This window comes from Cupressus sempervirens, chromosome 6, assembly GCF_028749045.1.
Source record: "Cupressus sempervirens isolate cs-2001-9-10 chromosome 6, ASM2874904v1, whole genome shotgun sequence".
NCBI lineage: Eukaryota > Viridiplantae > Streptophyta > Pinopsida > Cupressales > Cupressaceae > Cupressus > Cupressus sempervirens.
Window position 1 is genome coordinate 106,637,125 of NC_143123.1, and position 72,089 is coordinate 106,709,213.

Here is a 72,089-nt window from a genome sequence, read left to right on the forward strand (position 1 = left end):
CATTGATTGAAAGCGATCTCAACCATTGATGAATTCCAGGAAAGTATATTTAAGAGACACTCATCTCTTCATTTTCAAAGGTTGAATGAGAATTTTCATTGAATTGTTGCTAGAATTCATACTCACATGTGCTAATATTCACATATGCAAAGATCAAGTTTGACCAAAAGTTGACCAAATTTAACCACGGTTGATTTTAGTTGACTAGTTTCGAAAAGAATTTTGAAATAATTATACGAAATTATTTAAATAAATGGAGTGCTTACTTCTAATTAATTAAACAAAGTTATTTAATTAAATGAGAAGCCATTCCTAATTAATTAAATGAAGTTATTTAATTAAATAAGAAAACTGTCTCTAATTAATTAAAGATTATTTAATTAAATAGAAAAAGTAACTATGAGAGCATATCTCATTTTATTAAATTAAATATCTCAACAAAATCTTTCTTTAGTTTAAAAAGGGAAATTTCCAGTTCACTATTGATCAAAAATGAGTTAAATCAGTTAACTCATTTTTATACTCAAATTGAATTAGTTAATTCTTTATTTTACTCAAATTAAATCTGTTAACTTCCTTTAATTTGAAAATCTCCCTTTCTGATTGAACTTCACCTTTAATCCTGACCTTTGATTGAAATCGATCTAAACCCTTGATGAATTACAAGAAAGTCTATTTAAGAGACACTCATCTTTTCATTTTGAAAGGTTGAATGAGAATTTGTATCGAATTGTTGCTGGAATTCATACTCAAATTTGCTCATATTTACATACGCAAACATCAAGTTTGACCAAAAGTTGACTAGATTTAACCATGGTTCACTTGAGTTGACTAGTTTTGAAAAGAATTTTGAAATAACTAAACGAAATTATTTAATTAAATAGAGTACTTACTTCTAATTAATTAAACAAAGTTATTTAAATAAATGAGAAGCCAATTCTACTTAATTAAATGAAGTTATTTAATTAAATAAGAAAAGTGTCTCTAATTAATTAAAGATTATTTAATTAAATAGAAAATGTAATTATGAGAGCATATCTCATTTTATTAAATTAAATATCTCAACAAAATCTTTCTTCAGTTCAAAAAGAAAAATTTTCAGTTCACTATTGATAAAAAATGAGTTAAATCAGTTAGCTCCTGTTTCTACTCAAATTGAATCAGTTAACTCCTTATTTTACTCAAATTAAATCTGTTAACTCCCTTTAATTTGAAAATCTCCCTTTATGACTGAACTTCTCCCCATTGATTGAAATCGATCTCAACCGTTGATGAATTTCAGAAAAGTCTATTTAAGAGACCCTCATCTCTTCATTTTGAAAGGTTGAATGAAAATTTGCATCGAATTGTTGTTGGAATTCATACTCACATTTGCTCATATTCACATATGCAAATATCATGTTTGACCAAAAGTTGACCAAATTTAACAACGGTTGACTTGAGTTGACTAGTTTCAAAAAAAAAATTGAAATAATTAAACAAAATTATTTAATTAAATGGAGTACTTACTTCTAATTAATTAAACAAAGTTATTTAATTAAATGAGAAGCCATTCTTAATTAATTAAATGAAGTTATTTAATTAAATAAGAAAACTGTCTCTAATTAATTAAAGATTATTAAATTAAATAAAAAAAGTAATTATGAGAGCATATCTCATTTTACTAAATTAAATATCTCAACAAAATCTCACTTCAGTTCAAAAAGGGAAATTTTCCAGTTCACTATTGATCAAAAATGAGTTAAATCAGTTAACTCTTTTTTTTACTCAAATTGAATCAGTTAACTCCTTATTTTACTCAAATTAAATCTGTTAACTCCCTTTAATTTCAAAATCTCCCTTTATGACCGAACTTCACCTTTAATCATTACCGTTGATTGAAATCGATCTCAACCATTGACGAATTCCAGTAAAGTCTATTTAGGAGACCCTCATCTATTCATTTTGAAAGGTTGAATGAGAATTTGCATCGAATTATTGCTGGAATTCATACTAACATTTGCTCATATTCACATACGCAAAGATCAAGTTTGACCAAAAGTTGGCCAGACTTAACCACAGTTGACTTGAGCTGACTAGTTTCAAAAAGAATTTTGTAATAATTAAACGAAATTATTTAATTAAATGGAGTACTTACTTCTAATTAATTAAACAAAGTTATTTAATTAAATGAAAAGCCATTCCTAATTAATGAAATGAGGTTATTTAATTAAATAAGAAAAGTGTCTCTAATTAATTAAAAATTATTTAATTAAATAGAAAAAGTGATTATGAGAGAATATCTCATTTTATTAAATTAAATATCTCAACAAAATCTCTCTTCACTTCAAAAAGAGAAATTTCCAGTTCACTATTGATAAAAAATGAGTTAAATCAGTTAACTCATTTTTCTACTCAAATTGAATCAGTTAAATCCTTATTTTACTCAAATTAAATCTGTTAACTCTCTTTAATTTGGAAATCTCCTTGTATGACTAAACTTCATCTTTAATCCTGACCATTGATTGAAATCGATCTCAACCGTTGATGAATTCCAAGAAAGTCTATTTAAGAGACCCTCATCTCTTCATTTTGAAAGGTTGAATGAGAATTTGCATCGAATTGTTGTTGGAATTCATACTCACATTTGCTCATATTCACATGCGCAAAGATCAAGTTTGACCAAAAGTTGACCAGATTTAACCATGGTTGACTTGAGTTGACTAGTTTCAAAAAAAAATTGAAATAATTAAATGAAATTATTTAATTAAATAGATTACTTACTTCTAATTAATTAAAAAAAGTTATTTAATTAAATGAGAAGCCATTCCTAATTAATTAAATGAAGTAATTTAATTAAATAAGACAAGGGTCTCTAATTAATTAAAGATTATTTAATTAAATAGAAAAAGTAATTATCAGAGCATATCTCATTTTATTAAATTAAATATCTCAAAAAAATCTCTCTTCAGTTCAGAAAAGGAAATTTTAAGTTCACTATTGATAAAAAATGAGTCAAATCTGTTAACTCCTTTTTCTACTCAAATTGAATCAGTTAACTCCTTATTTTACTCAAATTAAATTAGTTAACTCCTTTTAATTTGGAAATCTCCCTTTATGACTGAACTTCACCTTTAATCCTGACCGTTGATTGAAATCGATCTCAACTGTTGATGAATTGCAGGAAAGTCTATTTAAGAGACCCTCATCTCTTCATTTTGAAAGGTTGAATAAGAATTTGCGTCGAATTGTTGCTGGAATTCATACTCACATTTGTTCATATTCACATACGCAAAGATCAATTTTGACCAAAAGTTGACCAGATTTAACCACGGTTGAATTGAGTTGTTTAGTTTCGAAAAGAATTTTGAAATAATTAACCGAAATTATTTAATTAAATGGAGTACTTACTTCTAATTAATTAAACAAACTTATTTAAATAAATGGGAAGCCATTCCTAATTAATTAAATGAAGTTATTTAATTAAATAAGAAAAGTGTCTCTAATTAATTAAAGTTTATTTAAATAAATAGAAAAAGTAATTATGAGAGCATATCTCATTTTATTAAATTAAATATCTCAACAAAATCTCTCTTCAATTCAAAAAGGGAAATTTCCAGTTCACTATTGATCAAAAATGAGTTAAATGAGTTAACTCCTTTTTCTACTAAAATTGAATCAGTTAACTGCTTATTTTACTCAAGTTAAATCCGTTAACTCCCTTTAATTTTGAAATTTCCCTTTATGACTGAACTTCACCTTTAATCTTGACCGTTGATTGAAATCGATCTCCACCATTGATGAATTCCAAGAAAGTCTATTTAAGAGACCCTCATCTCTTCATTTTGAAAGGTTGAATGAGAATTTGAATCAAATTGTTGCTAGAATTCATACTCACATTTGCTCATATTTACGTACGTAAAGATCAAGTTTGACCAAAAGTTGACCGAATTTAACCACGGTTGACTTGAGTTGACTAGTTTCGAAAAGAATTTTGAAATAGTTAAACAAAATTATTTAATTAAATGTAGTACTTACTTTTAATTAAATAAACAAATTTATTTAATTAAATGAGATGCCATTCCTAATTAATTAAATGAAGTTATTTAATTAAATAAGAAAAGTGTCTCTAATTAATTAAAGATTATTTAATTAAATAGAAAAAGTAATTATGAGAGCATATCTCATCTTATTAAATTAAATATCACAACAAAATCTCTCTTCAGATCAAAAAGGGAAATTTCGAGTTCATTATTGATCAAAAATGAGTTAAATCAATTAACTCCTTTTTCTACTCAAATTGAATTGGTTAACTCCTTATTTTACTCAAATTAAATCCGTTAACTTCCTTTAATTTGAAAATCTCTTTTTATGACTGAACTTCACCTTTAATCCTGACCGTTGATTAAAATTGATCTCAACCGTTGATGAATTCTAGGAAAGTCTATTTAAGAGACCCTCATCTCTTCATTTTGAAAGGTTGAATGAGAATTTGCATTGAATTGTTGCTGGAATTCATACTCACATTTGCTCATATTCACATATGCAAAGATCAAGTTTGACCAAAAGTTGACAGATTTAACCATAGTTGACTTGAGTTGACTAGTTTCGGAAAGAATTTTGAAATAATTAAATAAAATTATTTAATTAAATGGAGTACTTACTTCTAATTAATTAAACAAAGTTATTTAATTAAATGAGAAGCCATTCCTAATTAATTAAATGTAGTTATTTAATTAAATAATAAAAGTGTCTCTGATTAATTAAAGATTATTTAATTAAATAGAAAAAGTAATTATGAGAGCATATCTCATTTTATTAAATTAAATATCTCATCAAAATCTCTCTTCAGTTCAAAAAGGGAAATTTTCAGTTCACTATTTATCAAAAATGAGTTAAATCAGTTAACTCCTCTTTCTACTCAAATTGAATCAGTTAACTCCTTATTTTACTCAAATTAAATCTGTTGACCCCTTCAATTTGGAAATCTCCCTTTATGATTGAACTTCACCTTTAATCCTGACTGTTGATAAAAATCGATCTCAACTGTTGATTAATTACAGGAAAGTCTATTTAAGAGACCCTCATCTCTTCATTTTGAAAGGTTGAATGAGAATTTGCATTGAATTGTTGTTGGAATTCATACTGACATTTGGTCATATTCACATACACAAAGATCAAGTTTGACCAAAGGTTGAGCAGATTTAACCACTGTTGACTTGAGTTGACTAATTTCGAAAAGAATGTTGAAATAATTAAACAAAATTATTTAATTAAATGTTGTACTTACTTCTAATTAATTAAACAAATTTATTTAATTAAATTAGAAGCCATTCCTAATTAATTAAATGAAGTTATTTAATTAAATAAGAAAAGTGTCTCTAATTAATTAAAGATTATTTAATTAAATAGAAAAAGTAATTATGAGAGCATATCTCATTTTATTAAATTAAATATCTCAACAAAATCTCTCTTCAGTTCAAAAAGGGAAATTTTCAGTTCACTATTGATCAAAAATGAGTTAAATCAGGTAACTCTTTTTTCTACTCAAATTGAATCAGTTAACTCCTTATTTTACTCAAATTAAATCTGTTAACTCCCATTAATTTGGAAATCTCCCTTTATGACTAAACTTCACCTTTAATCCTGATCGTTGATTGAAATTGATCTCAACCGTTGATGAATTCTAGGAAAGGTTATTTAAGAGACCCTCATCTCTTCATTTTGAAAGGTTGAATGAGAATTTGCATCGAATTGTTGCTGTAATTCATACTCACATTTTCTGATATTCACATACGCAAAGATCAAGTTTGATGGTTAGTTAGATGGTTTATTATCACATGTGCTTTCTTATGGATACTTACACCATACTTCATGTGTATGGTGTGCGTGTTTTTTTTCCTTATGTATGGTGTTTCTGATGTGGTTAAAAAAGGGAGTTGTAGTCACCTGCTAGTCGGGAGCTACACGATGCACCACTTCCTGCCATTGTCTGTTTAGCTTAGAATATTTTGTTTGTACATGCGTGGATTTTATGCAGGTTGCAAGTATTGGGTATCGCCTTCCCTTAATTGCCAGGATGAGCGTACCCTATCGCATTATCTCAATGTTAAGAGAGGGGAGATAAACTCTTAAGTCCAAATCCTAAATCTTTTAGCCAATTGTCCTAATTGATAGTTAGGACAAGTATCTGAGTTAAGTACCCTCCAAATGCATCAAATGATGTTATTTCGTGATTATAACCCTTTTGTTTGATTTAGTATGTATTTTTCTATGATGGATTTTCGTATGTTACTTAATGAGTCCTTGATGTATTTTCTATTAATTAAGTCTAATTAAAAAGATTAATTAATGATTTAATTTAATAGAAAATTATTATGATATTTTAATATTTAATTATAATTAATTAATTAATTACGAAATTAATTAAATAAAAAGAATTGAATTTGGAATATATTAAATTATTAAAGTTTCTAGATCGCATGATGTGAGCTTGAGTTAAAAATAAAAGAAATTAATTAAAAGATAAAATAATAGAAAATAATAATGTTATTTTAATTTCATAAAGTGCACATGAGATTAAAGTAATAAATTAATTTAAAATAGAAGTCAAGTAGAATATTAAATAAAATTATTTAATAATTCAACTTAATGTGCATTAAAAAGATAAAGCAAAGATAAAGAAAGTTAATTTTGGAGTTAACTCAGTTGAGCAAAGAATCCTCTTGGCTAAATGCTCAATTAGTTCTCTGATTTGAGGATAAAACTCCTTATCACAACTTTGGGGGTTCATTTTTTAGAGACACAAATTTGGACCAGGAATTTGGAGATAGGATTTTTGGGGAAGAACTTTTGTAAGCAAATTTGAGAAGGAAGGACTTTCAGAAGAAAATTATTGAAGAGAAGCGAGTCCTCTTACAGTTTTGGGGATTGCGTATTAGCATCAGGTTCAGATAGGGTTTGGTATTTTGACCCCTAAATGACTTAAGAAATTTAATATGTTCTGTCTACTTCGTGATTGTAAGAACTTGTCTTCTCGAATGTGTGAATTATTCATTCTAGATCTGTTGCTATTTGATTTTGTCTGTAAATCTAGATTGGAAAACTATTTAGAAAACCTCACTCATAAGTAAAAAGGAAACTTGGATTAAATCAGGTTTTGAGTTGAATTAAAATTGAATTGAGAAATTTAATTTGGAAAAATTGATTGTAATAGATTTTATTAAAAAAATAAAATTTAAAATTAAATCATATATATAATGTCATGCATGAGAGTTTCATTTTATGAAAATAAATAAAATTATAATGTTAAATAAATAAAAATAAGAATATAATAATGTTTATTATATATTTTTTTAAAAAAATTATATATAATATAAGTGAGGAGGGATCTGACCCCCCCCCCCCCCCCACGTACTCATTTGTATGGCGGCGGACTGATTCGTAGGTCTATACTGTGAATTCGTAGTAGTCCTACCGCATATAATTAAGTGCCGGCAGGGTTTTAAACAGCTGCACGACCATATTAAACCAGCTTTTTTATAAATTGTAATGTGTATTGTAGCATTTTTAAAATATTAATAATTAATAATTTTAATATAAGTTGCATTTAATTATTAATTTAATTAATTAACCATTTTAATATTATTGTAAATTATTATTAATATTATAATAAGATTTTAATATTGCTCAATAATAATTATTCATACATTTTATTATTGTTTATTTAAATAATGCATTTAAATATAATTTATTTTCAATTAATAAAATTATGAGTAATTTTATTAAATATTAATAATTGATAAATATTGAGTTGGAAATATAAGTATTTAGGTTTTTGATAATTATTGATTTTAAAAAAAAAAAATTATATATATATATATAGAATTTTAATTGAATTTAATTAATGATGAATTTAGTTAAAATGAAAATTGTAGATCTATAGTAATATTATCATTTTTTTTTATATAATATTTCTTAGATTGAAACTACTTATTTATTTCAATAAGTTAAATAAACAACTTACCTTTAGATCTTTAAAACAAGCTGCATAATCAGACTTTTTGAAGAAAAAGGACCAATCTATATGGATTAAAATGTACCTTCTTATACTCAAAAACTCACACTAAAATGAAGATTGGAACTTTACTGAGAACTGTAACACTATGATGTTTTCTGTGTACTGTCTATGCTTTGGGAGTTTGGGGGTTGTTTAGTTTTGACCAGTCGTAGGTTGTTACCAGAGGCTCAGGGGTTATGTGATTGTGATGCTATGTTGTTTTATTCTCAATCTTTCTTAACCCGACCATAGTAATGTGATGGAGTGCTCTATGATATGGATGTTTTTACTAGTTGTTTTTGCTTTCCAGTTTCCTTGTGTGAGACTGAGGTGTATGTATTTGAGTTACCTGACTTAACCATTTTTGAGTCATTGATCAGTTATACTTGGGTTGCTTTCCAGTTGCATTGATGGGAGTGAAGTGTTTTGCTATGCTCTTGATGATGTCATGTTGTGACATGTTTGACTTGACCATTTTGGAGTCTTCGATCAGTTTTGTGTTCTATTATTCGAATTCTTTTTGGTTGCTTGTTGGAGAACCATGGGATATTGTGATTTATCATTGATGCCTTCAGATACTGATAGAGATTTGTTGTGATCATTATGATTATTATTTGAGGCTATTCAGTTGCTCATGGAGAACTGATATGATGATTATGGATAATATTTATGATGCTTTCAGTCACTTTGTATAGGGCTGAGGTGATTTTATTATGATACTTGATTTTGTGATTTCATGAACCTAGGGTAGGTTATCTATGTGTAGTGTCGGGAAGTGGCTTGCAATGAGGGATGGGAGACCCAAAGTGGCTCTGGGCATGACTCATTGTAAGTTGTTTGTTTTAATAGGTGAAAACATCTCACCTAAATACTGACTTAAATAAACCTAATAAGATAATTGTATGTTCTCTCTCATGCCTTGAGTGCTAGTAAAAATTAGGATGGGGTAGAAAGAACGCTTGGTTACGACCTTGCATTCCGTAATATGCCTCATCAGTACAAGAGGATACTAGTGGCCGCAGGATCACAGGGGATCCAAGATTCTTAAGGGATTTCTAGGGTACCTTCCAACGTGACTTTTGCGATGACACTTTCCCACTTGCATAGCAAGTTTCCTACGTGTCTTGTGTGCCTCTGGGTCTAGATGTATATGTATGTTGGAACCTTTGAGTTAGTATACTTTTAAGATTTTCCAAACTTAGAGAGTACTTGTGTTTTGTATTTTGATACCTTGTTTGGGACTTGAGACTATCTCCTTAGCGCGGTGGGAGTGGACCATTTAGGTTCCATGCGGTCAGGTGGTAGTGCTTTTACTCTTACCTTTGAGATCTATTCATAGTCATTGTGGCCGGAGCTTCTTGGGATGCTTGTTTATCATGATTAGCTAATGTTATTTACTTATGTATTTCTTTATGTTGATGATTAGCATGTTAGATTTCTTTATGATTATGTTGTAGTATGTTTAGTAGTGACATCCCTAATACTATAGCACCAACGATCTTATCAGTGACTTGGGATGTTATGCGTGGGGGATGGCTAGGACCCACGATGGTCTGATGATGCTATTGATGGTTGGGAGGAACCACGCACTTAGATTAGTTGTGTTTTATGATAGATGGATAGTTGTATTTCATGTTGGATGCTTATATCTTTTATGAAGGATGGATAGATGTATCATGTATGGTATATGGTTTCATTTATTTTACTATACTTTGTATCATGGATTCTCCGAGGATGACGTACCTTTATTTCTACTTATGTATATTCTTTTAGCCTTTCATACCCTATGACATGTAGACTGGATGATTGAGCATTCCGAATTAATTTGCCAATAGGCATTCAGAACAAATGTATATTAAATGGATATTGGACTTTCTTATTATTCTTTCATGTGAATGTGGTAGTTGTTAGACTTAGAATTAATTAAATTTAAATGTGACTCAATGTCTTGGGATCCTTAAGGAATGTAACTTGTTAGGTATGTTTGTTCATGATTACATGTTACTGCTTCCACTACTATGTGTTGGATGTGTACATTATACTTTCTTGTTTAAAAAAAATAAAAAGTTTGGCAAACTTAGTAAAACTTTAGGTTAATTCTTTTGGATCCCTTTGCGGGGCGTTACACCATGGTTGACTTGAGTTGACTAGTTTCAAAAAGAATTTTGAAATAATTAAAAGAAATTAGTTTAATTAAATAGAGTAATTAATTCTAATTAATTAAACAAAGTTATTTAATTAAATGAGAAGCCATTCCTAATTAATTAAATAAGAAAATTGACTCTAATTAATTAAATATTATTTAATTAAATAGAAAAAGTAATTATGAGAGCATATCTCATTTTATCAAATTAAATATCTCAACAAAATCCCTCTTCGGTTCAAAAAGGGAAATTTTTAGTTCACTATTGATTAAAAATGAGTTAAATGAGTTAACTCCTTTTTCTACTCAAATTGAATCAGTTAACTCCTTATTTTACTCAAATTAAATCCGTTAAATCCCTTTAATTTGGAAATCTTCCTTTATCACTGAACTTCACCTTTAATCTTGACTGTTGATTGAAATCGATCTCAACCATTGATGAATTCCAGAAAAGTCTATTTAAGAGACCCTCATCACTTCACTTTGAAAGGTTGAATGAGAATTTGCATCAAATTGTTGTTGAAATTCATACTCACATTTGCCCATATTCACATATGCAAAGATCAAGTTTGACCAAAAGTTGACCAAATTTAACCACGGTTGACTTCAGTTGACTAGTTTCGAAAAGAATTTTAAAATAATTAAATGAAATTACTTAATTAAATGGAGTACTTACTTCTAATTAATTAAACAAAGTTATTTAATTAAATGAGAAACCATTCATAATTAATTAAATGAAGTTATTTAATTAAATAAGAAAAGTGTCTCTAATTAATTAAAGATTATTTAATTAAATAGAAAAAGTAATTATGAGAGCATATCTCATTTTATTAAATTAAATATCTCAACAAAATCTCTCTTCAGTTCAAAAAGGGAAACTTCCAGTTCACTATTGATAAAAAATGAGATAAATCAGTTAACTCCATTTTCTACTCAAATTTAATCAGTTAACTCCTTATTTTACTCAAATTAAATCTGTTAACTCCCTTTAATTTGGAAATCTCCCTTTATGACTGAACTTCACCTTTAATCGTGACAGTTGATTGAAATCGATCTCAACCGTTGATGAATTCCAAGAAAGTCTATTTAAGAGACCCTCATCTCTTCATTTTGAAAGATTGAATGAGAATTTGCATCGAATTGTTGCTGGAATTCATACTCACATTTGCTCACATTCACATACACAAAGATCAAGTTTGATGGAAATTTGACCAGATTTAACCACAGTTGACTTGAGTTGACTAGTTTCGAAATTTTTTTTGAAATAATTAAACAAAATTATTTAATTAAATGGAGTACTTACTTCTAATTAATTATACAAAATTATTTAATTAAATGAGAAGCCATTCCTAATTAATTAAATGAAGCTATTTAATTAAATAAGAAAAGTGTCTCTAATTAATTAAAGATTATTTATTTAAATTGAAAAAGTAATTATGAGAGCATATCTCATTTCATTAAATTAAATATCTCAACAAAATCTCTCTTCACTTCAAAAAGGGAAATTTCTAGTTCACTATCGATAAAAAATGAGTTAAATCATTTAACTCCTTTTTCTACTCAAATTGAATCAGTTAACTCCTTATTTTAATCAAATTAAATCTATTAACTCCCTTTAATTTTGAAATCTCCCTTTATGACTGAACTTCAACTTTAATCCTGACCGTTGATTCAAATCAATCTCAACCATAGATTAATTCTAGGAAAGTCTATTTAAGAGACGCTCATCTCTTCATTTTGAAAGGTTGAATGAGAATTTGCATCGAATTGTTGCTGGAATTCATACTCACATTTGCTCATATTCACATATGCAAAGATCAAGTTTGACCAAAATTTGACCAGATTTAACCACGGTTGAATTGAGTTGACTAGTTTCAAAAAAAATTTTGAACTAATTAAACGAAATTATTTAATTAAATGGAGTACTTACTTCTAATTAATTAAGCAAAGTTATTCAATTAAATGAGAAGCCATTCCTAATTATTTAAATGAAGTTATTTAATTAAATAAGAAAAGTTTCTCTAATTAATTAAAGATTATTTAATTAAATAGAAAAAGTAATTATGAGAGCATATCTCATTTTATTAAACTAAATATCTCAACAAAATCTCTCTTCAGTTCAAAAAGGGAAATTTCTAGTTCACTATTGATCAAGAATGAGTTAAATCAATTAACTCCTTTTTCTACTCAAATTGAATCAGGTATCACCTTATTTTACTCAAATTAAATCTGTTAACTCCCTTTAATTTAGAAATCTCCCTTATGACTAAAATTCACATTTAATCCAGACCATTGATTGAAATCAATCTCAACTTTTGATGAATTCAAGGAAAGTCTATTTAAGAGACCCTCATCTCTTCATTTTGAAAGGTTGAATGAGAATTTGCTTCCAACTGTTGATAGAATTCATACTCACATTTGCTCATATTCACATACGCAAACATCAAGTTTGAACAAAAGTTGATCAGATTTAACCATAGTTGACTTGACTTGACTAGTTTCGAAAAGAATTTTGAAATAATTAAACAAAATTATTTAATTAAATGGAGTACTTACTTCTAATTAATTAAACAAAGTTACTTAATTAAATGAGAAGTCGTTCCTAATTAATTAAGTAAAGTTATTTAATTAAATAAGAAAAGTTTCTCTAATTAATTAAAGATTATTTAATTAAATAGAAAAAGTAATTATGAGAGCATATCTCATCTTGTTAAATTAAATATCTCAACAAAATCTCTCTTCAGTTCAAAAAGGGAAATTTCCAGTTCACTATTGATAAAAAATGAGTTAAATCAGTTAACTCCTTTTTCTTCTCAAATTGAATCAGTTAACTCCTTATTTTACTCAAATTAAATCTGTTAACTCCCTTTAATTTGGAAATCTCCCTTTACGACCAAACTTCACCTTTAATCCTGACCGTTGATTGAAATCGATCTCAACCGTTGATGAATTCCAGGAAAGTCTATTTAAGAGACCCTCATCTCTTCATTTTGAAAGGTTGAATGAGAATTTGCATCGAATTGTTACTGGAGTTCATACTCACATTTGCTCATATTCACATACGCAAAGATCAAGTTTGACCAAAAGTTGACTAGATTTAACCACGATTGACTTGAGTTGTCTAGTTTCGAAAAGAATTTTGAAATAATTAAACGAAATTATTTAATTAAATGGAGTACTTACTTCTAATTAATTAAACAAAGCTATTTAATTAAATGAAAAGCCATTCCTAATTAATTAAATGAAGTTATTTAATTAAATAAGAAAAGTGCCTTTAATTAATTAAAGATTATTTAATTAAATAGAAAAAGTAATAATGAGAGCATATCTCATTTTGTTAAATTAAATATCTCAACAAATTCTCTCTTCAGTTCAAAAAGGGAAATTTCCAGTTCACTATTGATAAAAAATGAGTTAAATCAGTTAACTCCTTTTTCTACTCAAATTGAATCAGTTAACTCCTTATTTTACTCAAATTAAATACGTTAAATCCCTTTAATTTTGAAATGTCCCTTTATGACTGAACTTCACCTTTAATCCTGACCGTTGATTGAAATCGATCTCAACCTTGACAAATTCTAGGAAAGTCTATTTAAGAGACCCTCATCTCTTCATTTTGAAAGGTTGAATGAGAATTTGCATCGAATTGTTGCTGGAATTCATACTCACAATTGCTCATATTCACATACGCAAATATCAAGTTTTACGAAAAGTTGACCAGATTTAACCACAGTTGACTTGAGTTGACTAGTTTCGAAATTTTTTTTAAAAATAATTAAACAAAATTATTTAATTAAATGGAGTACTTACTTCTAATTTATTTAGTTAAATGAGAAGCCATTCCTAAGTAATTAAATGAAGTTATTTAATTAAATTAGAAAAGTGTCTCTAATTAATTAACAATTATTTGATAAAATAAAACAAGTAATTATGAGAGCATGTCTCATTTTATTAAATTAAATATCTCAACAAAATCTCTCTTTAGTTCAAAAAGAGAAATTTCTAGTTCACTATTGATCAAAAATGAGTTAAATCAGTTAACTCTTTTTTCTACTCAAATTGAATCAGTTAACTCCTTATTTCACTCAAATTAAATCCCTTAACTCCGTTTAATTTGAAAATCTCCATTTATGACTGAACTTCACCTTTAATCCTGACCGTTGATTGAAATCGATCTCAACCGTTGATGAATTCTAAGAAAGTCTATTTAAGAGACCCTCATCTCTTCATTTTGAAAGGTTGAATGAGAATTTTCATCGAATTATTGTTGGAATTCATACTCACATTTGCTCATATTCACATACGCAAAAATCAAGTTTGACCAAAAGTTGACCAGATTTAACCACGGTTGACTTGAGTTGACTAGTTTCGAAAAGAATTTTGAAATAATTAAACAAAATTATTTAATTAAATGAAGTACTTACTTCTAATTAATTAAACAAAGTTATTTAATTAAATGAGAAGCCATTCCTAATTAATTAAATGAACTTATTTAATTAAATAATAAAAGTGTCTCTAATTAACTAAAGATTATTTAATTAAATAGAAAAAGTAACTATGAGAGCATATCTCATTTTATTAAATTAAATATCTCAACAAAATCTCTCTTCAGCTCAAAAAGAGAAATTTCCAGTTCACTATTGATAAAAAATGAGTTAAATGAGTAAACCCCATTTTCTACTCAAATTGAATCAATTAACTCCTTATTTTACTCAAATTAAATCCGTTAACTCCCTTTAATTTGGAAATCTCCCTTTATGACTGAACTTCACCTTTAATCCTGACCATTGATTGAAATCGATCTCAACCGTTGATGAATTTCAGTAAGGTCTATTTAAGAGACCCTCATCTCTTCATTTTTAAAGGTTGAATGAGAATTCATATAAAATTGTTGCTGGAATTCATACTCACATTTGCTCATATTCACATATGCAAAGATCAAGTTTGACCAAAAGTTGACTAGATTTAACCACGATTGACTTGAGTTGACTAGTTTCGAAAAGAATTTTGAAATAATTAAACGAAATTATTTAATTAAATGGAGTACTAACTTCTAATTAATTAAACAAAGTTATTTAATTAAATGAGAAGCCATTCCTAATTAATTAAATGAAGTTATTTAATTAAATAAGAAAAGTGTTTCTAATTAATTAAAGGTCATTTAATTAAATAGAAAAAGTTATTATGAGAGCATATCTCATTTTATTAAATTAAATATCTCAACAAAATCTCTCTTCACTTCAAAAAGAGAAATTTCCAGTTCCCTATTGATAAAAAATGAGTTAAATGAGTTAACTCCTTTTTCTACTCAAATTGAATCAGTTAACTCCTTATTTTACTCATATTAAATCCGTTAACTCCCTTTAATTTGGAAATCTTCCTTTATGATTGAACTTCACCTTTAATCCTGACCGTTGATTGTAATCGATCTCAACCGTTGATGAATTCAAGAAAAGTCTATTTAAGAGACCCTCATCTCTTCATTTTGAAATGTTGAATGAGAATTTGCATCGAATTGTTAATGGAATTCATAGTCACATTTGCTTATATTCACATACGCAAAAATCAAGTTTGACCAAAAGTTGACCAGATTTAACCATGGTTGACTTGAGTTGAGTAGTTTCGAAAAGAATTTGGAAATAATTAAACAAAATTATTTAATTAAATGGAGTACTTACTTCTAATTAATTATACAAAGTCATTTAATTAAATGAGAAGCCATTCATAATTAATTAAATGAAGTTATTTAATTAAATAAAAAAAGTTACTCTAATTAATTAAAGATTATTTAATTAAATAGAAAAAGTGATTATGAGAGCATATCTCATTTTATTAAATTAAATATCTCAACAAAATCTCTCTTCACTTCAAAAAGAGAAATTTCCAGTTCACTATTGATAAAAAATGAGTTAAATCAATTAACTCATTTTTGTACTCAAATTGAATTAGTTAACTCCTTATTTTACTCAAATTAAATCTGTTAACTCCCTTTAATTTGGTAATCTCCCTTTATGACTTAACTTCACTTTTAATCCTGACCGTTGATTGAAATCGATCTCAACTATTGATGAATTCTAGGAAAGTCTATTTAAGAGACTCTCATCTCTTCATTTTGAAAGGTTGAATGAAAATTTGCATCGAATTGTTGCTAGAATTCATACTCACATTTGCTCATATTCACACACGCAAAGATCAAGTTTGACCAAAAGTTGTCCAGATTTAACCACGGTTGACTTGAGTTAACTAGTTTCGAAAAGAATTTTGAAATAATTAAACAAAATTATTTAATTAAATGGAGTACTTACTTCTAATTAATTAAACAAAGTTATTTAATTAAATGACAAGCCATTCCTAATTAATTAAATGAAGTTATTTAATTAAACAAGAAAAGTTTCTCTAATTAATTAAATATTATTTAATTGAATAGAAAAAGTAATTATGAGAGCATATCTCATTTTGTTAAATTAAATATCTCGACAAAATCTCTCTTCAGTTCAAAAACAGAAATTTCCAGTTCAATATTGATAAAAAATGAGTTAAATTTGTTAACTCCTTTTTCTACTCAAATTGAATCAGTTAACTCTTTATTTTACTCAAATTAAATCTGTTAACTCCCTTTAATTTTGAAATCTCCTTTTATGACTGAACTTCACCTTTAATCCTGACCGTTGATTGAAATCGATCTCAACCGTGGATGAATTCTAAGAAATTCTATTTAAGAGACCCTCATCTCTTCATTTTGAAAGGTTGAATGAGAATCTGCATTGAATTGTTGCTCGAATTCATACTCACATTTTCTCATTTTCACAAACGCAAAGATTAGGTTTGACAAAAAGTTGACTAGATTTAACCACGGTTGACTTGAGTTAACTAGTTTCGAAAAGAATTTTGAAATAATTAAACGAAATTATTTAATTAAATGGAGTACTTACTTCTAATTAATTAAACAAAGTTATTTAATTAAATGAGAAGCCATTCCTAATTAATTAAATAAATTTATTTAATTAAATAAGAAAAGTGTCTCTAATTAATTAAAGATTATTGAAAGTAATTATGAGAGCATATCTCATTTTATTAAATTAAATATCTCAACAAAATTTCTCTTCAGTTCAAAAAGGGAAATTTCCAATTCACTATTGATCAAAAATGAGTTAAATCAGTTAACTCCTTTTTTTACTCAAATTGAATCAGTTAACTCCTTATTTTACTCAAATTAAATCCGTCAACTCTTTTTAATTTTGAAATCTCCCTTTATGACTGAACTTCACCTTTAATCCTGACCATTGATTGAAATTGATCTCAACCGTTGATGAATTCTAGGAAAGTCTATTTAAGAGACCCTCATCTCTTCATTTTGAAAGGTTGAATGAGAATTTGCATCGAATTGTTGCTGGAATTCATACTCACATTTGCTCATATTCACATACGCAAAGATCAAGTCTGATGAAAAGTTGACCAGATTTAACCATGGTTGACTTGAGTTGACTAGTTTCGAAATTTTTTTTGAAATACGTAAGCGAAATTATTTAATTAAATGGAGTACTTACTTCTAATTAATTAAACAAAGTTATTTAATTAAATGAGAAGCCATTCCTAATTAATTAAATGAAGTTATTTAATAAAATTAGAAAAGTGTCTCTAATTAATTAAAGATTATTTAGTTAAATAAAAAAAGTAATTATGAGAGCATGTCTCATTTTATTAAAATAAATATCTCAACAAAATCTCTCCTAAGTTCAAAAAGGGAAATTTTCAGTTCACTATTGATAAAAAATGAGTTAAATCATGTAACGCCCTGCCAAGGGATCCAAAAGAACTAACGTAAAGTTTTACTAAGTTTACTAAACATTTTTTTTTTTGAAGTAAGAAAGTATAACATACCCATCAAACACGTAGTAGCGGAAGCAATAACATGTAATCACCAACAAACATACATAACAGGTTACATTCCCTAAGGATCCCAAGACGTTGAGTCACATTTAAATTTAATTAATTCTAAATCTAACAACTACCACATCCACATTAAAGAATAATAAGAAAGTCCAATGTCCATTTAATATACATTTGTTCTGAATGCCTCTTGGCAAATTAATTCAGAATGCTGAATCATCCACTATACATGTCACAGGGTATGACAGGCTAAAATAATATACATAAGTAGAAATAAAGATACATCATCCTCCAAAAATCCATGATACAAAGTACAGTAAAATAAATGAAACCATATACCATACTTGATACATGCATCCATCATAAAAGATATAAACATCCAACATGAAATACAACTATCCATCCATCATAAAACACAGCTAATCTAAGTGCGTGGTTCCTCCCAACCATCAATAACATCATTAGACCATGATGGGCCCTAGCCATCCCCCACGCGTAACATCCCAAGGCACCGAAGAGATCATCGGTAGTATAGTAATAGGGACATCACTCTTAAAACATACTACATTATATGCATAAAGAAATCTAACATGCTACCAGATATGCATAAAAAATTCTAACATGCAAGAATAAAGCATAAGATGATCCTCCAAAGTACAACACATCACCTAAACATTATGAACAAGCATCCCAAGAAGCTCCAGCCATGGTAGCACCAGACGGATCTCAAATGGTAAGAGTAAAAGCACTACCACCCGACCGCGTGGAACCTAAATGGTCCACTCCCACCACGCTAAGGAGATAGTCTCAAGTTCCAAATAGGATATCTAATCACATAATCACAAGTACTCTCTAAGTCCAAGAAATCCTAGAAGTATACTAACTCAAAGGTTCCAACACATAGATCGACATCTAGACCCAGAGGCACCACAAAGACACACGTAGAAAACCTACTATGCAAGCGGGAAAGTGTCATCACAAAAGTCATGTTGGAAGTTACCCGAGCAATCCCTTAGGAATCCCGGGTCCCCTGTGATCCTGCGGCCACTAGTATCCTCTCGTACTGACGAGGCATACTACGAAATGTAACATCGTAACCAAGCATTCTCTCTACCCCATCCTAGCCTATACTAGCACTCAAGGCATGGGAGAGAACATACAATTATCTTATTAGGTTCATTTAAGTCAGTATTTAGGTGAGATATTTTCACTTATTAAAACAACTTACAATGGGTTACTCCAGGCAACCTCTTAGGGCCCCGATCCCCATTGCAAGCCACTTTCCGACACTACACATAGATAACCTACCCTAGGCTCATGAAATCACAAATCGAAAAATCATAATAAAATCACCTCAGTCCTATATAAGCGACTGAAAGCATCATAAATATAATCCACAATAATCACATCAGTTCTCCATGAGCAACTAATAAGCATCAAATAATAATCATGATGACCACAACAATTTTCTATCAGCAACTAAAGGCATCTATGATAAATCACAATATCCAAAGGTTCTCCAATGAGCAACCAGAAAGTATCCCAATAATAAATCACAATACTGATCGAAGACTCCAAAATGGTCAAGTCACGCATGTCACAACATGACATCATCAAGAGCAAAACAAACACTTCAGTCCTCTCAAAGCGACTAGAAGGTAATCCAAGTATAACTGATCGAGACTCAAAAATGGTTATCAAATATAACTGATTGATGACTCAAAAATGATTAAGTCAGGTATCTCAATACATACACCTCAGCTTCACACAAGGAACTAGAAAGCAACAACCACTAGTAAAAACATCCATCATAGAGCATACTAAGCACATCACTAGGGTTAGGTTTAAAAGATCGAGATAAAAAACAACATAACATCACATTCACATAATCCCTGAGCCTCTAGTAACAACCTAGGATTGGTCAACGCTAGGACAAAACCTAAACACCCCATAATACAGATAACACATAGAAATATAGAATAGTCTCACAATTTGATTTAATCTTAATAATATAATGTTAATTCAATTGTATGGGTTTCTATTCTCATTTCCAGTGTATAATCTAGGTACTTATGATTTACAATGTATCTCTTAACCTATTCTTATATTTAATTAGGATCAAGCTAAAACCCTAATTTGGTTTTAAAACAATTTTTTAAAATGATCTCAAGACAAGATACTTATCAAAATAAATAAGTAATTTATAAATTTACAATTTTCATTTAACTATATTCATCAATGGTTAATTTTAATTAAACTAATGTTTAATTAACTAATGATAATCAACTAAGTTCTTATATTACCAACTCTAGAATTATCAATTATTAATAATTAATATAATTACTAATAATTTTATTAAATAAAATAAACTTATTTAAATACATTACTATTTAAATTAATTAAACAATAATAAAACTTTGCTAATAATTATAATTTAAATAATAATTAAGAATTATTAAAATATCATTAAAACTTCTTATATATATATATATATATAATAATTAAAATCAAATTTAAAAAATAAAATAAAACTTTTTATAATACTATAGGCCATCGGCCTTTCAAATAGGCCAGCGCGGCAAGCCTACTAATGCAGGGCCTGCAGCAGCCTAGCTGACACAGTCCATGCGCCAGCAGATTGCCGGCGGCAGTACCAAAGCTAGGTGGGGTGCGTGGAATAGCCCCCACCCAAAAAAAAAAATAATAATAATATTATTTTCTTCTAAATATAAATTTTCTTTGTAATGAATATTTTTACAAAACATTTCATTAAATGAGTTTTTTTATAAATTCAAGAAAATTTTTAATAAAACAAATTCTTGTTTTAAATAATATTTTTATTTTTATTTTTATTTATTTATTTTATATATACATATTTTCTTTTGTGAAAACCTAGCAAATCTCTGATAGGAAGAAAACAATCAACCAATCGAATTTACTATCTAAATTCGATTTACCATCCGAATTTCATCTAAAATTTTCATTTCCAAAGATTCAAACTCCTTCCAAATTTAAATTTATCAATTCTATTTAATTCAACCCAAAACCCGATTTAGTCCAAATTCCCTTTTTACCTACGAATGAGGTTTTCTAAATAGTTTTCCAATCTAGGTTTACAGATGAAATCGAATAGCAATAGATCTAGAATGAATAATTCACACATTCGAGAAGACAAGATCTTACAATCACGAAGTAGACAAATCATATTAAATTTCTTAAATCATTTAGGGGTCAAAATACTAGACCCTACCTGAACCTGATGCTAATATGCAATCCCCAAAACTATAAGAGGACTCGCTTCTCTTCAATAACTTTCTTCTGAAAATCCTTCCTAGAATTCTCCTTCTCAAATTTTTTTACAAAAGTTCTTCCTCCAAAAATCCTGTCTCCAAATTCCTGGTCCAAATTCGTGTCTCCCCAAAAATGAACCCCCAAAGTTGTGATAAGGAGTTTTCTCCTCAAATCGGGGCACTAATTGTGCGTTCACCTGAGAGAACTCTTTTCTCAACTGAGTTAACTCAAAATTAACTTTTATTATCTTTTTCTTTTATTTTGCATTCGTCTTTTCATGCACATTAAGTTGAATTATTAAATAACATTATTTAATATTCGACTTGACTTTTATTTTAAATTAATTTATTACTTTAATCTCATGTGCACTTTATGAAATTAAAATAACATTATTATTTTCAGTTATCTTATCTTTTTAATTAATTTCTTTTATTTTCAACTCATGCTCGCATCATGCGATCTAGAAACTTTAATAATTTAATATCTTTCAACTTTTAATTTATTTTAGAAACTTAATTGATAAAATATTTAATTAATTTAAATAACAAAACTATTTAGCATTTATTTAAAAATGAACTCTAAATATATTATTATTTAATTAAATAAAAATTATCATGTTCTAAATTTATCCTTAATTTTAATTTCCAAATTTAATTTTTTTTATTTAATGAATTTCTCAATTAATTAAATATTAAAATATCATAATAATCTTCTATTAAATTAAATCATTAATTAATCTTTTTAATTAAACTTAATTAATAGAAAAATACGCAAAAGACTCATAAAGACAACATATGAAAACCCATCATAGAAGAACACATACTAAATCAAACAAAAAGGGTTATAATCACTGAATTAACATCATTTGACGCATTCAAAGGGTACTTAACTCAGATACTTTTCTTAATTATCAATTAGGACAATTGGCTAAAGGGTTTAGGATTTGGACTTAAGAGTTTATCTCCCTTCTCTTACCATTGAGATAATGCGATAGGGTATGCTCATCCTGGCAATTCAGGAAAGTCGATACTCGGTACCTACAACCTACATAAAATCCATGCATGTACAAACACAATATTCTAAGCTAAACAGACAATGAAAGGAAGTGGTGCATCGTGTATATCCCGACTAGCAGGTGACTACGACTCCCTTCCTAAACCATATCAGAAACACCATACATAAAGAAAACAAACACGCACACCATACACATGCAGCATGGGGTAAGTATCTATAAAAAGACATGTGATAATAAACCATCTAACTAATCATCATCGATAATTGAAAACACTAAATATACATACTTGAAATATAGAGTACCAAGTAATCTCAATATATAATAAATTGAATGTAAAACAATATCTGATAACCTGAAAGTAATGCTACTAAACATCAAGTATAAAACTGGCCTAAAAGAGTCTGGCAAGATAACCGAAAATACAACTTAGGGGCAGGCACTACAAATTAGTTAACTCCTTTTTCTACTAAAATTCAATCAGTTAACTCCTTATTTTACTCAAATTAAATCCGTTAACTCCCTTTCATTTTGAAATCTCCCTTTATGACTGAACTTCAACTTTAATCCTGACCGTTGATTGAAATCGATCTCAACCATTGGTGAATTCTAGCAAAGTCTATTTAAGAGACCCTCATCTCTTCATTTTGAAAGGTTGAATGAGAATTTGCATTGAATTATTGCTGGTATTCATACTCACATTTGCTCATATTCACATACGCAAAGATCAAGTTTGACCAAAAGTTGACCAGATTTAACCACGGTTGACTTGAGTTGACTAGTTTCAAATTTTTTTTTGAAATAATTAAACGAAATTATTTAATTAAATGGAGTACTTACTTCTAATTAATTAAACAAAGTTATTTAATTAAATGAGAAGCCATTCCTAATTAATTAAATGAAGTTATTTAATTAAATAAGAAAAGTGTCTCTAATTAATTAAAGATTATTTAATTAAATAGAAAAAGTAATTATAAGAGCATATCTTATTTTATTAAATTAAATATCTCAACATAATCTCTCTTCAGCTCAAAAAGAGAAATTGATAAAAAATGAGTTAAATCAGTTAACTCTGTTTTGTACTCAAATTGAATGAGTTAACTCTTTATTTTACTCTAATTAAATCCATTAACTCCCTTTAATTTAGAAATCTCTCTTTATGACTAAACTTCACCTTTAATCCTGACCGTTGATTGAAATCGATCTCAACCGTTGATGAATTCCAGGAAAGTCTATTTAAGAGACCCTCATCTCTTCATTTTGAAAGGTTGAATGAGAATTTTCATCGAACTGTTGCTGGAATTCATACTCACATTTGCTCATATTCACATACGCAAAGATCAAGTTTGACCAAAAGTTGACCAAATTTAACCACGGTTGACTTGAGTTGACTAGTTTTGAAAAGAATTTTGAAATAATTAAACGAAATTATTTAATTAAATGGAGTACTTACTTTTAATTAATTAAACAAAGTTATTTATTAAATGAGAAGCCATTCCTAATTAATTAAATGAAGTTATTTAATTAAATAAGAAAATTGTCTCAAATTAATTAAAGATTATTTAATTAAATAGAAAAAGTAATTATGAGACCATATCTCATTTTATTAAATTAAATATCTCAACAAAAACTCTCTTCAGTTCAAAAAGGGAAATTTCCAGTTCACTATTGATAAAAAATGAGTTAAATAAGTTTACTCATTTTTCTACTCAAATTGAATCAGTTAACTCCTTATTTTACTCAAATTAAATCCGTTAACTCCTTTTAATTTGGAAATCTTCCTTAATGACTGAACTTCACCTTTAATCTTGACCGTTGATTGAAATCGATCTCAACCGTTCATGAATTCCAAAAGAGTCTATTTAAGAGACCCTCATCTCTTCCTTTTGAAAGGTTGAATTAGAATTTGCATCGAATTGTTGCTGGAATTCATACTCACATTTACTCATATTCACATACGCAAAGATCAAGTTTGACCAAAAGTTGACCAGATTTAACCACAGTTGACTTGAGTTGACTAGTTTCGAAAAGAATTTTAAAATAATTAAACGAAATTATTTAATTAAATGGAGTACTTCTAATTAATTAAACAAAGTTATTTAATTAAATGAGAAGCCATTCCTAATTAATTAAATGAAGTTATTTAATTAAATAAGAAAAGTGTCTCTAATAAATTAAAGATTATTTAATTAAATAGAAAAATTAATTATGAGAGCATATCTCATTTTATTAAATTAAATATCTCAACAAAATCTCTCTTTAGTTCAAAAAGGAAAATTTTTAGTTTACTATTGATAAAAAATGAGTTAAATCAGTTAACTCCTTTTTCTACTCAAATTGAATCAATTAACTCATTATTTTACTCAAATTAAATCTGTTAACTCTCTTTAATTTGGAAATCTCCCTTTATGACTAAACTTCAACTTTAATCTTGACTATTGATTGAAATCGATCTCAACTATTGATGAATTCCAGAAAAGTTTTTTTAAGAGACCCTCACCTCTTCATTTTGAAAGGTTGAATGAGAATTTGCATCGAATTGTTGCAAGAATTCATACTCACATTTGCTCATATTCACATACACAAAGATCAAGTTTGACCAAAAGTTGACCAGATTTAACCACGGTTGACTTGAGTTGACTAATTTCGAAAAGAATTTTGAAATAATTAAACGAAATTATTTAACTAAATGGAGTACTTACTTCTAATTAATTATAAAAAGTTATTTAATTAAATGAGAAGCCATTCCTAATTAATTAAATGAAGTTATTTAATTAAATAATAAAAGCGTCTCTAATTAATTAAAGATTATTTAATTAAATAAAAAAAAAATTATGAGAGCATATCTCATTTTATTAAATTAAATATCTCCACAAAATCTCTCTTCAATTCAAAAAGGGAAATTTCCTGTTCAGTATTGATCAAAAATTAGTTAAATTAGTTAATCCCTTATTCTACTCAAATTGAATCAGTTAACTCCTTATTTTACTCAAATTAAATCTGTTAACTCCCTTTAATTTGGAAATCTTCCTTTGTAACTGAACTTCACCTTTAATCCTGACCGTTGATTTAAATCAATCTCAACCGTTTATGAATTCTAAGAAAGTCTATTTAAGAGACCCTCATCTCTTCATTTTAAAAAGCTGAATGAGAATTTGCATCGAATTGTTGCTAGAATTCATACTCACATTTGCTCATATTCACATATGCAAAGATCAAGTTTGACCAAAAGTTGACCACATTTAACCACGATTGACTTGAGTTGACTAGTTTCGAAAAGAATTTTGAAATAATTAAACGAAATTATTTAATTGAACGGAGTACTTACTTTTAATTAATTAAACAAAGTTATTTAATTAAATGAGAAGCCATTCCTAATTAATTAAATGAAGTTATTTAATTAAACAAGAAAAGTGTCTCTAATTAATTAAAAATTATTTAATTAAATAGAAAAAGTAATTATGAGAGCATATCTCATTTTGTTAAATTAAATATCTCAACAAAATCTCTCTTCAATTCAAAAAGGGAAATTTCCAGTTCACTATATATAAAAAATGAGTTAAATCAGTTAACGCCTTTTTCTACTCAAAATGAATCAGTTAACTCCTTATTTTACTCAAATTAAATCCATTAACTCCCTTTAATTTGAAAATCTCCCTTTACGACTGAACTTCACCTTTAATCCTGACCGTTGATTGAAATCGATCTCAACCGTTGATGAATTTCAAGAAAGTCTATTTAAGAGACCCTCATCTCTTCATTTTGAAAGGTTGAATGAGAATTTGCATTGAATTGTTACTGAAATTCATACTCACATTTGCTCATATTCACATACGCAAAGATCAAGTTTGACCAAACGTTGACCAGATTTAACCATGGTTGACTTGACCTGACTGATTTCGAATTTTTTTTTGAAATAATTAAATGAAATTATTTAATTAAATGTAGTAGTTACTTCTAATTAATTAAACAAAGTTATTTAATTAAATGAAAAGCCATTCCTAATTAATTAAATGAAGTTATTTAATTAAATAAGAAAAGTGTCTCTAATTAATTAAAGATAATTTAATTAAATAGAAAAAGTAATTATGAGAGCATATCTCATTTTATTAAATTAAATATCTCAACAAAATCTCTCTTCAGTTCAAAAAGGGAAACTTCCAGTTCACTATTGATAAAAAATGAGTTAAATCAGTTAACTCCTTTTTCTACTCAAATTGAATCAGTTAACTCCTTATTTTTCTCAAATTAAATCAGTTAACTCCCTTTAAATTTAAAATCTCACTTTATGATTGAACTTCACCTTTAATCCTGACCGTTGATTGAAATCAATTTCAACCGTTGATAAATTCTAAGAAATTCTATTTAAAACAACCTCATCTCTTCATTTAGAAAGGTTGAATGAAAATTTGCATCGAATTGTTACTGAAATTCATACTCACATTTGCTCATATTCACATACGCAAAGATCAAGTTTACTGAAAAGTTGACCACAGTTAACCATGGTTGACTTGAGTTGACTAGTTATGAAAACAATTTTGAAATAATTAAATGAAATTATTTAATTAAATGGAGTACTTACTTCTAATTAATTAAACAAATTTATTTAGTTAAATGAGAAGCCATTCCTAATTAATTAAATGAAGTTATTTAATTAAATTAGAAAAGTTTCTTTAATTAATTAATGATTATTTAATTAAATAAAAAACGTAATTATGAGAGCATGTCTCATTTTATTAAATTAAATATCTCAACAAAATCTCTCTTCAATTCAAAAAGGAAAATTTCTAGTTCACTATTGAACAAAAATGAGTTAAATCAATTAACTCCTTTTTCTACTAAAATTGAATAAGTTAACTCTTTATTTTACTCAAATTAAATCCGTTAACTCCCTTTAATTTGAAAATCTCCCTTTATGACTGAACTTCACCTTTAATCCTGACCGTTGATTGAAATCGACCTCAACCGTTGATGAATTCTAGGAAAATCTATTTAAGAGACCCTCATCTCTTCATTTTGAAAAGTTGAATGAGAATTTGCATCGAATTTTTGCTGGAATTCATACTCACATTTGCTCATATTCACATACGCAAAGATCAAGTTTGACAAAAAGTTGACCAGATTTAACCACGGTTGAGTTGAGTTGACTAGTTTCCAAAAGAATTTTGAAATAATTAAATGAAATTATTTAATTAAATGAAGTACTTCTAATTAATTAAATAAAGTTATTTAATTAAATGAGAAGCCATTCCTAATTAATTAAATGAATTTATTTAATTAATTAGTAAAAGCGTCTCTAATTAATTAAGCATTATTTAATTAAATAGAAAAAGTAACTACGAGAGCATATCTCATTTTATTAAATTAAATATCTCAACAAAATCTCTCTTCAGCTCAAAAAGAGAAATTTTCAGTTCACTATTGATAAAAAATGAGTTAAATCAGTTAACTCCATTTTCTACTCAAAATTAATCAGTTAACTCCTTATTTTACTCAAATTAAATCCGTTAGCTCCCTTTTATTTGGAAATCTCTCTTTATGACTAAACTTCACCTTTAATCCTGACCGTTAATTGAAATCGATCTCAACCATTGATGAATTCCAGTAACGTCTATTTAAGAGACCCTCATTTCTTGATTTTGAAAGGTTGAATGAAAATTTGCATCGAATTGTTGCTGGAATTCATACTCACATTTGCTCATATTCACATACGCAAAGATCAAGTTTGACCAAAAGTTTATCAGATTTAACCACGGTTGACTTGAGTTGACTAGTTTCGAAAATAATTTTGAAATAATTATATAAAATTATTTAATTAAATGGAGTACTTACTTCTAATTAATTAAACAAAGTTATTTAATTAAATGAGAAGCCATTCCTAATTAATTAAATGAAGTTATTTAATTAAATAAGAAAATTGTCTCTAATTAATTAAAGATTATTTAATTAAATAGAAAAAGTAATTATGAGAGCATATCTCATTTTATTAAATTAAATATCTCAACAAAATCTCTCTTCACTTCAAAAAGGGATATTTCCAGTTCATTATTGATAAAAAATGAGTTAAATTAGTTAACTCCTTTTTCTACTCAAATTGAATCAGTTAACTCCTTATTTTACACAAATTAAATCCGTTAACTCCCTTTAATTTGGAAATCTTCCTTTATGACTGAACTTCACCTTTAATCCTAATCGTTGATTGAAATTGATCTCAACTGTTGATGAATTCTAGAAAAGTCTATTTAAGAGACCCTCATCTCTTCATTTTGAAAGGTTGAATAAGAATTTGCATCGAATTGTTGCTAGAATTCATACTCACATTTGCTCATATTCACATATGCAAAGATCAAGTTTGACCAAAAGTTTACATGATTTAACTACGATTGACTTGAGTTGACTAGTTTTCAAAAAAAAATTGAAATAATTAAACGAAATTATTTAATTAAAAGGAGTACTTACTTCTAATTAATTATACAAAGTCATTTAATTAAATGAGAAGCCATTCATAATTAATTAAATGAAGTTATTTAATTAAATAAAAAAAGTCTCTCTAATTAATTAAAGATTATTTAAATAAATAAATAAACTAATTATGAGAGTATATCTCATCTTATTAAATTAAATATCTTAACAAAATCTCTCTTCACTTCAAAAAGGGAAATTTCTAGTTCACTATTGATCAAAAATGAGTTAAATCAGTTAACTCATTTTTCTACTCAAATTCAATCAGTTAACTCCTTATTTTACTCAAATTAAATCTATTAACTCCCTTTAATTTGGAAATCTTCCTTCATGACTGAACTTCACGTTTAATCCTGACCGTTGATTGAAATCGATCTCAACCATTGATGAATTCTAAGAAAGTCTATTTAAGAGACCCTCATCTCTTCATTTTGAAAGGTTGAATGAGAATTTGAATCAAATTGTTGCTAGAATTAATACTCACATTTGCTCATATTTACGTACGCAAAGATCAAGTTTGACCAAAAGTTGACCAAATTTAACCACGGTTGACTTCAGTTGACTAGTTTCGAAAAGAATTTTGAAATAATTAAACAAAATTATTTAATTAAATGGAGTACTTACTTTTAATTAATTAAACAAAGTTATTTAATTAAATGAGATGCCATTCCCAATTAATTAAATGAAGTTATTTAATTAAATAAGAAAAGTGTCTCTAATTAATTAAAGATTATTTAATTAAATAGAAAAAGTAATTATGAGAGCATATCTCATCTTATTAAATTAAATATCACAACAAAATCTCTCTTCAGTTCAAAAAGGGAAATTTCGAGTTCACTATTGATCAAAAATGAGTTAAATCAATTAACTCCTTTTTCTACTCAAATTGAATCAGTTAACTCCTTATTTTACTCAAATTAAATCCGTTAACTCCCTTTAATTTTGAAATCTCCCTTTATGACTGACCTTCACTTTTATTCCTAACTGTTGATTGAAATCGATCTCAACCGTTGATGAATTTTAGGAATGTCTATTTAAGAGACCCTCATCTCTTCATTTTGAAAGGTTGAATGAGAATCTGTGTCGAATTGTTGCTAGAATTCATACTCACATTTTCTCATATTCACATACACAAAGATCAAGTTTGACCAAAAATTGACCAAATTTAACCACGGTTGACTTGAATTGACTAGTTTCGAAAATAATTTTGAAATAATTATACGAAATTAATTAATTAAATGGAGTACTTACTTATAATTAATTAAACAAAGTTATTTAATTAAATGAGAAGCCATTCTAAATTAATAAAATGATGTTATTTAATTAAATAAGAAAAGTGTCTCTAATTAATTAAAGATTATTTAATTAAATAGAAAAAGTAATTATGAGAGCATATCTCATTTTATTAAATTAAATATCTCAACAAAATCTCACTTCACTTCAAAAAGGGAAATTTCTAGTTCATTATTGATAAAAAATGAATTAAATCAGTCAACTCCTTTTTCTACTCAAATTGAATTAGTTAACTCCTTATTTTACTCAAAGTAAATCCGTTAACTCCCTTTAATTTTGAAATCTTCCTTTATGACTAAACTTCACCTTTATTCCAAATCGTTGATTGAAATCGATCTCAACGCTTGATGAATTCATACTCACATTTGCTCATATTCATATACGAAAAGATCAAGTTTGACCAAAAGTTGACCAGATTTAACCACGGATGACTTGAGTTGACTAATTTCGAAAAAAAATTTAAAATAATTAAACAAAATTATTTTATTAAATGGAGTACTTACTTCTCATTAATTAAACAAAGTTATTTAATTAAATGAGAAGCCATTCCTAATTAATTAAAAATGTTATTAAATTAAATAAGAAAAGTGTCTCTAATTAATTAAAGATTATTTAATTAAATAGAAAAGGTAATTATGAGAGCATATCTCATTTTGCTAAATTAAATATCTCAACAAAATCTCTCTTCACTTCAAAAAGAGAAATTTCCAGTTCACTATTCATCAAAAATGAGTTAAATCAGTTAACTCATTTTTTTACTCAAATTGAATTAGTTAACTCCGTATTTTACTCAAATTAAATCCATTAACTACCTTTAATTTGAAAATCTCCCTTTATGACTGAACTTCACCTTTAATCCTGACCGTTGATTATAATCGATCTCAACCGTTGATGAATTCCAGTAACGTCTATTTAAGAGACCCTCATCTCTTCATTTTGAAAGGTTGAATGAGAATTTGCATCGAATTTTTGCTAGAATTCATAGTCACATTTGCTCATATTCACATACGCAAAGATCAAGTTTGACAAAAAGTTGACCAGATTTAACCACGGTTGACTTGAGTTGACTAGTTTCGAAAAGAATTTTGGAATAATGAAACAAAATTATTTAATTAAATAGAGTACTTCTAATTAATTAAACAAAGTTATTTAATTAAATGACAAGCCCTTCCTAATTAATTAAATGAAGTTATTTAATTAAATTGGAAAAGTGTCTCTAATTAATTAAAGATTATTTAATATAATAAAAAAACTAACTATGAGAGCATGTCTCATTTTATTAAATTAAATATCTCAACATAATCTCTATTCAGTTCAAAAAGGGAAATTTTCAGTTCACTATTGATAAAAAATGAGTTAAATCAGTTAACTCATTTTTCCAATCAAATTAAATCAGTTAACTCCTTATTTTGGTCAAATTAAATCTGTTAACTCCGTTTAATTTTGAAATCTCCCTTTATGACTGAGCTTCACCTTTAATTCTGACCGTTGATTGAAATCTATCTCAACCGTTGATGAATTCTAGTAAAGTCTATTTAAGAGTCCCTCATCTCTTCATTTTGAAAGGTTGAATGAGAATTTGCGTCGAATTATTGCTGGAATTCATACTCACATTTGCTCATATTCACATATGCAAATATCAAGTTTGACAAAAAGTTGACCAGATTTAACCACGGTTGAATTGAGTTGACCAATTTCGAAAAGAATTTTTAAATAATTAAACCAAATTATTTAATTAAATGGAATAGTTAATTTTAATTAATTAAACAAAGTTATTTAATTAAATGAGAAGCCATTCCTAATTAATTAAATGAAGTTATTTAATTAAATAAGAAAAGTGTCTCTAATTAGTTAAATATTATTTATTTAAATAGAAAAAGTAATTATGAGAGCATATCTCATTTTATTAAATTAAATATCTCAGCAAAATCTCTCTTCAGCTCAAAAAGAGAAATTTTCAGTTCACTATTGATAAAAAATGAGTTAAATCAGTTAACACCATTTTTTACTCAAATTGAATCAGTTAACTCCTTAATTTACTCAAATTAAATCCGTTAACTCCCTTCAATTTGGAAAGCTTTCTTTATGACTGAACTTCACCTTTAATCCTGACCGTTGATTGAAATCGATCTCAACCACTGATGAATTCCAAGAAAGTCTATTTAAGAAACCCTCATCTCTTCATTTTGAAAGGTTAAATGAGAATTTGCATCGAATTATTGCTGGAATTCATACTCACATTTGCTCATATTCACATACGCAAAGATCAAGTTTGACCAAAATTTGACAAGATTTAACCGCAGTTGACTTGAGTTGACTAGTTTCAAAAAAAAATTTGAAATAATTAAATAAAATTATTTAATTAAATGGAGTACTTACTTCTAATTAATTAATCAAAGTTATTTAATTAAATGAGAAGCCATTCCTAATTAATTAAATGAAGTTATTTAATTAAATAAGAAAAGTACTTCTAAATAATTAAAGATTATTTAATTAAATAGAAAAAGTAATTATTAGAGCATATTTCATTTTATTAAATTAAATATCTCAACAAAATCTCTCTTCAGTTCAAAAAGGGAAATTTCCAATTTACTATTGATAAAAAATGAGTTAAATGAGTTAACTCTTTTTTCTTCTCAAATTGAATAAGTTAACTCCTTATTTTACTCAAATTAAATCCGTTAACTCCCTTTAATTTGGAAATCTTCCTTCATGACAGAACTTCATCTTTAATCCTGACCGTTGATTGAAATCAATCTCAACCATTGATGAATTCTATAAAAGTCTTTTGCAGAGACCCTCATCTCTTCATTTTGAAAGGTTGAATGAGAATTTGCATCAAATTGTTGCTGGAATTCATACTCACAGTTGCTCATATTCACATACGCAAAGATCAAATTTGACCAAAAGTTGACCAGATTTAACCACAGTTGACTTGAGTTGACTAGTTTCAAAAAGAATTTTGAAATAATTAAACAAAATTATTAAATTAAATAGAGTACTTACTTCTAATTAATTAAACAAAGTTATTTAATTAAATGAGAAGCCATTCCTAATTAATTAAATAAAGTTATTAAATTAAACAAGAAAAATGTCTCTAATTAATTAAAGATTATTTAAATAAATAAAAAACTAATTATGAGAGCATATCTCATTTTATTAAATTAAATATCTCAACAAAATCTCTCTTCAGTTCAAAAAGGGAAATTTTCAGTTCACTATTGATCAAAAATGAGTTAAATCAGTTAACTCCTTTTTCTACTCAAATTGAATCAGTTAACTCCTTATTTTACTCAAATTAAATCTGTTAACTCCCTTTAATTTGAAAATCTCTCTTTATGACTGAACTTCACCTTTAATCTTGACCGTTGATTGAAATCGATCTCAACCATTGATGAATTCTAGAAAAGTCTATTTAAGAGACCCTCATCTCTTCATTTTGAAAGGTTGAATGAGAATTTGCATTGAATTGTTGCGAGAATTCATACTCACATTTGCTCATATTCACATACGCAAAGATCAAGTTTGGCCAAAAGTTGACCAAATTTAACCATAGTTGACTTGAGTTGACTAGTTTTGAAAAGAATTTTGAAATAATTAAACGAAATTATTTAATTAAATGGAGTACTTGCTTCTAATTAATTATACAAAGTTTCTTAATTAAATGAGAAGCCATTCCTAGTTAATTAAATGAAGTTATTTAATTAAATAAGAAAAGTGTCCCTAATTAATTAAAGATTATTTAATTAAATAGAAAAAGTAATTATGAGAGCATATCTCATTTTATTAAATTAAATATCTCAACAAAGTCTCTCTGCACTTCAAAAAGGAAAATTTCTAGTTCACTATTGATAAAAAATGAGTTAAATCAGTTAACTCCGTTTTTTACTCAAATTGAATCAGTTAACTCCTTATTTTACTCAAATTAAATCCGTTAACTCCCTTTTATTTCGTAATCTCTCTTTATGACTAAACTTCTCATTTAATCCTGACTGTTGATTGAAATCGATCTCAACCGTTGATGAATTCCAGTAACGTCTATTTAAGAGACCCTCATTTCTTTATTTTGAAAGGTTGAACGAGAATTTGCATCGAATTGTTGCTGAAATTCATACTCACATTTGCTTATATTCTCATACGCAAAGATCAAGTTTGACCAAAAGTTGACCAGATTTAACCACGGTTGACTTGAGTTGACTAGTTTCGAAATTTTTTTTGAAATAATTAAACGAAATTATTTAATTAAATGAAGTACTTACTTCTAATTAATTAAACAAAGTTATTTAATTAAATGAGAAGCCATTCCTAATTAATTAAATGAAGTTATTTAATTAAATAAGAAAAGTGTCTCTAATTAATTAAAGATTATTTAATTAAATATAAAAAGTAATTATGAGAGCATATCCCATTTTATTAAATTAAATATTTCAACAAAATCTCTCTTCAGTTCAAAAAGGGAAATTTTTAGTTCACTATTGATAAAAAATGAGTTAAATTAGTTAACTCTTTTTTCTACTCAAATTGAATTAGTTAACTCCTTATTTTACTCAAATTAAATCTGTTAGCTCCCTTTAATTCAGAAATCTCCCTTTATGACTGAACTTCACCTTTAATCTTGACCGTTGATTGAAATCGATCTCAACCGTTGACGAATTTCAGAAAAGTCTATTTAAGAGACCGTCATCTCTTCATTTTGAAAGGTTGAATGAAAATTTGCATCAAATTGTTGCTAGAATTCATACTCGCATTTGCTCATATTCACATATGCAAAAATCAAGTTTGACCAAAAGTTGACCAGATTTAACCACGGTTGACTTCAGTTGACTAGTTTTGAAAAAAATTGAAATAATTAAACGAAATTATTTAATTAAATGGAGTACTTACTTCTAATTAATTATACAAAGTCATTTAATTAAATGAGAAGCCATTCCTAATTAACAAAATGAAGTTATTTAATTAAATAAAAAAAGTGTCTCTAATTAATTAAAGATTATTTAATTAAATAAAAAAAGTTATTATGAGAGTATATCTCATCTTATTAAATTAAATATCTCAAGAAAATCTCTCTTCACTTCAAAAAGGGAAATTTCTAGTTCACTATTGATCAAAAATGAGTTAAATCAGTTAACTCATTTTTCTACTCAAATTGAATCAGTTAACTCCTTATTTTACTCAAATTAAATCTGTTAACTCCCTTTAATTTGGAAATCTCTCTTTATGACTGAACTTCACCTTTAATCCTTACCGTTGATTGAAATCGATCTCAACCATTGATGAATTCCAGGAAAGTCTATTTAAGAGACCCTCATCTCTTCATTTTGAAAGGTTGAATGAGAATTTGCATCGAATTGTTGCTGGAATTCATACCCACATTTGCTCATATTCACATACGCAAAGATCAAGTTTGACCAAAAGTTGACTAGATTTAACCAGGGTTGACTTGAGTTGACTAGTTTCGAAAAGAATTTTGAAATAATTAAACGAAATTATTTAATTAAATAGAGTACTTGCTTCTAATTAATTATACAAAGTCATTTAATTAAATGAGAAGCCATTCCTAATTAATTAAATGAAGTTATTTAATTAAATAAGAAAAGTGTCTCTAATTAATAAAAGATTATTTAATTAAATAGAAAAAGTAATTATGAGAGCATATCTCATTTTATTAAATTAAATATCTCAACAAAATCTCTCTTCACTTCAAAAAAGAAAATTTTGAGTTCATTATTGATAAAAAATGAGTTAAATAAGTCAACTCCTTTTTCTACTCAAATTGAATCAGTTAACTCCTTATTTTACTCAAATTAATTCCGTTAACTCTCTTTAATTTACAAATCTTTCTTTATGACTCAACTTCACCTTTAATCCTAATCGTTGATTGAAAACGATCTCAACCGTTGATGAATTCTAGAAAAGTCTATTTAAGAGACCCTCATCTCTTCATTTTGAAAGGTTGAATGAGAATTTGCATCGAATTGTTTCTGGAATTCATACTCACATTTGCTTATATTCACATACGGAAAGATCAAGTTTGACCAAGAGTTGACTAGATTTAACCACGGATGACTTGAGTTGACTAGTTTTGAAAAGAATTTTAAAATAATTCAACGAAATTGTTTAATTAAATGGAGTACTTACTTCTAATTAATTAAACAAAGTTATTTAATTAAATGAGAAGCCATTCCTAATTAAGTAAAAATGTTATTAAATTAAACAAGAAAAGTGTCTCTAATTAATTAAAGATTATTTAATTAAATAGAAAACGTAATTATGAGAGCATATCTAATTTTGTTAAATTAAATATCTCAAGAAAATCTTTCTTCAGTTCAAAAAGGGAAATTTCCAGTTCACTATTGATCAAAAATGAGTTAAATCAGTTAACTCCGTTTTTTACTAAAATTGAATCAGTTAACTCCTTATTTTATGCAAATTAAATCCGTTAACTATCTTTAATTTGGAAATCTCCCTTTATGATTGAACTTCACCTTTAATCCTGACCGTTGATTGAAATCAGTCTCAACCGTTGATGAATTCCAGTAACGTTTATTTAAGAGACCCTCATCTCTTCATTTTGAAAAGTTGAATGAGAATTTGCATCGAATTTTTGCTAGAATTCATACTTACATTTGCTCATATTCACATACGCAAAGATCAAGTTTGACCAAAAGTTGACCAGATTTAACCACGGTTGACTTGAGTTGACTAGTTTCGAAAAGAATTTTGAAATAATTAAACGAAATTATTTAATTAAATGGAATACTTACTTTTAAGTAATTAAATAAAGTTATTTAATTAAATGAGAAGCCATTCCTAATTAATTAAATGAAATTATTTAATTAAATAAGAAAAGTGTCTCTAATTAGTAAAATATTATTTAATTAAATAGAAAAAGTAATTATGAGAGCATATCTCATTTTATTAAATTAAATATCTCAACAAAATCTCTTTTCAGCTCAAAAAGAAAAAATTTCAGTTGACTATTGATAAAAAATGAGTTAAATCAGTTAACTCAGTTTTTTACTCAAATTGAATCAGTTAACTCCTTATTTTACTCAAATTAAATCCGTTAACTCCCTTCAATTTGGAAAGCTCTCTTTATGACTGAACTTCACCTTTAATCCTGACCGTTGATTGAAATCGATCTCAACTATTGATGAATTCCAAGAAAGTCTTTTTAAGAGACCCTCATCTCTTCATTTTGAAAGGTTGAATGAGAATTTGCATCGAATTGTTGCTGAAATTCATACTCACATTTGCTCATATTCACATACGCAAAGATCAAGTTTGACCAAAATTTGACCAGATTTAACTACAGTTGACTTGAGTTGACTAGATTCGAAAAGAATTTTGAAATAATTAAATGAAATTATTTAATTAAATGGAGTACTTACTTCTAATTAATTAAACAAAGTTATTTAATTAAATGAGAAGCCATTCCTAATTAATTAAATGAAGTTATTTAATTAAATAAAAAAAGTACCTCTAATTAATTAAAGATTATTTAATTAAATAAAAATAGTAATTATGAGAGCATATCTTATTTTATTAAATTAAATATTTCAACAAAATCTCTCTTCAGTTCAAAAAGGAAAATTTCCAGTTTACTATTGATAAAAAATGAGTTAAATCAGTTAACTCTTTTTTCTTCTTAAATTGAATAAGTTAACTCCTTATTTTACTCAAATTAAATCTGTTAACTCCCTTTAATTTGGAAATCTTCCTTTATGACTGAACTTCACCAGTAATCCTGACCGTTGATTGAAATCGATCTCAACCGTTGATGAATTCCAGAAAAGTCTTTTTAAGAGACTCTCATCTCTTCATTTTGAAAGGTTGAATGAGAATTTGCATCAAATTGTTGCTAGAATTCATACTCACAGTTGCTCATATTCACATACGCAAAGATTAAGTTTGACCAAAAGTTGACCAGATTTAACCACGGTTGACTTGAGTTGACTAGTTTCAAAAAGAATTTTGAAATAATTAAATGAAATTATTAAATTAAATGGAGTACTTACTTCTAATTAATTAAACAAAGTAATTTAATTAAATGAGAAGCCATTCCTAATTAATTAAATGAAGTTATTTAATTAAATAAAAAAAGTGTCTCTAATTAATTAAAGATTAAATAATTAAATAGAAAAAGTAATTATGAGAGCATATCTCATTTTATTAAATTAAATATCTCAACAAAATCTCTCTTCAGTTCAAAAAGGGAAATTTCCAGTTCACTATTGATCAAAAATGAGTTAAATCAGTTAACTCCTTTTTCTACTCAAATTGAATCAGTTAACTCCTTATTTTACTCAAATTAAATCTGTTAACTCCCTTTAATTTAGAAATCTCCCTTTATGACTGAACTTCACCTTTAATCCTGACTGTTGATTGAAATCGATCTCAACCGTTGATGAATTCTAGGAAATTCTATTTAAGAGACCCTCATCTCTTCATTTTGAAAGGTTGAATGAGAATTTGCACCGAATTGTTTCTAGAATTCATACTCACATTTGCTCATATTCACATACGCAAAGATCAAGTATGACCAAAAGTTGACCAGATTTAACTACGGTTGACTTGAGTTGACTAGTTTCGAAAAGAATTTTGAAATAATTAAATGAAATTATTTAATTAAATGGAGTACTTACTTTTAATTAATTGAACAATGTTATTTAATTAGATGAGAAGCCATTCCTAATTAATTAAATAAAATTATTTAATTAAATAAGAAAAGTGTCTCTAATTAATTAAAGATTATTTAATTAAATAGAAAAAGTAATTATGAGAGCATATCTCATTTTATTAAATTAAATATCTCAACATAATCTCTCTTGAGTTCAAAAAGGGAAATTTCCAGTTCACTATTGATAAAAAATGAGTTAAATCAGTTAACTCCTTTTTCTACTCAAATTGAATCAGTTAACACCTTATTTAACTCAAATTAAATCTGTTAACTCATTTTAATTTGGAAATCTTCCTTTATGACTGAACTTCACTTTTAATCTTGACCGTTGATTGAAATCGATCTCAACCGTTGATGAATTCCAGGAAAGTCTATTTAAGAGACCCTCATCTCTTCATTTTGAAAGGTTGAATGAGTATTTGCATCGAATTGTTGCTGAAATTCATACTCACATTTGCTCATATTCACATACGCAAAGATCAAGTTTGACCAAAAGTTGATCAGATTTAACCACAATTCACTTGAGTTGACTAGTTTCGAAAAGAATTTTGAAATAATTAAATAAAATTATTTAATTAAATGGAGTAATTACTTCTAATTAATTAAACAGAGTTATTTAATTAAATGAGAAGCCATTCTTAATTAATTAAATGAAGTTATTTAATTAAATAAGAAAAGTGTCTCTAATTAATTAAAGATTATTTAATTAAATTGAAATGTCCCTTTACTTATTTTATATGATATTTCACACCTCTAATCAGATTTTATAAATCAAACAACTAATATCACAAAGATCCACCAAATTTCTCAAGAAACTCCAAATCGGGTATGCCGAAAATAGTGCCAAAAGCTTCAAAACTTCACCTATTATTAATAAATCTGAAAGTGAATATTTTTACAAAAATTTAACCAACATAACAGCCAATAAAATGACATTTCCAGATCTCTATAACATGCACACAATAGCTCCCAAATGGAGGACAAAAACAATGCTCATCGAGCTCCCGAAAATAGCACAAAATAGCCCGGAATCACCACAAAAACATAATAATCTATCACAAAAGTATAATCATATCCAAATACATATTTTTAGCTCTATTTTAACATTTAAAAGTCTGATATACAACAGCAACCCAAACTGATATGAAATACTCAACCGAAAATACCAAAGTCTTATAAAAAAATACACCCGAAAACTCACAAATCTACACTGTTCAGCACAAAGGAAAACTCTGCATGAGCATGCACATGGAATGGCTTCAAACTTATGTCCTTAGCCTTTCTGAAAACCTGCAAACTCCTATTTTTGGGTCTCCCTGGAAACATGCAAACTCTCGTTCTTGGGTCTCCTTCTCCACAGGTTTGGCAGCCTCTAAAGAATAACAAAGAAATGAGCAAAAATCAAGTTCTGAAATCAGCCCAAAATGCCTCCAAACTCCTTAAAAGAGGGCATAAAGCTAACTCATGTCCAAGAGAGGTTAATAAAATATATTTTAATAATAATTTTCATTTGTTGGTCCATTAGCTTCCAAAGATTATCCCCTTTTTTCTGAAACTTCACCTTTTTGGGTCTGCCTGCCTTAGGAAAGATTATTATTTTTAATTATTTGAAAAAGGGACATGACAAGTCCTCCCCTCCCAAATATTTCTTGTCCTCAAGCAATGGCTAAACAATAAACCAATCAATCCACCGAGATCCCAAATGTAGTCATGAACTATACTAATATCAATTAACACAGGCTCCTACAATACCCTCTGCAATACAACCAAGAGGAATCCATAACCAAACTGACAATTATAGCTCAACCAAACTCCAAAATCAACACTACCACAGTCAAAAACTCATGAGACACAAAATCTTAGAACATCAGAACCCAAGTAAAGTGGATAAATCAAACTACGAACATAGTAAATACCATCAACGCATCCCACTGGTCTATATAGAATGTACAATCCAACTCTGCAACAATGGTGAATGCTCCTGAATGAAACTATACCATGTATGGAGAATCCACACACTATACAACTCCTGTAGGCAACACAACTCTATAGATCACCAACCACTATCTCATAACCATAACTCCCATGCATTACTGATGGTGAAAAGACATTACAAAATAAATAGCAAGAAATGGAACCCAAACCAAATTTTCCTGCCATCAACTCCTCAACACACGGATATAATGTTGATAAAAAAAACCAAATTCAATCAATAGCTCACCATAAACAAGTGATACAACCCACTGTTATTGATCACCAGCTAAGTTAGGAGATGTCATAGCCAAAGGAGTAGAATCAATAACAACACCCGCTGAAGCATCACTCCAAAACTCCTACTCTAAGTCATGTATTATCAAGCTGTCAACTGCAGAACCTATCACCATGTCGTGCCCATCAAAACTCTTATCCCGAAGCGTCAAACTATCCCATAACTGATGATAAGCATTAGGAACCAAAATACATCTCTGTATCATCATCTCATCAACATGGTCATCAAAGGTGAATTGATGAGCATACCTCACAATGTAATGTTGATAGAATGCGCCAATCTTAGTCAATGGCTCAGACTGCAGTCCAGATGAAACTAACTGCAATTGATCATTGACCATGTTGGTACTAACTACTACCTCTGAAGATATCACCAAGGGAGCAGTATTACTAGCAGGAACCATGCCAACTGCTGGCTCACCCACATCACACATGATCTTTGATACATCTCTAGTCTCCGTGCCATCAGTACTAGAGGCCACCACCATGTCAGGCATACAACAATTTGCTACAGCACCCAACTCAACTGAACCTAACTCTAGTGGGAATGAACTTGATATGCCAATGTTAGTATCAAGGATGGATGCATCCCCATCTCCACTATCTCTGACAATCTCGGCCATGGACATCCTTGGATCACCAAACACCATAGCTTGTGACTCTATAGAATCAGGTAAAGACTGTAGGTGCTCTCATTCCATGGTCACCTTAGCCAAATGAAACTATGACTCCTCGAAAGCCAACTATGTACTCTCAAGAATCTCAGAAGTTACCTTGAGTTGCTGAGTAAGCTCACTCACCTCATCTTCTTTGGCCAACAATGCATCATATGCTGTACTCCCCCACTCCATAAGATAATCTCTATCGGCTACCAACTGCATATAATTTTGTCTTAGAATCTAGATAGCCTCCCATAAAGAGTGGAACTCTGTCAAGGAAAGATAACTACCTCCCTCCTCATCACTAGTAGGAGAACCCCATCCATAAATTGCTAACAACTGATGAGCAGCATCAAAATACTGGCAAGCGATAGAAATATCTTGCTCACTAACTCTCAACTGATTAGACACATGATGGCACTGTCTAGACTGTCTCCTACAAACCTCCTTTAATGCATTGTCTAAAAGAATATCTTCAAAGTTACTAGTCTCTAGAGTATTACCATACATATCCTGTGAATCAAATCCAAAGCTCATATCAACATACGGAGTATCAAAAACTATAGCATTGCTGTCCAACTCCTTTGTACCAAAAGAAACTATCAAAGAAACTAAGTCTTCAAAACTGCCCACTGCATCCTCTTGGATGTCATCAATGTCAATATGATCCTGGGACTCATTTTTACACACTGCCAAATATGAAAGATCATCAACACATTCTAGCAAGTATGGTCCACTGGATATATGAACAAAGCCCAACACCGGTGTATAAAAACTAATACCAACATTAGACAAGCTGCTAGCACAAGAAAAGACAACACCGTGCAATCTAGTAATCAACTCCATGATAGCACCCAAACAAACACTGCTACCAAAAAGTGTTAAAGATCTCCAGTCAACTGAATCCCAAATGCCAATATAACAATTTTGAGTCCATATCCATAAACTAGAATCAGCTAGTAACTCAAGAAAACTCCTCACCTGAGTAATATGACCAATACCAACTAACTCCACATACCTATCATGATGAGATAATGTAGTCACAATACTGTCTTCACACACCTTCAGCTGGTGGGATAAATCATGTGAAGTACTACTAGCCTCAACCTCATGTGATGAAGCATCTAATTGTGCCTGGTACTCTCTCTCAGAAAAGTCATGAATGCTTAATGTCTGCTCATCTCTACCAGGTATCTCACCATCATGCACAACAACATCCTCATAATTATCATCCTTGAGGTCAAATCTATCTATCACTCTTTGACTAAAATCATCAAATGTAGTTACCTGATCATGACCTTGAGTAGTCATTCCATGATACTACCAATCATAGGTTGCATCTTCCAAGTGTAGACTTGCAATTTGAACAACATCACTCTCCTTCATGGGGTTAAGTGTGAAGAAGGTCTGTAATTTTTGTAGCCATGCTCTAGCTGAAATTTTATTTGTTCCATCAAAAGTAGGTGCTATAAACTTTCTTATTTTATTTTTGAGCTCTCTTCCACTTATGTCATACTCCCTTCTGTACTCTTTCTTGGGCATCAAAGTGTTCATCATATCCACATATTCTCTAAAAGGAACTAAGCTGCGAAAGTCATCATCTAAACCATTGTAAGTAGCTCTTACTGCAATCAAGTTACATGTAACCTCTTCCATGGGATTAAGGGCTGGATTTGGCACTGGTGGCTCATCTGCATGCAGAAAAATAGTTTTTGTTGATTGAGAGGGTGTGAGTTTCAAATTTCTTGACTCCTCTAAAGTGCTCCCTTTCTTATTAATAGATGCAACTCCTTGCAATTTTTCTGTCAATATTCGCAAAGCCTCTCTAGTTTCTGCCAAACTATCCACTATTTGCTTCTGAGTATTTTGGATGTCTTGGAAGAATTTCTTTGCCATCTCATCTAGATTAGCCATACTTTTTCCTTCCTTGGATTTTGTACTTTTACTTTCAACTAGAAGTTTCACCAAATAATTTTTATTCTTTTCTCGTTGTAAATATCTTTTTTCTCTTTCACTTAGTTGCATGCAACCATAAATTTTGACATGCAGCTGATTAAAAGCAACATGCAACCACCAAATCCACCAAGAACTAACATGCAAATGATTAGAAGTAGAATGCAACCATAAATTTTGACATCCAACTGATTGGAAGCAACATGCAACCATAAATAATGACATGCAAGATTTCGATAGTTATCAAAACTGACATGCAAGATCTGGGTAGTTGTCAAAACTGACATGCAAGATCTGGGTAGTTGTCAAAACTAACATGCAAGATCTGGGTAGTTGTGAAAATTGACATGCAAGATCTGGGTAGTGTCAAAACTCACATGCAAGATCTGGGTAGTTGTCAAAACTAACATGTAAGATCTGGGTAGTTGTCAAAACTGACATGCAAGATCCGGGTAGTTGTCAAAACTGATATGCAAACTTCTACAAACTCTCAGGCTGGGAAGATCATGGCTTTGATACCACTGAAATGTCCCTGTACTAATTTTATATGATATTTCATGCTTCTAATCAGATTTTCAAAATCAAACAACTAATATCACAAAGATCCACCAAATTTCTCAAGAAACCCCAAATCGGGTATGCTGAAAATAGTGCCAAAAGCTTCACAGCTTCACCCATTATTAATAAATCTAGAAGTGGAAATTTTTACAAAAATTTGAGTAGCATAACAGCCTATAAAATGACATTTTTAGATCTCTATAACATGCACACAATAGCTCCCAAACGGAGGACAAAAACAATGCTCATCGAGCTTCCGAAAATAGCACAAAATAGCTCGGAATCACCACAAAAACTTAATAATCTATCACAGAAGTATAATCATAATTAAATACATATTTTCAGCTCTATTTTATCATATAAAAGTCTGATATACAGAAGCAACCCAAACTGATATTAAATACTCAACCGAAAACACCAAACTCTTACAAAAAATACACCCAAAAATTCACAAATTTGCACTGTTTGGCACAAAGGCAAACTCTGCATGAGCATGCACATGGAATGGCTTCAAACTCCCATCTTTTGCCTTCTTGGAAACCTAAAAAATTTCATTCTTGGGTCTCCCTAGAAATTTGCAAACTTCCGTTCTTGGGTCTCCTTCTCCACAGGTTTGGCAGCCTCTAAAGAATAATAAAGAAATGAGCAAAAATCAAGTTCTAGAATCAGCTCAAAATGGCTCCAAACCCCTTAAAAGAGGGCATAACCCAAACTCACGTCCAAGAGGGGTTAATAAAACATATTTTAATAATAATTTCTATTTAGTAGTCCATTAGCTTTCAAAGATTATCCCCTTTTTACCAAAACTTCACCTTTTTGGGCCTGCCTACCTTAGGAAAGATTATTATTTTCAATTATTTGAAAAACGGACATGACATAAATATAAAAAGTAATTATGAGAGTATATTTTATTTTATTAAATTAAATATCTCAACAAAATCTCTCTTCAGTTCAAAAAAGGAAATTTCCAGTTCACTATTGATCAAAAATGAATTAAATCAGTTAACTCCTTTTTCTAATCAAATTGAATCAGTTAACTCCTAATTTTACTAAAATTAAATCCATTAACTCCCTTTAATTTGGAAATTTCCGTCTATGACTGAACTTCACCTTTAATCTTGACCATTGATTGAAATTGATCTCAACCATTGATGAATTCAAGAAAAGTCTATTTAAGAGACCCCCATCTCTTGATTTTGAAAGGTTGAATGAGAATTTGTATCGAATTGTTGCTGGAATTCATACTCACATTTGCTCATATTCGCATACGCAAATATCAAATTTGACCAAAAGTTGACCAAATTTAAACACGGTAGACTTGAGTTGACTAGTTTCGAAAAGAATTTTAAAATAATTAAACGAAATTATTTAATTAAATGGAGTACTTGCTTCTAATTAATTAAACAAAGTTATTTAATTAAATGAGAAGCCATTCCTAATTAATTAAATGAAGTTATTTAATTAAAAAAGAAAAGTGTCTCTAATTAATTAAAGATTATTTAATTAAATAGAAAAAGTAATTATGAGAGCATATCTCATTTTATTAAATTAAATATCTCAACAAAATCTCACTTCAGTTCAAAAAGGGAAATTTCTAGTTCACTATTGATCAAAAATGAGTTAAATCAGTTAACTTCTTTTTCTACTCAAATTGAATCAGTTAACTCTTTATTTTACTCAAATTAAATATATTAACTCCCTTTAATTTGGAAATCTCTCTTTATGACTGAACTTCACCTTTAATCCTGACCGTTGATTGAAATCGATCTCAACCATTGATGAAATTCAAAAAAGTCTATTTAAGAGACCCTCATCTCTTCATTTTGAAAGGTTGAATGAGAATTTACATTGAATTGTTGCTAGAATTCATACTCACATTTGCTCATATTCACATACGCAAATATCAAGTTTGATCAAAAGTTGACTAGATTTAACCACGGTTGACTTGAGTTGACTACTTTCGAAAAAAATTTTGAAATAATTAAACAATTATTTAATTAAATGGAGTACTTACTTCTAATTAATTAAAAAAAGTTATTTAATTAAATGAGAAGTCATTCCTAATTAATTAAATGAAGTTATTTAATTAAATAAGAAAAGTGTCTAATTATTTAAAGATTACTTAATTAAATAAAAAAAGTAATTATGAGAGCATATCTCATTTTATTAAATTAAATATCACAACAAAATTTCTCTTCAACTCAAAAAAGAAAATTTCCAGTTCACTATTGATCAAAAATGAGTTAAATCAGTTAACTCCTTTTTCTACTCAAATTGAATCAGTTAACTCTTTATTTTACTCAAATTAAATCCGTTAATTTGGAAATCTCCTTTTATGACTGAACTTCACCTTTAATCCTGACTGTTGACTGAAATCGATCTAAATCGTTGATGAATTCCAGGAAAGTCTATTTAAGAGACCCTCATCTATTCATTTTGAAAGGTTGAATGAGAATTTGCATCGAATTGTTACTGGAATTCATTCTCACATTTGCTCATATTCACATACGCAAAGATCAAGTTTGACCAAAAGTTGACCAGATTTAACCACGGTTGACTTGAGTTGACTAGTTTCGAAAAGAATTTTGAAATAATTAACAAAAATTATTTAATTAAATGGAGTACTTACTTCCAACTAATTATACAAACTTATTTAATTAAATGAGAAGCCATTCCTAATTAATTAAATGAAGTTATTTAATTAAATAAGAAAAGTATCTCTAATTAATTAAAGATTATTTAATTAAATAGAAAAAGTAATTATGAGAGCATATCTCATTTTATTAAATTAAATATCTCAACAAAATCTCTCTTCAGCTCAAAAAGAAAAATTTTTAGTTCACTATTGATCGAAAATGAGTTAAATCAGTTAACTCCTTTTTCTACTCAAATTGAATCAGTTAACTCCTTATTTTACTCGAATTAAATCCGTTAACTCCCTTTAATTTGGAAATCTCCCTTTATGACTGAACTTCACCTTTAATCCTGACTGTTGATTGAAATCGATCTCAACCGTTGATGAATTCTAAGAAAGTCTATTTAAGAGACCCTCATCTCTTCATTTTGAAAGGTTGAATGAGAATTTGCATCAAATTGTTGCTGGAATTCATAATCACATTTGCTCATATTCACATACGCAAAGATCAAGTTTGACCAAAAGTTGACCAAATTTAACCACGGTTGACTTGAGTTCACTAGTTTTGAAAAGAATTTTGAAATAATTAAACGAAATTATTTAATTAATTGGAGTACTTACTTCTAATTAATTAAAAAAAGTTATTTAATTAAATAAAAAGCCATTCCTAATTAATTAAATGAAGTTATTTAATTAAATAAGAAAAGTGTCTCTAATTAATTAAAGATTATTTAATTAAATAGAAAAAGTAATTATGAGAGCATATCTCATTTTATTAAATTAAATATCTCAACAAAATCTCTCTTCAGTTCAAAATGGAAAATTTTCAGTTCACTATTGATAAAGAATGTGTTAAATCAGTTAACTCATTTTTCTTCTCAAATTGAATCAGTTAACTCCTTATTTTACTCAAATTAAATCCGTTAACTCCCTTTGATTTGGAAATCACTCTTTATGACTGAACACCTTTAATCTTGACAGTTGATTGAAATCTATCTCAACCGTTGATGAATTTCAGGAAAGTCTATTTAAGAGACCCTCATCTCTTCATTTTGAAAGGTTAAATGAGAATTTGCATCGAATTGTTGCTGGAATTCATACTCACATTTGCTTATATTCAGCAAAGATCAAGTTTGACCAAAAGTTGACCAGATTTAACCACGGTTGACTTGAGTTGACTAGCTTCGAAAAGAATTTTGAAATAATTAAATGAAATTATTTAACTAAATGCAGTACTTATTTCTAATTAATTAAACAAAGTTATTTAATTAAATGAGAAGCCATTCTTAATTAATTAAATTAAGTTATTTAATTAAATAAGAAAAGTGTCTCTAATTAATTAAAGATTATTTAATTAAATAGAAAAGGTAATTATGAGAGAATATCTCATTTTATTAAATTAAATATCTCAACAAAATCTCTCTTCAGTTCAAAAAGAGAAATTTTCAGTTCACTATTGATGAAAAATGAGTTAAATGAGTTAATTCCTTTTTCTACTCAAATTGAATCAGTTAACTCCTTATTTTACTCAAATTAAATCCGTTAACTCCCTTTAATTTGCAAATCTCCCTTTATGACTAAAATTCACATTTAATCCTGACCATTGATTGAAATCGATCTCAACCATTGATGAATTCCAGGAAAGTCGATTTAAAAGACCTTCATCTCTTCATTTTGAAAGGTTGAATGAGAATTTGCATCAAACTGTTGCTGGAATTCATACTCACATTTGCTCATATTCACATACACAAAGATCAAGTTTGACCAAAAGTTGACCAGATTTAACCACGGTTGACCTTAGTTGACTAGTTTCAAAACAAATTTTGAAATAATTAAATAAAATTATTTAATTAAATGAAGTACTTACTTCTGATTAATTAAACAAAGTTATTTAATTAAATGAGAAGTCATTCCTAATTAATTAAATGAAGTTATTTAATTAAATAATAAAAGTGTCTCTAATTAATTAAAGATTATTTAATTAAACAGAAAAAGTAATTATGAGAGCATATCTCGTTTTATTAAACTAAATATCTAAAAAAAATCTCTCTTCAGTTCAAAAAGAGAAATTTGAAGTTCACTATTGATCAAAAATAAGTTAAATCGGTTAACTCCTTTTTCTACTCAAATTGAATCAGTTAACTCTTTATTTTATTCAAATTAAATTCGTTAACTCCCTTTAATTTGAAAATCTCCCTTTATGACTAAACTTCACCTTTAATCCTGATCGTTGATTGAAATCGATCTCAACCATTGATGAATTCTAGAAAAGTCTATTTAAGAGACCCTCATCTCTTCATTTTGAAAGATTGAATGAGAATTTGCATCGAATTGTTGCTGGAATTCATACTCTCATTTGCTCATATTCACATACGCAAACATCAAGTTTGACCAAAAGTTGACCAAATTTAACCACGGTTGACTTGAGTTGACTAGTTTTGAAAAGAATTTTGAAATAATTAAACAAAATTATTTAATTAAACAGAGTACTTACTTCTAATTAATTAATCAAAGTTATTTAATTAAATGAGAAGCCATTCCTAATTAATTAAATGAAGTTATTTAATTAAAAATGAAAAGTGTCTCTAATTAATTAAAGATTATTTAATTAAAAAGAAAAAGTAATTAAGAGAGCATATCTCATTTTATTAAATTAAATGTCTCAACAAAATCTCTCTTCAGTTCAAAAAGGTAAATTTTCAGTTCACTATTGATAAAAAATGAGTTAAATTAGTTAACTCCTTTTTCTACTCAAATTTAATCAGTTAACTCCTTATTTTACTCAAATTAAATCTGTTAACTCCTTTTAATTTGAAAATCTCCCTTTTCCGACCTAACTTCACCTTTAATCCTGACCATTGATTGAAATCGATCTCGACCGTTGATGAATTCCAGGAAAGTCTATTTAAGAGACCCTCATCTCTTCATTTTGAAAGGGTGAATGAGAATTTGCATCGAATTGTTGCTGAAATTCATACTCAGATTTTCTCATATTCACATACGCAAAGATCAAGTTTGACCAAAAGTTGACTAGATTTAACCACGGTTGACTTGAGTTGACTAGTTTCGAAACAAATTTTAAATAATTAAATGAAATTATTTAATTAAATGGAGTACTTACTTCTAATTAATTAAACAAAGTTATTTAATTAAATGAGAAGCCATTCCTAATTAATTAAATGAAGTTATTTAATTAAATAAGAAAAGTGTCTCTAATTAATTAAAGATTATTTAATTAAATAGAAAAAGTAATTATGAGAGCATATCTCATTTTATTATATTTAATATCTCAACAAAATCTCTCTTCAGTTCAAAAAGAGAAATTTCTAGTTCACTATTGATCAAAAATGAGTTAAATCAGTTAACTCCTTTTTTCACTCAAATTGAATCAGTTAACTCCTTATTTTACTCAAATTAAATCCGTTAACTCTTTTTAATTTTGAAATCTCTCTTTATGACTGAACTTCACCTTTAATTCTGACCGTTGATTGAAATCGATCTCAACCATTGATGAATTCCAGAAAAGTCTATTTAAGAGACCCTCATCTCTTCATTTTGAAAAGTTGATTGAGAATTTTCATCGAAGTGTTGCTGGAATTCATACTCACATTTGCTCATATTCACATACGCAAAGATCAAGTTTGACCAAAAGTTGACTAGATTTAACCACGGTTGACTTGAGTTGACAAGTTTCAAAAAAAAATTTGAAATAATTAAACAAATTTATTTAATTAAATGGAGTACTTATTTCTAATTAATTAAACAGAAAAAGTAATTATGTGACCATATCTCATTTTATTAAATTAAATATGTCAACAAAATCTCTTTTTATTTCAAAAAGGGAAATTTCCAGTTCACTATTGATAAAAAATGAGTTAAACCAGTTAACTCCTTTTTCGACTCAAATTGAATCAGCTAACTCCTTATTTTACTTAAATTAAATCCGTTAACTCTCTTTAATTTGGAAATCTTCCTTTATGACTCAACTTCACATTTAATCCTGATCGTTGATTAAAATCGATCTCAACCGTTGATGAATTCCAAGAAAGTCTATTTGAGAGACCCTCATCAGTTCATTTTGAAAGGTTGAATGAGAATTTGTATCGAATTGTTTAATTAAAGATTATTTAATTAAATAAAGATTATTTAATTAAATAGAAAAAATAAATATGAGAGCATATCTCATTTATTAAATTAAATATCTCAACAAAATTTTTGTTCTATTCAAAAAACAAAATTTCCAGTTCACTATTCATAAAAAATGAGTTAAATCAGTTAACTCCTTTTTCTACTCAAATTGAATCAGTTAACTCCTTATTTTACTCAAATTAAATCTATTAACTTTATTTAATTTGGAAATATCCCTTTATGACTTAACTTCACCTTTAATCATGACCGCTAATTGAAATCGAACTCAACCGTTGATGAATTCCAAGAAAGTCTATTTAAGAGACCCTCATGTCTTCATTTTGAAATGTTGAATGAGAATTTGCATCGAATTGATGCTAGAATTCATACTCACATTTGCTCATATTCACATACGCAAAGGTCAAGTTTGACCAAAAGTTGACCAAATTTAACCACGGTTGACTTGAGTTGAGTAGTTTCAAAAAGAATTTTGAGATAGTTAAAAGAAATTATTTAATTAAATGGAGTACTTATTTCTAATTAATTAAATGAGAAGCCATTCCTAATTAATTAAATGAAGTTATTTAATTAAATAAGAAAAGTGTCTCTAATTAATTAAAGATTATTTTAATTAAACAGAAAAATTAATTACGAGAGCATATCTCATTTTATTAAATTAAATATCTTAACAAAATCTCTCTTCAGTTCAAAAAGGGAAATTTCCAGATCGCTATTGATAAAAAATGAGTTAAATCAGTTAACTCCTTTTTCTACTCAAATTGAATCAGTGAACTCCTCATTTTATTGAAATTAAATCTGTTAACTCCTTTTAATTTGGAAATCTCTTTTTATGATTAAAATTCACCTTTAATCCTTACCGTTGGTTGAAATTGATCTCAACCGTTGATGTATTCCAGAAAAGTGTCGCTAATTAATTAAATGAAGTTATTTAATTAAATAAGAAAAGTGTCGCTAATTAATTAAAGATTATTTAATTAAATAGAAAAAGTAATTATGAGAGCATATCTTATTTTATGAAATTAAATATCTCAACAAAATCTCTCTTCAGTTTAAAAAGCGAAATTTTCAGTTCACTATTGATAAAAAATGAGTTAAATCAGTTAACTCCTTTTTCTACTCAAATTGAATCAGTTAACTCCTTATTTTACTCAAATTAAATCTGTTAACTCATTTTAATTTAAAAATCTCCCTTTATGACTGAACTTCACCTTTAATCCTGACCCCTGATAGAAATCGATCTCAACCATTGATGAATTCCAAGAAAGTCTATTTAAGAGACCCTCATCTGTTCATTTTGAAAGGTTGAATGAGAATTTGCATCAAATTGTTGCTGAAATTCATACTCACATTTGTTCATATTCACATACGCAAAGATCAAGTTTGACCAAAAATTGACCAAATTTAACCACAATTGACTTGAGTTGACTAGTTTCGAAAAGAATTTTGAGATAATTAAAGGAAATTATTTAATTAAATGGAGTACTTATTTCTAATTAATTAAACAAAGTTATTTAATTAAATGAGAAGCCATTCCTAATTAATTAAATGAAGTTATTTAATTAAATAAGAAAAGTGTCTCTAATTAATTGAAGATTATTCAATTAAATAGAAAAAGTAATTATGAGAGCATATCTCATTTTACTAAATTAAATACCTCAACAAAATTTCTCTTCAATTTTAAAAGGGAAATTTCCAGTTCACTATTGATCAAAAATGTGTTATATCAGTTAACTCCTTTTTCCACTCAAATTGAATCAGTTAACTCCTTATTTTATTCAAATTAAATCCGTTAACTCCCTTTAATTTAGAAATCTCCCTTTATGACTGAACTTCACCTTTAATCCTGACCGCTGATTGAAATCGATATCAATCATTGATGAATTATAGGAAAGTCTATTTAAGAGACCCTCATCTCTTCATTTTGAAAGGTTGAATCAGAACTTGCATCGAATTGTTGCTGGAATTCATTCTCACATTTTCTCATATTCACATATCCAAAGATCAAGGTTGACAAAAAGTTGACCAGATTTAACAATGGTTGACTTGAGTTGACTAGTTTCAAAAAAAATTTGAAATAATTAAACGAAATTATTTAAATTAAATGAAGTACTTACTTATAATTAATTAAACAAAGTTATTTAATTAAATGAGAAGCCATTCCAAATTAATTAAATGACGTTATTTAATTAAATAAGAAAAGTGTCTCTAATTAATTAAAGATTATTTAATTAAATAGAAAAAGTAATTATGAGAGCATATCTCATTTTATTAAATTAAATATCTCAAAAAAATCTCTCTTCAGTTCAAAAAGGGAAATTTCCAGTTCACTATTGATCAAAAATGAGTTAAATAAGTTAACTCCTTTTTCTCCTCAAATTGAATCAATTAACTCCTTATTTTACTCAAATTAAATCTGTTAACTCCCTTTAATTTGGGAATCTCCCTTTATGATTAAACTTTACCTTTAATCCAGACCGTTGATTGAAATCGATCTCAATCGTTGCTGAATTCTAGGAAAGTCTATTTAAGAGACCCTCATCTCTTCATTTTGAAAAGTTGAATGAGCATTTGCATCGAAGTTTTGCTGAAATTCATGCTCACATTTGCTCATATTCACATACACAAAGATCAAGTTTGACCAAAATTTGACCAGATTTAACCACGGTTGACATGAGTTGATAATTTTTAAAAAAAATTTTGAAATAATTAAATGAAATTATTTAATTAAATCGAGTACTTACTTCTAATTAATGAAACAAAATTATTTAATTAAATGAAAAGCCATTACTAATTAATTAAATGAAGTTATTTAATTAAATAAGAAAAGTGTCTCTAATTATTTAAAGATTACTTAATTAAATAAAAAAACAATTATGAGAGCATATCTCATTTTATTAAATTAAATATCTCAACAAAATCTCTCTTCAGTTCAGAAAAAAAAATTTTCAGTTCACTATTGATCAAAAATGAGTTAAATCAGTTAACTCCTTTTTCTACTCAAATTGAATCAGTTAACTCCTTATTTTACTCAAATTAAATCTGTTAACTCCCTTTAATTTGGAAATCTCCATTTATGATTGAACTTCACTTTTAATCCTAACCGTTGATTGAAATCGATCTCAACCGTTGATGAATTCTAGGAAAGTCTATTTAAGAGACCCTCATCTCTTCATTTTGAAAGTTTGAATGAGAATTTGCATCGAATTGTTGCTAGAATTCATACTCAAATTTGCTCATATTCACATATGCATTTAAAATCAAGTTTGACCAAAAGTTGACCAGATTTAACCATGGTTGACTTGAGTTGACTAGTTTCGAAAATAATTTTGAAATAATTAAACGAAAATATTTAATTGAATGGAGTACTTACTTCTAATTAATTAAACAAAGTTATTTAATTAAATGAGAAGCCATTCCTAATTAATGAAATTAAGTTATTTAATTAAATAAGAAAAGTGTCTCTAATTAATTGAAGATTATTTAATTACATAGAAAAAGTAATTATGAGAGCATATCTCATTTTATTAAATTAAATATCTCTACAAAAATTCTCTTCAGTTTAAAAAGGGAAATTTCTAGTTCACTATTGATCAAAAATGTGTTAAATCAGTTAACTCCTTTTTCTACTCAAATTGAATCAGTTAACTCCTTATTTTACTCAAATTAAATCCGTTAGTTCTCCTTTTAATTTGAAAATCTCCCTTTATGACTGAACTTCGCCTTTAATCCTAACCGCTAATTGAAATCGATCTCAACCATTGATGAATTCCAGTAAGGTCTATTTAAGAGACCCTCATCTCTTCATTTTGAAAGGTTGAATGTGAATTTGCATCAAATTGTTGCTAGAATTCATACTCACATTTTCTCATTTTCACATACGCAAAGATCAAGTTTGATCAAAATTTGACCAGATTTAACCATGGTTTACTTGAGTTGACTAGTTTCGAAAAGAATTTTTAAATAATTAAACAAAATTATTTAATTAAATGGAGTACTTACTTCTAATTAATTAAACAAAGTTATTTAATTAAATGAGAAGCCATTCCTAATTAATTAAATGAAGTTATTTAATTAAATAAGAAAAGTGTCTCTAATTAATTAAAGATTATTTAATTAAATAGACAAAGTAATTATGAGAGCATGTCTCATTTTATTAAATTAAATATCTAAACAATATCTCTCTTCAGTTCAAAAAGAGAAATTTTCAGTTCATTATTGATCAAAAATGAGTTAAATCAGCTAACTCCTCTTTCTACTCAAATTCAATCAGTTAACTCCTTATTTTACTCAAATTAAATCTGTTAACTACCTTTAATTTGAAAATCTTCCTTTATGACTGAACTTCACTTTTAATCTTGACCGTTGATTGAAATCACTCTCAACCGTTGATGAATTCTAGTAAAGTCTATTTAAGAGACCCTCATCTCTAAATTTTCAAAGGTTGTATGAGAATTTGCATCGAATTGTTGCTGTAATTCATACTCACATTTGCTCATATTCACATACACAAAGATCAAGTGTGACCAAAAGTTGACCAGATTTAACCATAATTGACTTGAGTTGACTAGTTTTGAAAAGAATTTTAAAATAATTAATCGAAATTATTTAATTAAATGGAGTACTTAGTGTTAATTAATTAAACAAAGTTATTTAATTAAATGAGAAGTCATTCCTAATTAATTAAATAAAGTTATTTAATTAAATAAGAAAAGTGTCTCTAATTAATTAAAGATTATTTATTAAATAGGAAAAGTTATTATGAGAGCATATCTCACTTTATTAAATTAAATATCTCAACAAAATCTCTCTTTAGTTCAAAAAGGGAAATTTCCAGTTCACTATTGATAAAAAATGAGTTAAATCAGTAAGCTCCTTTTTCTACTCAAATTGAATCAGTTAAGTCCTTATTTTACTCAAATTAAATCAGTTAACTCCCTTTAATTTGGAAATCTCCCTTTATGATTGAACTTCACCTTTAATCCTGACCGTTGATTGAAATCGATCTCAACCGTTGATGAATTCTAGTAAAGTCTATTTAAGAGACTCTCATCTCCTCATTTTGAAAGGTTGTTTGAGAATTTGCATCGAATTGTTGCTGGAATTCATACTCACATTTGTTCATATTCACATATGCAAAGATGAAATTTGACCAAAAGTTGACCAAATTTGACCACGGTTGACTTGAGTTGACTAGTTTCAAAAAGAATTTTGAAATAATTAAACAAAATTATTTATTTAAATGGAGTACTTACTTTAAATTAATTAAACAAAATTATTTAATAAAATGAGAAGCCATTGCTAATTAATTAAATGAAGTTATTTAATTAAATAAGAAAAGTATCTCTAATTAATTAAAGATTATTTAATTAAATAGAAAAAGTAATTATGAGAGCATATCTTATTTTATTAAATTAAATATCTCAACAAAATCTCTCTTCAGTTCAAAAAGAGAAATTTTCAGTTCACTATTGATAAAAAATGAGTTAAATCAGTTAACTCCTTTTCTACTCAAATTGAATCAGTTAACTCCTTATTTTACTCAAATTAAATCTGTTAACTCCCTTTAATTTGGAAATCTACCTTTATGACTGAACTTCACCTTTAATCTTGACCGTTGATTGAAATCGATCTCAACCGTTGATGAATTTTAGGAAAGTCTATTTAAGAGACACTCATCTCTTTATTTTGAAAGGTTGAATGAGAATTTGCATTGAATTGTTGCTGGAATTCATACTCACATTTGCTCATATTCACATACGCAAAGATCAAGTTTGACCAAAAGTTGACCATATTTAACCACGGTTGACTTGAGTTGACTAGTTTCAAAAAGAATTTTTAAATAATTAAAAGAAATTATTTAATTAAATGGAGTACTTACTTCTAATTAATTAAAATAAGTTATTTAATTAAATGAGAATCCATTCCTAATTAATTAAATAAAGTTATTTAATTAAATAAGAAAAGTGTCGCTAATTAATTAAAGATTATTTAATTAAATAGAAAAAGTAATTATGAGAGCATATCTCATTTTATTAAATTAAATTTCACAACCAAATCTCTCTTCAGTTCAAAAAGGAAAATTTCCAGTTCACTCTTGGTCAAAAATGAGTTAAATCAGTTAACTCCTTTTTCTTCTCAAATTGAATCAGTTAACTCCTTATTTTACTCAAATTAAATCTGTTAACTCTCTTTAATTTGGAAATCTCCCTTTATGACTGAACTTCACCTTTAATCCTGACCGTTGATTGAAATTGATCTCAACCGTTGTTGAATTCTAGGAAAGTCTATTTAGGAGACCCTCATCTCTTCATTTTGAAAGGTTGAATGAGAATTTACATTGAATTATTGCTGGAATTCATACTCACATTAGGTCATATTCACATACGCAAAGATGAAATTTGACAAAAAATTGACCAGATTTAACCACGGTTGACTTGAGTTGACTAGTTTCGAAAAGAATTTTGAAATAATTAAACGAAACTATTTAAGTAAATGGAGTACTTACTTCTAATTAATTAAACAATGTTATTTAATTAAATGAGGAGCCATTCCTAATTAATTAAATAAGAAAAGTGTCTCTAATTAATTAAAGATTATTTAATTAAATAGAAAAAGTATTTATGAGAGCATATCTGATTTTATTAAATTAAATATCTCAACCAAATCTCTCTTCAGTTCAAAAATGAAAATTTCCAGTTCACTCTTGGTCAAAACTGAGTTAAATCAGTTAACTTTTTTTTCTTCTCAAATTGAATCAGTTAACTCCTTATTTTACTCAAATTAAATCTCTTAACTCACTTTAATTTTGAAATCTCCCTTAATAACTGAACTTCACATTTAATCCTGACCGTTGATTGAAATCGATCTCAACCGTTGATGAATTTCAGGAAACTATATTTTAGAGACCCTCATCTCTTCATTTTGAAAGGTTGAATGAGAATTTGAATCGAATTGTTGCTGGAATTCATACTCACATTTGCTCATATTCACATACGCAAAAATCAAGTTTGACTAAAAGTTGACTAGATTTAACCACGGTTGACTTGAGTTGACAAGTTTCGAAAAGAATTTTGAAATAATTAAATGAAATTATTTAATTAAATGGAGTACTTACTTCTAATTAATTAAAAAAAATTATTTACTTAAATGAGAAGTCATTCCTAATTAATTAAATTAAGTTATTTAATTAAATAAGAAAAGTGTCTCTAATTAATTAAATAGAAAAAGTAATTATGGAAGCATATCTCATTTTATTAAATTAAATATCTCAACAAAATCTCTCATTAGTTCAAAAAGGGAAATTTCCAGTTCACTATTGATCAAAAATGAGTTAAATTAGTTAACTCTTTTTTCTACTTAAATTTAATCAGTTAACTCCTTATGTTACTCAAATTAAATCTGTTAACTCCCTTTAATTTGGAAATCGCCCTTGATGACAAAACATCACATTTGACCCTGACCGTTGATTGAAATCGGTCTCAACCATTGATGAATTCCAAGAAAGTCTATTTAAGAGACCCTCATCTCTTCATTTTGAAAGGTTGAATGAAAATTTGCATCGAATTGTTGCTGGAATTCATACCCACATTTGCTCATATTCACATACGCAAAGATCAAGTTTGACCAAAAGTTGACCAGATTTAACCAGTGTTGACTTGAGTTGACTAGTTTCAAAAAGAATTTTGAAATAATTAAACGAAATTATTTAATTAAATAGAGTACTTGCTTCTAATTAATTATACAAAGTCATTTAATTAAATGAGAAGCCATTCCTAATTAATTAAATGAAGTTATTTAATTAAATAAGAAAAGTGTCTCTAATTAATTAAAGATTATTTAATTAAATAGAAAAAGTAATTATGAGAGCATATCTCATTTTATTAAATTAAATATCTCAACAAAATCTCTCTTCACTTCAAAAAGGAAAATTTCGAGTTCATTATTGATAAAAAATGAGTTAAATAAGTCAACTCCTTTTTCTACTCAAATTGAATCAGTTAACTCCTTATTTTACTCAAATTAAATCTGTTAACCCCCTTTAATTTGAAAATCTCTCTTTATGACTAAACTTCAACTTTAATCCTAACCGTTGATTGAAATCGGTCTCAACCGTTGATGAATTCCAAGAAAGTCTATTTAAGAGACCCTCATGTCTTAATTTTGAAAGGTTGAATGAAAATTTGCATCGAATTGTTGCTAGAATTCATATTCACATTTGTTCATATTCACATACGCAAAAATCAAGTTTGAGAAAAAGTTGACCAGATTAAACCACAGTTGACTTGAGTTGACTAGTTTTGAAAAGAATTTTAAAATGATTAAACAAAATTATTTAGTTAAATGGAGTACTTACTTCTAATTAATTTAACAAAGTTATTTAATTAAATGAGAAGCCATTCCTAATTAATTAAATGAAGTTGTCTAATTAAATAAGAAAAGTGTCTCTAATTAATTAAAGATTATTTAATTAAATAGAAAAAGTAATTATGAGAGTATATCTCATTTTATTAAATTAAATATCTCAACAAAATCTCTCTTCAGTTCAAAAAGGGAAATTTCTCGTTCACTATTGATCAAAAATGAGTTAAATGAGGTAACTCCTTTTTTTACTCAAATTGAATTAGTTAACTCGTTATTTTACTCAAATTAAATCTATTAACTCCTTTTAATTGGAAATCTCCCTTTATGATTGAACTTCACCTTTAATCCTGACAGTTGATTGAAGAGACCCTCATCTCTTCATTTTGAAAGGTTCAATGAGAATTTGCATCAAATTGTTGCTGGAATTCATACTCACATTTGCTCATATTCACATACACAAAGATCAAGTTTGACCAAAAGTTGACCAGATTTGACCACGGTTGACTTGAGTTGACTAGTTTCAAAAAGAATTTTGATATTATTAAACAAAATTATTTAATTAAATGGAGTACTTACTTCTAATTAATTAAACAAAATTATTTAATTAAATGAGAAGCCATTCCTAATTAATTAAATGAAGTTATTTAATTAAATAAGAAAAGTGTCTCTAATTAATTAAAGATTATTTAATTAAATAGAAAAAGTAATTATGACAGCATATCTCATTTTATCAAATTAAATATCTCAACAAAATCTCTATTCAGTTCAAAAAGAGAAATTTCCAATTCACTATTGATAAAAAATGAGTTAAATGAGTTAACTCTTTTTTCTTCTCAAATTGAATCAGTTAACTCCTTATTTTACTCAAATTAAATCTGTTAACTCCCTTTAATTTGTAAATCTCCCTTTATGACTGAACTTCTCTTTTAATCCTGACCGTTGATTGAAATCGATCTCAACTGTTGATGAATTTCAGGAAAGTCTATTTAAGAAACACTCATTTCTTCATTTTGCAAGGTTGAATGAGAATTTGCATCGAATTGTTCCTAGAATTCATACTCACATTTGCTGATTTTCACATATGCAAAGATCAAGTTTGACCAAAAATTGACTAGATTTAACCACGGTTGACTTGAGTTGAATAGTTTCGAAAAGAATTTTGAAATAATTAAATAAAATTATTTAATTAAATGAAGTACTTACTTCTAATTAATTAAACAAAGTTATTTAATTAAATGAGAAGCCATTCCTAATTAATTAAATGAAGTTATTTAATTAAATAAGAAAAGTGCCTCTAATTAATTAAAGATTATTTAGTTAAATAGAAAAAGTAATTATGAGAGCGTATATCATTATATTAAATTAAATATCTCAACAAAATCTCTCTTTAGTTCAAAAAGGAAAATTTTCAGTTAACTATTGATAAAAAATGAGTTAAATTAGTTAACTCCTTTTTTTACTTAGATTGTATCAGTTAACTCCTTATTTTAGTCAAATTAAATCTATTAACTCCTTTTAATTTGGAAATCTTCTTTTATGACTGAACATCACCTTTAATCTTGACTGTTGATTGAAATCGATCTCAACCGTTGATGAATTCCAAGAAAGTCTGTTTAAGAGACCCTCATCTCTTCATTTTGCAAAGTTGAATGAGAATTTGCATCAAATTCTTGTTGGAATTCATACTCACATTTGCTCATATTCACATACGCAAAGATCAAGTTTGACCAAAAGTTGACCAGATTTAACTATGGTTGACTTGAGTTGACTAGTTTTGAAAAGAATTTTGAAATAATTAAATAAAATTATTTAATTAAATGGAGTACATACTTCTAATTAATTAAACAAAGTTATTTAATTAAATTAGAAGCCATTCCTAATTAATTAAATGAAGTTATTTAATTAAATAAAAAAAGTACCTCTAATTAATTAAAGATTATTTAATTAAATAAAAATAGTAATTATGAGAGCATATCTCATTTTATTAAATTAAATATCTCAACAAAATCTCTCTTCAGATAAAAAATGGAAATTTACAGTTTAATATTGATAAAAAATGAGTTAAATTAGTTGACTCCTTTTTTTACTCAAATTGAGTCAGTTAAATCTTTATTTTACTCAAATTAAATCTGTTAACTCCCTTTAATTTGGAATCTCCTTTTATGACTGAACTTCAGCATTAATTCTGACCATTGACTATAATCAATCTCAACCGTTGATCAATTTCTAGAAAAGTCTATTTAAGAGACCCTCATCTCTTCATTTTGAAAGGTTGAATGAGAATTTGCATCGAATTGTTGTTGAAATTCGTACTCACATTTGCTCATATTCACATACGCAAAGATCAAGTTTGACCAAAATTGAGCAGATTTAACCACGACTGACTTGAGTTGATTAGTTTCGAATTTTTTTTTGAAATAATTAAACAAAATTATTTAATTAAATGGAGTACTTACTTCTAATTAATTAAGCAAAGTTAATTAATTAAACGGGTAGCCATTCCTAATTAATTAAATGAAGTTATTTAATTAAATAAGAAAAGTGCCTCTAATTAATTAAATATTATTTAATTAAATAGAAAAATTAATTATGAGAGCATATCTTATTTTATTAAATTAAATATCTCAATAAAATCTCTCTTTAGTTCAAAAAGGAAAATTTCCAATTCACTATTGATAAAAAATGAGTTAAATGAGTTAACTCCTTTTTCTACTCAAATTGAATCAGTTAACTCCTTATTTTACTCAAATTAAATCTGTTAACTCCTTTTAATTTGGAAATCTCATTTTATGACTGAACATCACCTTTAATCCTGACCGTTGATTGAAATCGATCTCAACCGTTGATGAATTCCAAGAAAGTCTATTTAAGAGATCCTCATCTCGTCATTTTGCAAGGTTGAATGAGAATTTGCATTGAATTGTTGCTGGACTTCATACTCACACTTGCTCATATTCACATACACAAAGATCAAGTTTGACCAAAAATTGACCAGATTTAACTGCGGTTGACTTCAGTTGACTAGTTTCAATTTTTTTTTAAAAATAATTAAATGAAATTATTTAATTAAATGGAGTACTTACTTCTAAATAATTAAACAAACTTATTTAATTAAATCAGAAGTCATTCCTAATTAATTAAATGAAGTTATTTAATTAAATAAGAAAAGTGTCTCTAATTAATTATAAATTATTTAATTAAATAGAAAAAGTAATTATGAGAGCATATCTCATTTTATTAAATTAAATATCTCAACAAAATCTCTCTTTAGTTCAAAATGGAAAATTTTCAGTTCACTATTGATAAAAAATGAGTTAAATCAGTTGACTCCTTTTTCTACTCAAATTGAATCAGTTAACTCCTTATTTTACTTAAATTAAATCTGTTAACTTCCTTTAATTTGGAAATCTCTCTTTATGACTCATGTTCACCTTTAATCCTGACTGTTGATTGAAATCGATCTCAACCGTTGATGAATTTCAGGAAAGTCTATTTAAGAGACCCACACCTCTTCATTTTGAAAGGTTGAATGAGAATTTGCATCGAATTGTTGCTAGAATTCATACTCACATTTTCTCATATTCACATACGCAAAGATCAAATTTGACCAAAAGTTGACCAAATTTAACCACGGTTGACTTGAGTTGACTAGTTTCGAAAAAAAATCTGAAATAATTAAATGAAATAATTCAATTAAATGGAGTACTTACTTCTAATTAATTAAACAAAGTTTTTTAATTAAATGAGAAGCCATTCCTAATTAATTAAATGAAGTTATTTAATTAAATAAGAAAAGTGCCTCTAATTAATTAAAGATTATTTAATTAAATACAAAAAGTAATTATGAGAGCATATCTAATTTTATTAAATTAAATATCTCAACAAAATCTCTCTTCAGTTCAAAATGGAAAATTTCCAATTCACTATTGATAAAAAATGAGTTAAATCAGTTCACTCCTTTTTCTACTCAAATTGAATCAGTTAACTCCTTATTTTACTCAAATTAAATCTATTAACTCACTTTAATTTGGAAATCTCCCTTTATGACTGAACTTCACCTTTAATCCTGACCGTTGATTGAAATCGATCTCAACCGTTGATCAATTCGAGGAAAGTTTATTTAAGAGACCCTCATCTCTTCATTTTGTAAGGTTGAATGAGAATTAGCTTCGAATTGTTGCTGGAATTCATACTCACATTTTCTCATATTCACATACACAAAGGTCAAGTTTGACCAAAATTTGACCAGATTTAACCACGGTTGACTTGAGTTGACTAATTTCAAATGAATTTTGAAATAAATAAGCAAAATTATTTAATTAAATGGAGTACTTACTTCTAATTAATTAAACAAAATTATTTAATTAAATGAGAAGCCATTCGTAACTAATTAAATGAAGTTATTTAATTAAATAGGAAAAGTGTCTCTAATTAATTAAAGATTATTTAATTAAATAGAAAAAGTAATTATGAGAGCATATCTCATTTTATTAAATTAAATATCTCAACAAAATCTCTCTTCAGTTAAAAAAGGGAAATTTCCAGTTCACTGTTGATCAAATATGAGTTAAATCAGTTGACACCTTTTTCTACTCAAATTGAATCAGTTGACTCCTTATTTTACTCAAATTAAATCTGTTAACTCCCTTTAATTTAAAAATCTCCCTTGATGACTGAACTTCACCTTTAATCCTGACTGTTGATTGAAATCGATCTCAACCATTGATGAATTCTAGGAAAGTCTATTTAAGAGACTCTCATCTCTTCATTTTGACAGGTTGAATGATAATTTGCATTGAATTTTTGTTGGAATTCATACTCACATTTGCTCATATTCGCATACACAACGATCAAGCTTGACCAAAAGTTGATTAGATTTAACCATAGTTTACTTGAGTTGACTAGTTTCAAAAAGAATTTTGAAATAATTAAATGAAATTATTTAATTAAATGGAGTACTTACTTCTAATTAATTAAACAAAGTTATTTAATTAAATGAGAAGCCATTCCTAATTAATTAAAAGAAGTTATTTAATTAAATAAGAAAAGTGTCTCTAATTAATTAAAGATTATTTAATTAAATAGAAAGAGTAATTATGAGAGCATATCTCATTTTATTAAATTAAATATCTCAACAAAATCTCTCTTTAGTTCAAAAAGGGAAATTTCGAGTTAACTATTGATCAAAAATGAGTTAAATCAGTTAACTCCTTTTTCTACTCAAATTGAATCAATTAACTCCTTATTTTACTCAAATTAAATCTATTAACTCCCTTTAATTTAAAAATCTCCTTTTATGACTAAACTTCACCTTTAATCCTGACTGTTGATTGGAATTGATCTTAACCGTTGATGAATTCTAGGAAAATGTATTTAAGAGACCCTCATCTCTTCATTTTGAAAGGTTGAATGAGAATTTGTTGTAATGCCCCGGCAAGGGATCCAAAGAATTAACCTAGAATTTCACTAACTTTGGTAACATTTAAAAAAAAAAAAAAAAAAAAACATGAAAGTGAATACCACATATAACTTGTACATAATAACGGAAGCAATAGCAATATCCATCTAAAAGTAAACATAACATACATAACCGATTTCATTCTTTAAGAATCTCTTAACGTTGATTTACATCTAAATTAACTAACATACATGAATCCATCTAGTACAACATCGACATGAAATAATAATGATAAGTCCAATGTTCATACATTACATTTCCAAATGCTCAATCATCCACTGTAAATGTCACAGGGTATGAGGGCTTAAAAGAATATATGTGTGTGAAATAAGGTACATCATCCTATTCTAATCCATGATACATCATCATAGAATACATATACATCCATCATAAGATCAAAAATAATTAACTAAGTGCACGGTTCCTCCCAACCATTAATAGTATCATTAGACCATCGTGGGCCCTAGCCATCCCTCCGTGCGTAACATCCCAAATAATAGAAGAGATCATCGGTATTAACATAGTAGGAATGTCACTCCTAACATATACAACATCATATGTAGAAAGTAATCTAACATGCAAATATAAGCATAAGATAACATCATCTAACATATGCTAATCATCAATGAAAGGATACATATCCACCATCACGAAGGACGCATCAGCCACGATGTCTCAATGAATCTCAAACGATAAGAGTGGAAAATACACTACCACCCGACTGCGTGATACCTAAGTGGTCCACTCCCACCGTGCTGAGGAGATAATCTCAAGTCAAAAATAGGCTATCCATAACACATAGCACAAATCTCTATAGTCCAGAAATCCTAAAAGTATACTAACTCAAAGGTTCCAATCACGAAACTGACATCTACTTCCTAGAGGCACACAATGACATGTAGGAACCTACTATGCAAGCGGGAAAGTGTCATCGCATTTATCATGTACAAGTTACCCTAGTAGTTAGCTAAACTCCACGGGTCCATACTGATCTCATGCGGCCACTAGTATCCTCTCATACTGACAAGGCATACTATGGAATGCAAGGTCGCAACCATCCGTTCTCACTACTCCCATCCTAGCCTATTCAAGCACTCAAGGCATGGGCAAGAACCAAAACTCTTATCTTTTTAGGTTCATTTAGTTAGTATGAGGTGTGAGTGTTATCACTTATTAATCCAACTTACAATGAGTTACCCTGGCAACGTCTTAGGGCCCCGGCCCCCATTGCAAGCCACTTCCCATCACTACATGCAGATATCCTACCCTAATACTCATGGAATCATAAATCTCAAAATGACAAAAATAATTCATAATAAAATCATCAAATAAAAGCATCAAATCTCCATTAGCAATCATCCATAGAAAATCATGATCATAACAGCTCTCTATTGGCAACTGAAGCATCACTGATAATCAAAAGTATCCAATGGTTCTCAATTACCAAAATATATCTCAAACACACTGATCGAAGACTCCAAAAATGGTTGAGTCAAACATGTCACAACATGACATCATCAAGAATAAATCCACATTTTAGTCCCATCATGGCGACTAGAAAATAATCAAGGATAACTGATCGATAACAAAAAATAATGGTTAAGTCAAGTGTCTCATAAATAAGAATCTCAACTATAACAATTAGTATTCACATCCAATACAAAGAGCATTCCATCACATAACCATGGTTGGGTTAGAAAGATCGAGATTAAAACATCATCATGGCATCACAATCACATAACCCCTAAGCATCTGGTAGACGTCCTATACTGGTCAACACTAGTCAACCCAATACCCAAAACAATAGCATAAAGAATACACAATGTAAACACATGTTTTGGTTTTGCTAAGTTTTCAAATTTGAATTCAAAAGTCTCAGTTTACGTATTCCCAAATTAACATCAAGTGGAGAAATTTCACGTTTTATCTAACCCATGTATTCATTTGATAGATAAAAGTTTCTCCATCAGACTCAATTTTCTAATTGATTTATATGACATTGTTTGAAAATTGACATTCTCAATGAATCAAAAATTTTGATTATATATTCTAATAATTAATCTTAATTAAAAACTAAGTTTAATTAAATTAATTGTTAATATCTCTTCATAATTGACAAGCTTAATAGCAATATTTTAATCATTAAAAGAGTGATCCATTAATTGAGAACTTTATAATAATCATTTATAATTAATATTATATACATATATACTTATATACATATATATATACATACATAAATATATACATATATATAATAACATTTAATAATTAATAACATTGCAACTTATAAAAAAATGAAATCAAAATTCATATCCAAATCGTATATGAAATAATCATTGCAAATATAATTTAAAACCAACACATATAACACAATGCGATTTAAAATCGCGCGGGTATTAAAGTACCGCACCGTAGGTACACTGCGGTCGCAGGTACCCTACGATCAAGCAGGCCTACGATGGGTGAGGTACGAAGTACCCGCCCGTCCAATGTTTTATATATATATATTTTTTAACAATCGCTTACGCGATTTTCATACAGACTTTGCGATTTGATTTTAACGTTTTTTAAAACATTTTCGCCCATGGTATATAATCAATTTTTTTTAACAAATATATATAAATATATACAAAATTAAAAATATCACAATATATGAACACACACACACACACACATATATATCTGTGTGTGTGTGTGTGTGTGTGTGTGTGTGTGTGTGTGTGTGTGTGTGTGTGTGTGTGTGTGTGTGTGTGTAAGCAAATTGACAATTTATGATTACAATTCCAATTTTTTAGAATTCCTCCATAGATCTTTGATCTCCAAAATTTTCAATAATTAATCTAATGGGTTTGGCTATGAATCTCAACCCTAGCCCCGTTTTCTCTTTTTTTAAATCCATGCATATGAAATTCTCAAATAAATTTAATTGCCCAAATTGAAAATGCATACAATAAAAATATGAAATTTCTCAGAAGACATATGGAAGACACGAAGAAGACAGGAATGCATGATGCAGAAATAGCATAAGTAAAATCACAAGAATCTACTCGGATTCTGATGCTAATTCGCTCTTCCTCAGAAAACCCGCAGAGCAAGCTCCCTTCTTTAGAGTTCTTGAGTCCTCCAATGCTCCAATTGCTCTCTACCCTCTCCCTAAGCTTCCATGAATGCCTGAATATAAAGAGCTCTCAAGAAACATTTGGAATGCCTTTTGAAACAGCTGGAAGGTGTCACCAACTAAGCATGGGTCTTTTTCAACATTTTTGATGAGTCATAGAGTTGTACACACCATGTACTTAATTGATGCACTAACCTCCATGTTGTTGACACATAAAAAATAGAAAAGTGCATTAATTTCCATGCAACCTTATAACTCTAATAATTTCTATTTAAATTTTATAATTTTCATTTAAATTTTTATAAGTTTTATTATTATTATTTTATTTATAATTTTATTATTATTTTATAATTATTATTAATTTTAATTTCTAGTTTTCTTTTATTTAATTCTTTTTCCCCAATAATTCACATTCAATTAATTACAATCAAAATATAAAAGATCATGATATTTTATTAAGTTTCTCAAATAAATAAATTATTAATTAAATCTATTTATTAAGACTTAATTAATGGAAAATTCACCATAGACCTCCAAGATAAAATATGAAAACTCATCATAGAACAAATTATACAAAATAAATCTAAAGGGTTAAAAATTACAAAATATGTCATCCGACACATTCGGTGGGTATTCAACTTTGATACTTGTCCTAACTCACTAGGACAAATGGTTTTTAGGTTTGGGATTTGGACTTGAGAATTTATCTCCCTTCTCTTATCATTGACATAGTATAATAGGGTACGCTCATCCTGGCAATTCAGGGAAGTCGATACCCGATACTTGCAACCTGCAAAAAAACCATGCATGTACATACAATATATAATGCTAAGCTAAACAGACAATGGCAGGAAGTGGTGCATCGTGTAGATCCCAACTAAGTAGGTGACTATGACTCCCTTCCTTAACCACATCAAAAATGCCATACAATAAGAAAACATGCACACTATACACATGCAAGTATGGGGTAAGTAACCATAATAAAAAACATGAGATAATAAACCATCTAACTAATCATCATTAATAACTGAAAACAATGTAATGATCATCATACATACATGAAATGTAAAGTCTAAATAATCTCATCATATATCAACTGAATCCCTATCATAATATCTGATAGTGTCAAAACAACACCACTAAACCATCAACATAAAACTAGTCTACATAGTCTGATAATAATAGCAACCATAAGTCTAGAAAAGATGTGAACGAGGTTAGGCACTACATTTGCATCGAATTATTGATGGAATTCATACTCACATTTGCTCATATTCGCATATGCAAAGATCAAGTTTGACCAAAAGTTGATAAGATTTAACCACGGTTGACTTGAGTTGACTAGTTTTGAAATGAATTTTGAAATAATTAAACAAAATTATTTAATTAAATGGAGTACTTACTTCTAATTAATTAAAAAAAGTAATTTAATTAAATGAGAAGCAGTTTCTAACTAATTAAATGAAGTTATTTAATTAAATAAGAAAAGTATCTCTAATTAATTAAAGATTATTTAATTGAATAGAAAAAGTAATTATGAGAGCATATCTCATTTTCTTAAATTAAATATCTCAACAAAATCTCTCTTCAGTTCAAAAAGGGAAATTTTGAGTTCACTATTGATCAAAAATGAGTTAAATCAGTTAACTCCTTTTTCTACTCAAATTGAATTAGTTAACTTCTTATTTTACTCAAATTAAATCTGTTAACTCCCTTTAATTTGAAAATCTCCCTTTATGACTGAACTTCACCTTTAATACTGATCGTTGATTAAAATCGATCTCAACCGTTGATGAATTCCAAGAAAGTCTATTTAAGAGACCCTCATCTCTTCATTTTGAAAGGTTGAATGAGAATTTGCATCGAATTGTTGCTGGAATTCATACTCACATTTGCTCATATTCGCATACGCAAAGATCAAGTTTGACCAAAAGTTGACAATATTTAACCACGGTTGACTTGAGTTGACTAATTTCAAAAAAAAAATTGAAATAATTAAACGAAATTATTTAATTAAACAGAGTACTTACTTCTAATTAATTAAACAAAGTTATTTAATTAAATGAGAAGCCATTCCTAATTAATTAAATGAAGTTATTTAATTAATTAAGAAAAGTGTCTCTAATTAATTAAAGATTATTTAATTAAATAGAAAAAGTAATTATGAGAGCATATCTCATTTTATTAAATTAAATATCTCAACAAAATCTCTCTTCAGTTCAAAAAGGGAAATTTTCAGTTCACTATTGATCAAAAATGAGTTAAATCAGTTGACTCCTTTTTCTACTCAAATTGAATCAGTTAACTTCTTATTTTACTCAAATTAAATCTGTTAACTCCCTTTAATTTGTTAATCTCCCTTTATGACTAAACATCACCTTTAATCCTGACCGTTGATTGAAATCAATCTCAACCGTTGACGAATTCCAGGAAAGTCTATTTAAGAGACCCTCATCTCTTCATTTTGAAAAGTTGAATGAGAATTTGCGTCGAATTGTTGCTGGAATTCATACTGACATTTGCTCATATTCACATACGCAAAGATCAAGTTTGACCAAAAGTTGACCAGATTTAACCACGGTTGACTTGAGTTGACTAGTTTCAAAAAGAATTTTGAAATAATTAAACGAAATTATTTAATTAAATTAACTACTTACTACTAATTAATTAAACAAAGTTATTTAATTAAATGAGAAGCCACTCCTAATTAATTAAATGAAGTTATTTAATTAAACAAGAAAAGTGTCTTTAATTAATTAGAGATTATTTAATTAAATAGAAAAAGTAGTTATGAGAGCATATCTCATTTTATTAAATTAAATATCTCAACAAAATCAATCTTCATTTGAAAAAGAGAAATTTCCAGATCACTATTGACCAAAAATGAGTTAAAACAGTTAACTCTTTTTTCTACTCAAATTGAATTAGTTAACTCCTTATTTTACTCAAATTAAATCTGTTAACTCCATTTAATTTGAAAATCTCCCTTTATGACTGAACTTCACCTTTAATCCTGACTGTTGATTGAAATCGATCTCAACGGTTGATGAATTCTAGGAAAGTCTATTTAAGAGACCCGCATCTCTTCATTTTGAAAGGTTGAATGAGAATTTGCATCGAATTCTGGCTGTAATTCATACTCACATTTGCTCATATTCACATATGCAACTATCAAGTTTGACCAAAAGTTGACCAGATTTAACCACAGTTGACTTGAGTTGACTAGTCTCAAAAAGAATTTTGAAATAATTAAACAAAATTATTTAATTAAATGGAGTGCTTACTTCTAATTAATTAAACAAAGTTATTTAATTAAATCAGAAGCCATTCTTAATTAATTAAATGAAGTTATTTAATTAAATAAGAAAAGTGTGTCTAATTAATTAAAAATTATTTAATTAAATAAAAAAAGTAATTATGAGAGCATATCTCATTTTATTAAATTAAATATCTCAACAAAAGCTCTCTTCAGTTCAAAAAGGGAAATTTCCAGTTCACTATTGATAAAAAATGAGTTAAATCAGTTAACTCCTTTTTCTGCTGAAATTGAATCAGTTAACTCCTTATTTTACTCGAATTAAATCTGTTAACTCCCTTTAATTTGGAAATCTCCCTTTATGATTGAATTTGACCTTTAATCCTGACCGTTGATTGAAATCGATCTCAACCGTTGATGAATTCTTGAAAAATTTATTTAATTAAATAGAGTACTTACTTCTAATTAATTAAATAAAGTTATTTAATTAAATGAGAAGTCATTCCTAATTAATTAAATAAAGTTATTTAGTTAAATAAGAAAAGTGTCTCTAATTAATTAAATATTATTTAATTAAATAGAAAAATTAATTATGAGAGCATATCTCATTTTATTAAATTAAATATCTCAACAAAATCTCTCTTCAGTTCAAAAAGGGAAATTTCTAATTCACTATTGATAAAAAATGAGTTAAATCAGTTAACTCCTTTTTCTACTCAACTTCAATCAGTTAACTCCTTATTTTACTCAAATTAAATCTGTTAACTCCCTTTAATTTGGAAATCTCCCTTTGTGACTGAACTTCACTTTTAATCATGACCGTTCATTGAAATCGATCTCAATCACTGATGAATTCTAAGAA